A 72,089-nucleotide genomic window follows, 5' to 3' on the forward strand; every position below is an offset into this window, starting at 1 on the left:
TGTGATTTTGGTACTTGTTTTCTGGTTGTTTTTGTAGTTCTCTGTTCTTTTTAGTTTCTTCCCTTGTGGTTTGATGTTTTTCTTTATTGGTATGCTTGGGCTACATTCTTTCTATTTTTTGTATAACTATTATACGTTTTTGATTTGTGGTTACTATGGGGTTCATATATGTTGACCTATAACTATATCTGCTTGCTTTAAACTGGTAGTCATTTAATTTCAAACACATTCTAAAAGGTCTATCTATTTTTACTTACCTTCCCCATGTTTTGTGTTTTTCACATTGTATTTTACATCCTCATTTTAATCCCTTCACTGTTGATTGTAGTTATAGTTGATTTTACCATTTTTTTGGTCTTTTAATCTTCCAGTTTCCAGTTTGTTTTGAGTGAGGATTGTGTTTTTGATGTGTTCATAGGGGGAGGTAAGTTCCACATTCTCTTACGTTGACATCTTGATCTTCTTCCTTCCTTTGATGACTTTTTTTTAGTGTTGTGTTTGTATTTCTTTCTCCTTGTGTGCCTGTGTGTGTGTCTCTTATTGATTTTTGGTTTGTTACTACCATGATGCTCTTATATAACAACCTATGAATATAACAGTCTATTTTAAGTTGATAGTCACTTAAGTTTGAGCACATTCTAAGAGTACTACATTTTTACTCCCTTCCAGGTTTAACGTTTTTGATGTCATATTTTACAACTTTTATTTTGTTTTTCCCTTATCTAATTATTGTAGATATAGATGATTTTAATTTTTTTGTCTTTTAACCTTCATACTAGCTATATATGTGGATAACTCACTACCTTTATTATATGTTAGCTTTTAGCAGTGAATTTTTTTTCTTTCACAATTTTTGTATTTCTAGTTATGGTCTTTTCTGTTTAAAGAAGTCCCTTTAACATTTCTTGTAAGGTTGTTTAGTGGTGATGAACTCCTTTAGCTTTTGCTTGTCTGAGAAACTATCTCTTCTTCAATTTTGAATGATAATCTTTCTGGATAGAGTATTCTTGGTTGTGACATTTTCCCCCCAGCACCTTGAATATGTTGTGCTACTTCCTTCTGTCCATGTAAAGTTTCTGCTGAAAAGTCAACTGGGAGTCTTTTGAGGGCTCCCCTATATGGATCTAGTTTTTTGTTGTTGTTGCTTTTAAGATTTTCTCTTTAACGTTTGACATTTTAACCATCATGGGTCTTGGTGTGGGTCTCTTTGGGTTCATCTTGTTTGGGTCTTTCTGTGCTTCCTGAACTTGGATGTCTGCTTTATTCCACAGGTTAAGGAAGTTTTCAGCCATTATTTCTACAGAAAGGTTTTATGCCCCTTTAGCTCTCTCTGCTCCTTGTGGAACCCCTATAATGTGAATGTTACTATGCTTGATGTTGTCTCTGAGGATCCTCATTTTTTATTGTTGTTTCTTCTTTCTTTTTGCTGTTCTGATTGGATTATTTCCACTACCCTGTCTTCCAGGTCACTGATTTGTTCTTCTGCAACCTCTAATCTGCTGTTTATTTCCTCTAGTGTATTTTTGATTTCAGTTATTGTATTCTTCAGCTCTGATTTTTTTCTATCTCTTTGTTTCATTTCTCACTGTATTCCTCCATTCTTCTCCTGAGTTAGGTGAGTATTTTTATGAACATTGCTTTGAACTATTTATCTGGTAGATTTCTTATCTCTGTTTCATTTAGTTATTTTTCAGAGCTTTTGTCTTGTTCTTTTACTGTGAACATATTCCTTTGTCTCCTCATTTTGCCAAAAATCTCTGTGTTATGTCTATGTATTAGGTAGATCAGCTACATTTCATGGTCTTGTAGGAGTGGCTTTATGTAGAAGGTATCCTGTGGGTCTCAGTAGTGTGGTCCCCATTGGCTGCCAGAGCCAGGTGTTCCAGAAATGTCCCCTGTGTGGGCTGCCCACCTGTGTGGCTGAGCTGCAGTTGCTGCCGGCATGCTAATGTGTAGGTGTGAACCTTGTGCTGCTGTCTGTAAGGCCTGGGTCTGACTGTTGTGGATGCTCTGGTGTGCTAGTTCAGCCATTGGGCAGGAGCTGCTTTGGAGGGACTCTGATGCCAACCAAGGGCACCTGCCTGCTAGTAAGGTAGATGGGGAGAATAAAAAATGGCATCTGCCAGTGCTGGGCCAGGTAGGTAGAAGATGAGCAAAAATAACTTGTACCCACCAATGCCTATGTACCTGAAGAAAGTTCCAACAGAACCCTGCCCCTCCAACACATGCCCTAAAATTAGTCATTTAATTTTCTTCACTTATGACCCAGGCACTTTTCAAACTGCTGCCTCTGTGCTGAGACTTGAAGAGAGTGACTTTTTGTATGTTCCCTTTAAGAGAAGAGTTTCAGTTTCCTACAGCTCTCTCCCAGACATAGCCCAGCTGGTGTTCAAAGCCAGATATTATGGGGGCTTGTCTTCCCAGTGCAGGTCCCCTGGGCTGGGGATCCTGATGTTTGGTTTGGACCCTTTGCTCCTCAGAGAGGACCTTTGTGTCTGTGATACTTCTCCTACATATGGATTGATGAGCTGGGGGTATGAATCCCAACCAGATTGCCTCTACCCTCCTATCTGTTTCAATGTGGATTTTTCTTTTTATTCTTAGATGTGAAAATCTTTTCAACTAGTCTTTAGGTCATTCTCAGAGATAGTTGTTCCATGTGTAGTAGTTTTGGTGTATCCATGGGAAAAGATGAACCCAGGGTCTTTCTACTCTGCCCCCTTGTCCTCCTCCTCAAGATATTTAACTAGGTTTACTTTGCCTACCTCTTGCAGCATTTCTCCTTTTTTTCTTATTTGAGTATCTTGCAAGAGTGTTTGAGTGGGGATTTTTGCACGTGAAACCTCCTGAAGTCTTATATAGTTGAAAATGTTTTTGTTACGCCCTCATATTTGAATGATAACATTCTAGGTTTGAAACTGTTTTTCCTTCAGTGCTTGAAAATATACTCTAGTATCTTTATAAAAAAATTCCATTATCATCTTTTAGTGTTCTTGACAATTCTAGTGTTAGCCTGATTTTTGTTACTTAACAGGGAATGCTTTTTCCCTTCCATTTAAAGTATTTTTCTTTGCTTTAATATACTTTTATTATAATGTGAATAGGTATGGATTTTTTTCTTATCTCTTCTATTTGGCCCTCTAAGAACCTTTTCATTCTGAAGGATTCTATCATTCATCAATCCGGGAATGTTTATTTTCATTATTTAAAAAAATATTTTCTCCACCCCATCCCTCTGGGATCCTGTTATCAGGATGTGAGTACTTTTACTTTTATCATTAATATTTCTTAGCTTTAATTGTTTTTCTCTATATTTTCTGTCTCTCTATTCTTTCCTGTTACTTTTCGGGAGAATTTTTCATTCTGATCCTCCAATTCACTATTTCTTTCCTTAGCTCTATTCCATCCTATTATTTATTCCATTTCAGCTATATATTTTTTTCATCTTATATTTTACTTGGTTCTTTTTAAGATTTCCTATTCTTGCTTTACTAGTATCTTCCCACATTTCCTTAAGCATAGCTATACTAATGTTATATTCTTCTATTTGTTTAAATGGTTCTGCTTCAGATGGTGTTTAATGTCTATTTTTGTCTTTGTTTACTAGATTCTAGTTATTTCATCTTGCAAGCTCATGCTGTACTGTGGATATCATCCACTATGCCTGGTAATGTTTGTTGGGAAAGCCAAATATTAGGCTCTAGTCTCCATCTATTTAGACGTGTTTAAAATACTAAGATATGTTGAGCCCCAGGGCATAGTACCCCAGGCACCATAAAGCAGTTTGTATCAGTCCCTTTTACTGCCTCTGCCCTGGGCATCTCACCTGGGCAGAGTTTCTCCTTTAAACTGAATTAATTGGGAGAAGCAGCACTGAGATGGGTCAGTCTCCATAGATTGTAATTCTCCCAGGCATGGGAGTTTGGAGGAGAAGTGGGGATCAGGATACTGGAGAGCTAGGGCTGCTGCTCATAATTAAGCCAGTGGCCCCTACTTATAGGACAGGGGGGAACAGGCACTGCCATCCACCTTCACTCCCAAGCTGTGTACCCAGGTATGAGCTCTGCCTACCTGGAGGCAGGGGTGCCTTTTCCTAATGTACACAGTGTCACCGTATTTTCTAGCAGTGGCCTTTAGAGAGATCCTGGTCAGCCGCCCCTGCTTTCAGCATCTCACCTCAGTATCCACCTGCACTTCCTTGATTTTACTGCCAACACCAATGATCTGGAATGTGAAAGGACTTCTGCCGGGAAGTGGCTAGTGATAATTGTCTCTAAACAATGAGGAGGAAAGCCAAGACCTGTAGCAAAAAGCTTTTCTCCAATATACCTTCTCACTGCTACCTCTCATAGCCTTTTGTCTCCAACTGTAATACACTCCCCACCTACCAGTTCAAAACATCTCTCCATATCCTATGAGATTTACATGCTTTTTATTAGCTCCAAAGATTCATATTTCCCTCATACTTCTTCATGTACCCCAGGGCTGAAATTGAAGAAGGAGTCAGCAGGTACTAGGTCATCATCTTCATAAGATCTGGAAGCTTAAACATATATCTTTAAAAATATTACTTTATTTGACTTTTATTTTGGAAATAATTATTTCGGTCCATTTCTTGAAGACTTTTAAGGTAATTGAAAAATAACTTGGATATCCCCAATTGAGGGTTGGTTGGTGAATTATCAGGGTTCTCCAAGGAAATAGAATATTTATAGGAAATATTTATAGGAAATATAGGAAATATTTATAGGAAATATTTATAGGAAAAGATTATGAGGAATTAGGTCATGTGATTATGGAGGCTGAGAAATCCCACCAACTGCTATTTGCAAGCTAGAGACCCAGGAAAGTTGGTAGTATAATTCCAGTCTAAGCCTGATAGTCTGAGAACTGAGGGAGTCAGTGGTGTAAATCCCAGTGCACGGGTAGGAAAAGACTGATGTCTCAGCGTAAGCAGGCAAACAGAAACAAAAAGGGGTGAATTCCTCCTTCCTTCACCTTTTTGTTTTATTCAGGCCTGAACAGATTGGATAATGCCCACCCTCACTGGGGAGGTCAATCTACTTTACTGAGTCCACCAATTCAAATCCTAATCTCATCAAGAGACACCCTCATAGACACACCCAGAAATAATATTTAATTTGGGCACCCCTTGGTCCGGTCAAGTTGACACATAAAATTAATCATCATAGTTGGGAATCGTAAAGGTAAAGTAGGGTAAAGAAGAAAAGACACCAACTGCCAAGACTCAGAAGACTATGACCGCATCCTTTTTCAATCAGTTACCCTCTCTATCCTCAAGTTTCCTTGCCTGTAAATTGAGAATAAGAATACATGTCCTGTTTTCATCACACGGTTGTTGTGCTGCTAAATAGGATACTAATCTATGGAGGGCACTCTGTATACCACTACAGAGAGAAAGCAGCAATATTTACCATGAACCAAAGAGCATTTGAAATGATATTAACTCTCGGGGTACAGGATGTTCTTTGTCTGGGAAAGTGGTAATCCCTCCCCTCAGCGACCTCAGTGAATTTCAGACAGATCTTCAAAGCATGTCAGGTCTCTGCAGCACAGAGTAGTGAAAATATTCCAAGTTCTCTGACCTCCCTAAGCTAGGGAAGGTTAGCATCAAGGACAAAAGCTTTCAATTGCATTGAACATGGCCTGGACACGATCCAAGTGGGTAATTACTTTATGCTTACTTACAATTTCCCCTTCAGCTTCAAAGGGATAGAGCATCCCTCACTTCCTAGACTAAGCAGGGCTTTCATTGTTGCTAGGCATATGTTGAACAGATACCCCAGTCACCCACCTCAGCAGACAACATATTTTAGTAATGAAGTCAGGGCTCAAATTGGGCAAGATGGTAACACATTTCTTTGATTAGTGTGTAGGACAAATGTGGCCTCTCTTTGAACAGAAGGGAGGGCATTTAAGCATGTTTTTCTCCTCACTTGCATCATACCCAAGAGTAAACTGAGCAGGTTCTCTGTGAGCCAGCTTTGAGAGGTTCTCTGACATGAATCTAATTAAGAAAAATATACTAATTTTATCATCATCAATAACTACATTAGTTACTCATCAATTATGGAAAACACAGGCTCCTGAAAAGTGGGCTGGAAGCAAAATTTCATCTAAGGAATTGTGTCCTCTGAACATCTTGTGTTATAAAACTGAGAATGTTTGTGGGCAAAGAAATACCTCTAATCTATATGGCGACGGCAGGGTCTAGGCAATGAGGGATATCGCATAACTGCTGAGCAGAAGCTTGGGTTGTCTCAGTATGCGGATCCATTTGCCTTTCTCCCACCCTTCATTTTCCCATTGCCTAATTAGCACAGTGATTTTGGTCTAGGTGCTTAACTTTTCTGAGCAGCAGGTTCTTTCATCCACAAAATAGGGGAAATAATGGTGCCTATTTCTCAGAACTCTTGAGGAGAATGAAGAAGATAATATTTTTGGCATATGGAAAGAGCTCAATAAGTGTTAGTCATCACTGCTATTGTTGTTATTATCTTTCAGGCCTTAGTTTAAATATCACTATTTTGTTACCACTAACTTCTGCCCCTGTTTCAAAACTAGGTTAAGTGAATGGCTTTGTGCTTCCATAGAACACCCTACATTCCCATATAAAAAAAAATAACATTTTTTGAGAACCAGGTTCCCTGCACTATTTGAGTTGTTTTCAATGGATATATTATAACTTCATTTTACAAATAAGGGAACTTCGGTCCAGAGAATTCATATAGCTTGTAAGGGGTGAGATTTGAATGTAGATGTTTTTACTCCAAAGCTCGTATTCTTAATGATGACACATCATGTTTTATGGTGATTGTTCATGTAATTTTCTTTGCCGGACAGTAAACTCTGTATGTTCCCAACCCCTCATTCTTTCCAAAGCTACCACTAACTTACATGTGGTCTCAACCTCTCCAAAACCCATTGATGCCAGCAATTTTCTTAGCTTTTGACTCCTCAGTTTCACCTCAGCCAGTAACATCCTTCTCTGTGTTCTTGACTTCTGGTCTAATCTCTATTTCAAGATCAGTTACATCAATATCTCCCTTGCTGACAATTAGATCTGCTCTTATCCTTCTCACCATCTACCCCATGATGTTTCAGTCAGGGGTTTTGGTTGCAAGTGATAGAAACTGTCTCTGGTTGTTTTATTTATTTATTTATTTATTTTTGCAGTACGCGGGCCTCTCACTGTTGTGGCCTCTCCCGTTGCAGAGCACAGGCTCCGGATGCGCAGGCTCAGCAGCCATGGCTCACGGGCCCAGCCGCTCCGCGGCATATGGGATCCTCCCTGACCGGGGCACGAACCCGTATCCCCTGCATCGGCAGGCGGACTCTCAACCACTGCGCTACCAGGGAGGCCCTGTCTCTGGTTGTTTTAAGCAGAAAGAGTTTACATTGGAAGGATATGAAGTGCTCAGAGAATTGATGAGATCAGGACCAGGCTTAGAAAATTAGAAGGAATCAAGGATTCTATTATCCCTACTACAGCCTCCACCAGTCCCCACCTCTTTGTCTTATGTGTTCAGGATTCAAACTCCTGGAGTCTGATTGGCTGAGCATAAGGCCAAGTGCCCACTTCCTAGGATGGCAAGGTATAGGAGGAACCAGGATCTAGCTCCTTTCAGCTTCTATAATAGAAGATGGTAGTGGAAGGCCCTGTGAATCAATCACCCATGCTCAAGGCCACATACACACAGGTGGAAGGATATTTCCCCACAAGGAAAGAGAATGGATGTTTGACAAACAAAAATTACATGTGTCCACTGCACATTTCAATGGTTAGCTCTGGTCACCCCCACCAAACTGTAATTTCCCAATCTCAATTTCACAAGATCAGAAAGTCTCTCAGAATACAGCCCAGGTCCACTAATATACCACATGATCTTACTTAAGAAGCTTCCTTGTGCTGAATCCTTTATGTCCTTTTGATTCCTACATTATATACCCCTATGGAGGCTTCCTGATTTTAAGGCTGGGCACAGGCCTTAATAATTGGGGACAGAGAATGCTTCATGGATAGTCACAATTATCCCATATTATTTACAGCATGATGTCTCGGCTCTGGCCAAGCATATTCCCCTGGCTCACTCCTTTGAGATATCTTTCTAAGCCTGCTCCTGTTTTCTGGATCCTCGACCATGTAACTGCATTTACCTCCCTTTCAACTCCCTCTCACTCTTTCAGTTTTAAAATTTATTGATTTTCCTTTCTCTCATTGCTATAGCCCATACTTTCCTTTTCAGGAACACCTTGGTGTTCACCTAATTTTGGCCAGTAATTTTCATTTCTGCATGCTCTTGTGCTGATTGTTTCCACTCCCCCTGGCTTTGTGGTTCTAGGTCTAGTTCATGAGTATTATGTGGCTTCACCCTGGCCAACCAGATCTCCCGGGATTCTGTATACAAACCCATCTGTACCACGTCCTGATCCTTTACATTGTCACTTCTGGTTCAATCCTTTTGGAGTTTCTAGAACTCATGTTGATGGTCATAGGAGAAATTAATATAACCTGACCTTTGTGTCTAGTTAGAAGAAAGGCCCAAGATTTGTCATATTTTTGAGTCCCAGTCACCTTTCTGTCCCAAATTCTAATAAATGGCCACTCTACCTTTTCCTCAAGAACTAATCATCAGAGTGAATCTCAATTCTAGTGTAAAGCTTTTGACTTGTTCTCTTTGTGCCAGTACTGCTTTGGTAATACCTTAGTGCTTTAGTCCTTTGCAGGACTGTAAATGTGTCTTGTGCTAGAGTCCTGACATTGATATTGAGCCCTGATGGTTGTGATACATTTCTCTGGTGCCACCTGTTTGTTTATTGATGCTAAAGGCCAAGCACACATTTAAAATGCACTAAAAGGAAAGTGACTGCAATTGTGGACAGCTTAATAGAATACAACAAACTGCCTTGGATGTTGTGAAATAGTAGAGTTCCCTGAACTGCACTGATTGGAACTCTGATACCTATCTTTCCTGTGGTTGCTTCTGAGCTCCTGTTCCAGTCTTCACTACTCAGCTTTGTCTTTACCTTTTTGATTAGGTATGTGATCTCTCTTTTTTGATCTCATGTGTCCTAGGACCTGATGCAACACTCCTCTGGTTTCATTTTCCTTCCTTTCTCCACTACTCTACCATAGGATGCACTTGAATGTGCCTTTGCCTTTCCTGAAAGTGGTCTACATCAGCCTGTCTGGAAGAAACCAGCCCCACCACAATAGAAAGTTTTATGCCAGGTGTTCCTGGTATATCTGCCCTGTTTGCTGAATACAAGAAGACATCTGACATAGACCATGTTCCAAGAGAGGACACTTCTGTATATTAGCTCTTCTACACCCACCTCCACTCTCCTTATATTTCCCACATTAGCAGTTCTCTTGCTCTTTCAGCAAATGGTCTTGCTTTGTGCATTTCTGAGACCATGGAAACCATCTAGCAGGTTCTTCTTCTCCACCTGCTTCCTCAAAGTCTCTGCCTTCCTTCTCCTATCTTGGAGAAGGAGGTGTCTCCCTTTCCTAGGCTCACTCCTGGCTGCAATCGGTAGTGTTGGTCCCTATCTCCTCTTTCAGAATGATGTTCTATCAGGTGTTCTGCTTTTCCTGGGCATTTGAAAGCTCTGTTCCTCTCGATGGGATCCTTCCCATGTGCCTTTAGACCAGCTTGGTCTATTGCCTCCAAAAGAATGGTCCTCTGTTCTCTTCTTGTCAAACTTCTTGAATATGTGAGCGCCACCCACGGACTGGGCTTCTTCACTACTATTTCACTCCAAATGCCCTGCAATCTGGCTTCTGTTGTCACCAGTTCTGAAGTTCCTCTCTCAGAGTTTACTGTTAACCTCCTAATTGCCAAACATAAAAGCTTGTTCTCAGACCTAATATCCTTTGTTCTATCAGCCACAGTGGTAGTGTTAAAATAGTTGATTTTATCTTTCCTGATTTTTACCAGCTAGATGTAAGTTCCTTGAGGCTGGGAGCTGTATATTGATATATATTGTTGTTTCACGAGTATCTTTAGCATAATGCTATGTACCTATTAGGTGTATGATAAATAGTTTTTAAATACGACTATTCAGAGTGAATTATCCATTCAGTCATTTATTCATTTATGAACAAATGCTTCTTATGTGCCCACTATATGCAGATTGTTATATTCTGTGATGTAGCAACTCGTAAGACATGCTTAGTTCCTGCTTTCAGAGAGTTTATAGTCCAGTGAAGAATGTATACATGTAAATATACAATCATAATACAAAATGAAAAATGCCCTGAAGGGGAAGCACTTAACTGGAGGGGTGGGGATCAGGGAAGGTTTCCTAGAAGAAATAACATACAAACAAAGAGTTAGCAAGGCAGAAAGAGGGAAGAGGAAGTGTGTGTTCCTGGTAAAGGGAGCAGTGTGTTCAGAGGCTAGAGAGCATGACGGTTTTGAGGAACTGACTGAGAGAATATCAGAGCCATGAGTATGGTGAACGAGGGAGATGGAGCAAATGAGTAGGTGGCTGTGCCTAAGTCAAAGAACAGGCATCTCACCCCCTTTCCCATTTTTAAGAATTTTACTGCCATTTACTATTTAATCCTCACAGCCTTTGAGTGGTAGGTGGCAGCTGTCTTACAGATGGAGAAACTAAGTTTTGTAAAACTGAAACTCACTAAGTCAATAGTAAGTCTGCAAATATCATCACCTCTTGATACAGCTTCCTTTTATAAAATATTTTAATTTTATTGGAGTAGAGTTGATTTACAATGTTGTGTTAGTTTCAGGTGTACAGCAAAGTGATTCAGTTATACATATAGATATATTCATTCTTCTTAAAATTCTTTTCTCATATAGGTTATCACAGACGATTAGGTAGAATTCTCTGCGCTATACAGTAGGTCCTTGTTGATTATCTAGCTTATATAGAATAGTGTGCGTGTGTTCATTCCAAGTTCCTGATTTATCCTTCCCCCCGCCTCATGTTTCCCCTTTGGTAACCATAAGTTTGTTTTCAATATCTATAAGTCTGCTTCTGTTTTGTAAATAAGTTCATTTGTATCTTTTTCAAAATTAGATTCCACTTCTGAGTGATATCATATGATATTTGTTTTTCTTTGTCTGACTTCATGTAGTATGATAATCTCTATGTCCATTTGTGTTGTGATGCAGCTTCCTTTTTAATTGACCTAAGCAACCAGAACAAACCAAGCAAAATATAAACCATAATTTTAAAAAATGCTTCAGAGAGCTAAAGATGAAAGGAAACCTGAAGGAGTTATATCTGAGGAAGAAGAAGACACATAGCTGTGTTCATCACTGGAAAAATGGCGGGAAAGGGAAGAATCCACCATAGACAAGGGTTAATAGAAACCAAGCTAACTGTTCATGAATTTTAATAACCACATGGGTCCTGGTGTGATGGTATCCTCAGTCACAGATCATGTCAGTAACTACCTGTCAACTTCATTTTGAATCTTCGCTAAATACATGGGGAAAGGATGTCAAAGGTGGGGACTCAGCAAAGGTGCTGCGAGAAAGCCCCCTGAGAAACATAGGTCTTCCCTAAATGAAAGGCAGGGACCTTCTCCAAGTACAATGTAGTGTCCTGATGAGGGCTGGGGAAGGGGAGATGAACTGAACCAATCCCCCACCTGCATTGGGCCTTTCCTGAGTGCAAGGCAGTGTCCCACTGAAGGCTGGCATCAGGGCACGAGAATTTATGGAAATCTTTCTAAGGCTCACTGAATCTCTCACTGGCTCGTCACCAAATGCACTGAACATGCTCCCTGAAGGCTGGGGGAAGAGAAGCAAAGGTGGAAAAAACCCCTCCTAGACACTTCAGGTCTTTACTGAAATCATTGCTACAGCCCTCCAAAAACTGGAGACAGGACATCAGTACAGAGAGATCTCCTGATCTCCTGATAGAAAGTCAGAACTGGGGCTGGAAAGAAAAGAGGACACCTCAGTGACTCCAAAGCTCGTGGTCAGGCTGCAGGGCAGAGATCTCTTATGGTTCAGAAAGTTGGGAACTGGGAGAACAAAGGGTAAATTTTTTTTGGATCTCCCAGGTGCTCAGATCCCACATTATGCTAAGGGAAAAGTTCTAGTCCTGTCCTCAAAATATTTAAATCCAATTGTAAACCGAATATAACTAAAGCTACAACATAGCCCAGTTTAATACAGATTAGATGGAAACAGGCCCTTACAATAGTAGCCTGACAGAAGAAGGGATGCACTATTTTCTGAGTAAATATTTACTTTGCAACTTAAATTTTTTTAACACACGATATCTGGCGTAGTGAAAAATTATGAGACAATGGAAGATGCAAAAACATGTGGTATAATAAAGAGATAAAGAATAAATAGAAATAGATCCTCAGCCAAAATGTTGAAATTATCAAAGAACTTTAGAATGACTATAATAAATACATTAAAGGACATTGTAGAAAAGGTGAACAACATGCATGACCACATGGGGAGTTTCAAGAAGTGATGAAATTTGTAAAAAAAAAAAAAAAAAAAAAAAAAAGAACCAAGTGGACATGCTGGAAATATATATATATAAAATGATGAGTTCATTCAATCTGCATTTTAATCATCTATTGCTGCATAATAAGGTCCACAAGCAGAGGCTTTGAAGAGTTACAACTTTTTTTTTTCCTCATTATTCTGTTATCTATGCTGGGCTCAGTTGGGCAGTTCTTCTGCTTCAAGTGATGTCTGCTGGGCTTCGAATGTCAAAGATGGCTTCCTTATTCATATATTTGGTGCTCAAAATTTCAGTGCTTTCACCAGTGTGGTTTGCCAGAAAAGTTGGAGGCTGACTGATGTCCTTTCTTTCATTCTATGGGGCCTCTCCAAGTTGCTAACCTTGGCTTCTTCACAGAATGATGATCTTAGGGTAGTCAGGTTTTAATATATGGTGCCTGATTTCCAACAGAGGAGTGGAAGCTGAAAGTTCTCTAAAGATCTGGACTCAAATCCTAGACCATAATATCTTTCTCCCTTCCTTCCTTCCTTCCTTCCTTCCTTCCTTCCTTCTTTCCTTCCTTCCTTCCTTCCTTCCTTTTTACTTTTTGGCTGTGCTCTGGGGCTTGTAGGATATTAGTTCCCCAACCAGAGATTGAATCCAAGCCCTCAGCAGTGAAAGCGTGAAGTCCTGATCACTGGGCCACTAGGGAATTCCCTAGACCATAATTTCTGATGCATTCTATTTTTCAAAGTAAGTCACAAGTTCAGCCTAGATTTCACCACTTAGTATGTGGAATAGTATGTGTGTACAGGAGAGGAAGGATGGATTGTGGCAATCTTGGAGACTGTATCACTCTTCCCTCTGACCACCACAATTCACATCTCTCCCATGTGAAAACTACAACACACTCCCCCACCAGGGTCACCAAAATCTTTTCCAGTTACAGCATCATGCTCAACTCCTGCCTCTCATGGTCTGCATCAAGTCCATATGTGGCTGAGGCTTCTCAAGTGCATCTCATCTCAATCTGGAGAAAAAGTTACTTACCCCCCATATCCAACATAAAATAATAAGATGGTGATAGAATAACTGCAGTCGTCACTCATATTTGAAAAGAGAGAAATGGAAGTAACATAGCAGTCAATGGTCCATAACCATTCTAAAATCCAGTTGGTCATATGTCCAAGTACTGCCTGCTCTGGGGAAGTATGGAACATTCCATGATAAATGCCCATTTCTCCTTTTTGAGATTGGTTCTCTGCAGTGTTTGACCCTGTCGTCTGGGATCTGGGCTATGATCTCTGAGGTATCCTTAGGAAATGGTCTTATTTTTCAGCTGAGTTGTTGTATTAGCCTTCTTTATGCCCATATATATTTTATGTGCTCTTTATGTACATATTAGTCAAAACTTGTGGTACTTTATTAGTACAGTTATCTTAAAAACTTTATACATTTTCTATGAACCTTATTGGGGGTTACATTTTACAAAGCCACACCTACAAATCTCTTCGAGATAGGCCTCTTTGCACTTTAAGCTGCTTTTGTACAATGCCTGAAAGATCCTTAAAAGTTTTTTATTGAGCTAAGGGTGTCTATGAGACACCACCATAAATCCTTCTGAACTCTTAAAAAAAGTCTTGAAGTCACACTCTTAATTTGATCTTTACTGTGAGGCTACATTGTACTGTCAGTGCCCTGGATTTGGCCTTTGCTCTGACCCTATTCTTTTTTTATTTAAGTATATTTGTTGTTCAATGTTATATAAGTTACAGTTGAATAATATAGTGATTCACAATTTTTAAAGGTTATACTCCATTTATAATTATTAAAAATATTGGCTATATTCCCGGTGTTCTAAAATATATCCTTGTAGCTTATTTTATACTTAAAAGTTTATACCTCTTACTCCCCTACCCCTATATTGCCACACACACTTTCCTATCCCCACTGGTAGCCAGTAGTTTGTTTTTTCTATCTGTGAGTCTGTTTCTTTTTTGTTATATTCACTATTTTGTTGTATTTTTTAGATTCCACATATAAGTTATATAGTATTTGCCTTTCTCTGTCTGACTTATTTCAATCAGCATAAGGCCCTCCAAGTCCATCCATGTTGCTGCAAATAGCAAAATTTTGTTCTTTTTTATGGCTGAGTAGTATTCCATTGTGTGTGTGTGCACGTGCACGTGTGTATACCATATCTTCTTTATCCATTCATCTGTGGATGGACACTTAGGTTGCTTCTATACTTTGGCAACTGTAAATAATGCCGCTGTGAACATTGGGGGTGCATGTATCTTTTTGAATTAGTGTTTTTGTTCTTTTCAGATATATACATGGGAGTGGAATTGCTGGGTCATGTGGTAGTTCCATTTTAGTTTTTTGAGAAACCTCCATGCCATTTTCCACATTAGTGGCTGCACTAATTTACATTTCCACCAACAGTACACAAGTGTTCCCTTTTCTCCATATCCTTGCCAACATTTGTTATTTCTGTTTTTTTTTATCATAGCCATTCTGATAGGTGTGAGGTGATATCTCACTGTGGTTCTGATTTGCATTTCCCTGATGATTAGTGATGTTAAACATCTTTTCATGTGCCTGTTGGCCATCTGCATTTGCTCTTTGGAAAAATGTCTATTTACTTCTTATGCCCATTTTTTTAACTGGGTTGTTTGTTTTTTGATGTTGAGGTGTATGAGCTGTTTCTATATGTTGGATGTCAATCCCTTATTGGTTGTATCATTTGCAAATATTATCTCCAATTCAGTAGGTTGTCTTCTTGTTTTATTTATGGTTTCCTTTGATCTGTGAAAGCTTTTAAATTTAATTAGGTATGCTTTGGGTTTTTTTGCTTTTATTTCCTTTACTTTAGGAGATGATCCAAAAAATATTGCTGTGATTTATGTCAGAGTGTTCTGACTATATTTTCCTCTAGGAGTTTTATAGTATCCAGTCTTATATTTAGGACTTTAATCCATTTTGAGTTTACTTTTGTGTATGGTGTTAGAGAATGTTCTAATTTCATTCTTTTACATGTAGCTGTCCAGTTTTCCCAGCACCACATATTGGAGAGACTATCTTTCCTCCATTGTATATCCTTGCCTCCTTTGTCATAGATTAATTGACCATAAGTTCATGGGTTTATTTCTGGGCTCTCTATCCTGTTCCATTGATCTATGTATCAATTTTTGTGCCAGTACCACACTGTTTTGATGACTGTAGCTTTGTAGTATAGCCTAAAGCCAGGGAGTGTAATTCCTCCAGCTCTGTTCTTCTTTCTCAAGATTGTTTGGTTATTTGGGCAATAATATAGTCCATTTTTGACAAACTGACAGCTAACATCATGCTCAGCAGTGAAAAGCTGAAAGCATTTCCTCTAGGATTGCGAACAAGACAAGGATCCCACTCTCACTACTTTTTTCAACATAATTTTGTAAATCCTAGCCACAGCAGAGAAGAAAAAGAAATGAAAGGAATACAAACTGGAAATGAAGAAATAATATTGTCAATGTTTGCATATGACATGATACCATGCATAGAAAATCCTAAAGATGACACCAGAAAACTTCTATAGCTCATCAGTGAATTTGGTAAAGTTGCAGGTTACATAATTAGTATTCAGAAATCTGTTGCATTTTTATACACTAACAACAAACTGTCAGAAAGAGAAATTAAGGAAACAATCCCACTTACCATCACATAAAAAAAGAGTAAAATGCCTAGGATTAAACCTGCCTAAGGATGCAAAAGACCTGTACTTGGATAACTATAAGACACTGACGAAAGAAATTGAGATAACACAAACAGATAGAAAGATATACCATGTTCTTGGATTGGAAGAATCAATATTGTTAAAAATGACCATTACTACCCAAGTAGTAAAAATGACCATTACTACCCATTACTACGGATTCAGTGCAATTCCTATCAAAATACCAATGGCATTTTTCACAGAAGTAGAACAAATAATTTTAAAACTTGTATGGAAACACAAAAGACCCTGAATAGCTCTGACACTATTCTTACTTAAGAAAACCTTTGCCAGCTGGAAAATCTGGAAACTGAAAGAGCACCAGTAGGGTAAATATCTCTGTTAATTGAAATGACCCAGGAGCAACAATAATGCAGCATCTATGAGCATCTCTAGTATCCAGTCTGTGTTCTCTAAATACTGTTCTCAACTCAAAGGAACCAGAACTTCTTGGAGAAATGGCTGGTTAAATGTTTAGAGCAATAAGTGTACGAGATGATTTTGAGCATCATGTTGTACTAGAAAACTGGCAAGCTACTGAAGACTGATGAGTCACATTGATGAGAATATGGAGAAATTGGAACTCTTGTACATTGCTGGTGAGGATATAAAATGGCTCAACTGCTGTGAAAAGCAATTTGGCAGCTCCTCAAAAAGGTAAACACAGAATTACCATATGACCCAGCAATTCCACTCCTTGGTATATATGTTCAAAAGAATTGAAAACAGACTCAAACAGATATGTGTATGTCAATGTCCATTGCAGCAGTATTCACAATAGCCAAAAGGTGGAAACAATTAAAGTGTCCATTGACAGATGAACAGATAAACAAAATGTGGTGTATATGTACAATAAAACATTATTCAGTCATAAAAAGGAGTGAATATAGGTGATACATACCATGCTACAACATAGATCAATATTGTAAGCATTATGTAAAGTGAACTAAACCAAACACAAAAGGACCAATATTTTTGATTCCACTTATATGAAATATCCAGAATTGACAAATTCATACAGACATAAATAGATTATAGTCCAGAGGCTGGGGGTGGAGATAGGGAATTATTGTTTAATGTTAATTAATGTTTAATTCTGTTTGGAGTAGTGAAAAAGTTTTGGAAATAAATAGTGGTGATGGTTGCACAACACTGAAGTATAATTAATGCCACTAACTTGTACACTTAAAAATGCTTAAAGTGGCAAATTTTATGCATGTATTTTACCACAATAAAAAATATATTAAAATACCTAATGGTCATGTCAAAAGAACAATGAAGCCAACTTGAGGGGACTCCCAATTGGTTTACATTGGGACAAGTTGATCATTAAAAAGAATAACTACATTTTAGTTGAAACACATGAAACATATAAAAACCCATGATTTCATATGGTTTATAAAAACTGATACTAAAAAAATAAAATTGATCACCACTGGGTCTTTCTAAGGCACAACTTATTACTCTGAAGATTATTAAATAATAAGAAAGAATTAAGCAGTTATTTTGCCTTTCCTGTAGGAACTGTATTTAGGGATATCAATGGCTGATAAGGAGAAGTTCTTCTTTACAGAATTCCCATTCATAGATGCAAGGGTAATAACGGAATTGAAAATTCCCATTCTCAACTGCTAATGATACAATGGATCATCAATTGATCAAATGGTACATAGTTTTCAGGTGAAAGATTAAAAAAGAGTGATATAGTGGAGGGATCCTCTGATCCCATTGAAAGTCTTAGCATCACTAAAAATGAGACCTCGAACATCACATGCCTTATGACATGGTGCAATAAGAAGTATGCAGCAACATCTATGAATGATTTTCACTTAAAGAAACCTGAACTTGGATCTAATCAAATCTCCAGCTTTAACTTTTAGTTTACAGGAAATATGGAGGATAGAAGAACAAGTTCAATAACACTGTGAGGAAGCAATCAGCCAAATTCAGAATATAGGACATTTTAGAGAGCAGATGACCCAGTTTTACTAACTGTTCTGGGAAAAAGGATGAGAGTGAGGAAAGTGAGGGAGGAGTGTAACGGAATAAAATCTACCGGTCAAATGCAGTGTGTGGACCTTGTTTAGATCCTGAATAGAAAAACCAATTGTAAGCTCACGTCTTTGAGACAATGAGGGAAGTATGAATAGATTCTCATTATTTGCTGGTAATAATGAACACTTGTGAATTTCTCTTAGGCTTAATGGCATAGTGGTAATATATGCATAGATGGATAAGTAATGTACTTAGAAATCCATACTAAAGAATTTTTAATAGAATGGGATGGTATCTTAGTTTTGCTTTAAAATATTCCAGGAAAAACAAAAACAACAAAGTTGGGATGATAAATTAAACAAGATCGGTAAAATGTCGATGATTACTGAAGGAGAATGGTGGGTTCATTGAGGTTCATTTATTATTCTGTCTTTGTGTGTGTTTAAACATAATAAAAAATTTTAAAAATAGCATTCAGTTTTCCTGAATAGGAAAATTACAATCCAAAAATAAAGAGTAGGACTGTACTCTCGCTTTGCCTAGTAAAAGTAATTTGGAGAGGCTTCAGCACAGGATGTTGCAGGAAGGAGCTGTGACATGTGGAAGCTCTGCTTGGGAACACAGAAATATTTTGAGCGTCAGCTTTGAGGAGCTGAGATCGAATTGAATTAAAAGACATGTCCTGCATACAAAGAGTTGGATCATATCAATGAGGGACTTTATGTTCCTTTTGTGCTTCTGGCCTGCCAGTCCCCTCCTTGAGCCAGCATCTCTGTCTCTCACAAGCTGGAGGCCGATTCTTCATTCAGTGAGTTAATTTTAAATGGAATGAAAACCCAAGTCGTAATGTTTGGTTCACTACACAGGCAACAGGCACTGTCTGCCTCATTAATGACTAACACGGCAGCTGGTAATGTCTTGCAGCTGGTTGATCAGTTTTAATGATGCCAAATTTGGCTACATCCTCCTTCTGCTCTGACCAATGCAGGGATCAGCTTTCCTCACAGTGGCTCAAGGTTGGTGCTTGGTAGACATCTTGTCCACCACTCCACATGGATTATCAAGAAGAAGGAATACTGTCTCTTCTACTGTGACCAACTCATGTGCACAGGCTCCAATGCTTTTTGCTGGGTTAGATACAAAGAACGCAGGACCTAGAATACATTTATCTCATGTGGGATGCAATAGGATGTTAGCTACCCTAAGAGGCAAGGCTGCATCTCAAAAAGAATTAAGGGGCCACTGTTATTAGAGACTAGCTCTAGAAGAAAGTCTTGGGGGTTCTAGATAGCCAAGAAAAGAATTAAGGACTTGTTCTTCCAAGAGGTGCATATAGGGTCCAGAATTGAAGGTTAAAGAGCAGATCAGGGAATGTAAGAGTTGAAATCATGGCTTAAGTGAGCTGCCAAAAAGATACACCCTTCACAACTTTGTGGTATGAATATCAATTACTCCACCTATATTTCTGCAAAGAGACAGATCTGACAAAACCTCACCCCAGAAGTGTGAGTGGAGAAATACCTGCTTCTGGCTGACTGTGGCCAACGCTGAAAGGCAGGCAGAATGGAATGAAGATGAATAGGTGGGCTTTGGAGTCAGTGGCCTGAGTTGAAGTTTTAGCCATTCTATGTATTATCAGTATGACTTTGGACAATACTCTTAACCTCCTGAGATTCAATTTCCTCATGTATATTGTATAAATACAGTAAATAGTAGCTATTATTAATAATGGAACATCTCAGATATTAGCTTTGTTTTTTCTTTGTGATGTATAAAGTTTTATGCATACCTCATCTCTTATTTATTTGGGGAAAAGATCCCTGTGGTATAGATACTGTTATCTTGATATTACAGGTGTGGAACCTGAGGCTCGGGATGCACCCTGGTCATTGGCTGGAAGTAGCAAAGTTAGAACTATTAGAACTAAGCCAGTTCTGCCTTCTGAACTTCTCGCTGCCTACTCCGCCACAGTTCAACAATTTCTTAGCCTTTCCTAGTCTCAACTTGCTTTTTGCTCTAGCATCTCTGATGATCTTAAACACCCCCCAGACTGCTTTGCAGAGCAACTCATAATTTATGACAGAGTAAACTGGCTTGCTGATAGAAGGTACCATATCACTGAGAACAGAACTCCAACCTGGGGCCATCTCTGTCCTGGCTGCTTGACTTTCTTAATGCCCCTGATTAGGATGCTGTTGATAATCTGTGCTGTGAAGACTGATTTTGAGTTAAGTCCTTGTACACTTAATTTGCTTTTACCTGATGCATGTTGTCACTGTTCTCTGTGCCCGTTCTGTGACTTAAGTTATTTATTTTTCAGCATTAGAGGTTGAAGAACACCAAAGGAGTGTAGAGTTTTAGGAATCACACCATCTCACATCCCTGCCCCAGCCTCCTGTTCACACAGACACACAGACACATGCACACAGGCATATGCAAGCCTCTGTGCACTCATGCTGGAATGAAGCCTCCACAGTGCCAGGACACTATTTCACTTGGAAGAAGTGTTTCATTTCTACCCTTCTAAAACCTTCTCAGGGTAAGAAAAATGGAAGCTGTGACTTTTCAATGCCATCTGGTAAGTTAGATTGAGCATCAGCACCAGAATACGTGTTGTGCTGAAACAGGCTTCTTTAGGATTGAATAGCTGATGTTCTCTCAGGGATCTCAGGGAAAGGAGGCATTTCTGAGGCTTGCCTCACTGAGAGAAATGTCAGGAATTAGCCATCCTTCCCGGTCAACCATCACTGTCACCTTTTGGATGTGTTCATTTTGGGTGAGTCACACACATGCTCAGTCCCAGAACACCCAGGGTCCTGGCAAAGCCCCAGATCAGTTAATGAGGAGTTTAATGATCTCTGTGCATGCCAACCTGGAGCCATAACATCTAACTCCTTTTTATCCAACCCCAGGCAATTTTCCTCCGTTTTCACAGTAGCACTAATAGAACACAGCTAATTCTAAGTCCCTGCAATGAAACTCATTATCAAAGTGAAAATTAAGGATAAGGAGAGCCTTTCTGTCTTCTTCCTCTGGTAGGGCTGAAGCCCGCTTCTACAGCAGTCAGAGCTGAATGATGAAATGAACAAGTCCCCAACCCAGGAGGAGAGAACACCATCTGCCAGTGGGTTTGGAAAGACGGCAGTGCATGGTCAGTTGACTGGTCCATGTGGGACTGGGGAAGAAGAACAGAGGCTGTGTCAGGCCAGGCCTCCATCTTCATCACTGGCCCTTGGTATGCTTGGATGACTCTGGAAACTTCTACTCAGCTGTGGTTCTGTGTCCTTCCTCCAGCCTTGTCATGGGCCAGTGCTGCAAGCCTAGAGCTCCTGCTTATGATGCCCTGACACTCAGCCTACTGCCAGTGGCTGAGCCCAGGGCCCGATCCATTCCTGCTGAGAGAGAGGCTTTAGATAGTGTGGAGGCTTTGTGACGTGTGGGCTTGGGTAGGCTGAACTACATTTCTCAGACTTCCCTTTCCTGTATGTTTTCTTGCTAGGGTAAGCAACAAGAGAGATTCTTGTGTGGGAAGTGCAGGGTGTAAGTGAAGGAGCAGCCATTTGTAGCTCACATACTTTGTCACTGATCTGCTGATTTACCTCATCAGCATGAAGCAGCAACTAGGACTTCCATTGTTCTTCCTTCTTCTGGATCTTCCGGTTTCCCTGACTCTTAGGACAGATCTGTGTGTTTGGCTCCATGATAAAGGGCCCTGGTTTCTGCAGGACAGTCATACTACTAAGGTCAGAGGCCAGCACTGACATGCATTTCTGTCCATCTTTGTGGGCTTGTGGGTTCCTCCTTGTTCTTACATTCCCTCTCCTTCTGCCTCCCCGCCCTGTGGTCTCCCAGCTCCAACAGCAGCTGTATAGATGTTCAGAAGAAACCTGCTTAACCAGGTTTCACAGTTGCATACAGTCAAATCCCCATAATAAATCTATCTGTCAGCGGGCCTGCCTGTCTGTCTATTAACGATCCTAGTGGTTCAGCTACTTTGGCTGTTTTAAGAGAGCCTTATGAATCCCCTAAGGCTGAATCCCCTTAAGACTGCTGCCTTGGGACTTGAAGATAGTGCACTCATGGCTGGGCACACTCAAACATGTTTTCCCATTTTTCCATTCTGGGAAAGGGCCCTGATCGCCTACATATTCTGCACGTATAGGAAGTCATGTTGGCTGCATGGGTAAATGTATTCATATTGCAAAGGCCTCTTCTACCTACCTATCAAGTGTCTCCTCTATTGTATATATTTTCCTCCTTCTAATCCCCATCTGCACTTGACTCTTTGGGAAATTTCAGACTATCTGGTCCTGAATCATCCTAAGCCTAATAGAACAACTTCTCTGCAGGAGCCAGGTGGGTGGGAGACTTCAGGGAAAGGACCCAGCTGGGAAGTCAGTGCAGTGGACCCCGATTGCAGCCCCTCCAGCGTGGGGCAGACAGATGAAGGAGGGAGCATGATTTGCTTTCTTTTACTGCAGTGTGGAGCATCACACTCCCATCGCTCAGTCCGAGATCAGAGGATGTTCCAAACAGGAAGCCAACTTGGCCCAGCGGTTTCCTCCTGCCCCCTGCCGACTGCTGGGAGCTGGCTGGGAGATGAAGGGTGACACTCCATTCTCCGATCCCAAGCAGAAGGAACTGGGCCCCTCCTATTCCCACCATAAAAGACAGAGCCTGGAAACACTGGTTCCTCTCACGAATCTGCCCCAAGTCCCTTGCCATAGGATGGGTAGTGTGTTTTGCATTTTGAGGTTTAATGGGTAGGTCTATGTCTCCTGGTAATTTCTCAGTACAAAATAATGACAGCTTGAATGAACTTCTGTGGTTACTGTTTCTCTCCCAACTCTTAGTTATTGTTTTGCACCAGCTCGTTTCTTCCCCTAGTTAGAACTGGTAGCAGGAACAGAGGGATAAAAGACCACCAAGGGGACTATTCCTTCAGTGTTCATAGCAAGCTCCACTAAGCTTGTCCTCAGAGCCACGTCCAGGTGTAACCGATTAGTTAAGAGGGCCATGGGTTCATTTGCATGTGATCTGCATGTGGTTTCTGAGTACCTAGATGAACCGTGCTGGCACTTTTCGGGCAAATTCCAAGTTTAAATTTTGTCGCTTCTTCCTTGGTATTTCCTTTTTTGTCCTTTTCTTGTTTCCTACCCATAACTCCATGCTATCCGGCTTCATACCAGAATCCATACAAGGAAGAACATTTAAGGGGTGGAGGAGAGAGGAGGGAGCTACGTGGGAAGGCTTTCCGTGCTGCTGTACCATGGGGTGTGTTAATGCAGAAGTCTTAGGGTGGGAAGGGAATGCGGAAGTACAAGGAACCTATTATCTAAGGGCTTTCCCATCTAAAAGATCAAAAATGATGAAAGTAATGTTGAGGATGATGATGATACTGGTGACAGTAATAACTAACCATTTGGGTCTGACACGCTATGAAGTTCCCATGTGACCTCCCCAGGCTCAAAATACATTCACGATTCATCCATTTGATTTCTACGTTAATGTAAATGCTGCTGTAGGTCACTGATCCAAAACCTTTGTGACAAAATCAGGGACTGAAGTCCGTTGGTGCTGAGTATTGCTGGGTAAACCAACGCTCTTCATTCAAAGGATTCCTCTCCTAGTATCCTTTAGAGAAAATCCAGTCATCTCCCCCAACTCCCCCCACTCACCTGCCCTCACTTGCCCATCTGTTCCTCCTTGCTGTTGTTGGATTCAGGGTCCGTTAGGAGGCTTATTTTCCTTGCCAACAGCCTGCAGGCCTAAAAATACAGCTTACTCTTTCCTTTGGCTGAGTTAAAAGAACATCTCCATCTGATTTCCTTAGGGACTTGATCCCGTTTTCTCTAACTTTTTCCTGTCCTTTCCCTATCTCTCCCTCTGTCTGCACTTCCCTCTCCCCTCCCCTTCTGCACTCTGCACAGAATCCTACGAAGCTTAGTCCGAGCAGAAAGGCCGTGGTGGTGGTGGCAGCAGAGGGAGAGCAGTGCTACGGATGACAATGCAGTGTACAGGGCAGTGGGAGGTAGTGCGTGTCATGTTGAGGAAGCTGGAGCCATGTAATAATGGGCACTGAATCCTGCCCTGGGCACTCCATAAAACCCAGTGCAGTAGGGCACTCCATAAAACCTGCCTTGCCGTAGTTGGATTCCATGCCAGGAGGATTAAGCGAGTTTTGTTAAGACCCTTAAAGACTTGAGCACATGGTGAGGGGGAAGGGTAAGCTGGGACAAAGAGAGAGGCATGGACATATATACACTACCAAACGTAAGGTAGATAGCTAGTGGGAAGCAGCCGCATAGCACAGGGAGATCAGCTCAGTGCTTTGTGACCACCTAGAGGGGTGGGATAGGGAGTGTGGGAGGGAGACGCAAGAGGGAAGAGATATGGGAACATATGTATATGTATAGTTGATTCACTTTGTTATAAAGCAGAAACTAACACACCATTGTTAAGCAATTATACTCCAATAAAGATGTTAAAAAAAAAAAAAGAAGCAGTGAGTGGCAGCAGTTTATTGGGCTGTAGGAGATTTGTTGGAGTAAAGTGAGGCCAGGCTGCCTGCCCTCATTGGAGGGAGGAGGGAGCTATATCCAGATCTGCATTAAGACCTGGACTGTGGAGGGACTTGGAAGCCAGGATGCCAGGGTGTGATGGGATTCACTGACCAGCATTTCAGTACCAGAGTGAAGCAGGCTTATAGAAGACCCCAGCGAGTCTACGAAACTACCTTTTTGGTTTTTCTTCTGTTCGACATGTGTTTACTTGTTTTTCTCCAAGGAGCTCAAAGTGCTTTCTCTACTTTACATGATATTCCATTGATCTGCTGTTTTATTCCACCTCTTGAGCTGAGGATGGGTGTGGCAGTTGCCAGGCATTCTGAAATCAGGATCAAAGAACCCGTATTTAGTCCCTGTTAATTCATCTCTCATCCAGGTCAATCCTATAATATGTCCTCTTAGAGGAGTAGACATGATTTGCAGCCTCCGTTTATTGATGGGCAAAACCACCAATGGGCAAAAGGGCAGAGCTCCTCACTAGTAGAGGCCCCTTCCATGGCACTGGGAGAGACCCTAGTAATATAGTCCTATGATTACACATTTTGGATAACAATTTTTTTTAACTACAATTGATTAAGATTACTGTACTCTCTTTCAACTTCAAGTCCCACATGGTCTCACTTCCCCATGTGTTAGGAGAAGTCAGAATGTCCTTGGGCATTTTGGAATCCAGCTAAGGAGAAGCTGAAGTGAGACATATAGATTGGATTTGTTAATAGAGGTCACTGTCACTTCCATGCATATTTAAGTTATTGCCAGCTGCCCCAGTGTAGGAATGGCTTCTGGGAATACTTTTGCCACCTGCTGTGCCACCAAATCATCTTCCAAAGTTGTAGGAAGCCTGGTTATATCATGATATCATGATAGGAAGATGTGCTATAATGTCTGGTACTGAATGGATGTGGTTAGCAGTGGAGAAAGAAGATCTGAAATGTATAGAGTTATAAGATTGCCTACAGAAAATTCTTAAATCTTATGGGTCACATATGAAAGCAGCTTGACAGGAGTTTTCCCAGATTTGTCAACAATCCTAAAAATGTACATGTCATTGCTAATTACAAGTTTTGAAGTTGAAAGAAACTTCTCTAAATTATCAATAATAAAAAACAAATGCTCATCAATTATGTAAGGGAACGACTAAATTATGTTTCTATTCTCTCTATAGAAACTTATAACTGCTGTATGAGGAGGTGATCATGCATTTAATAATGTACAGGAAAAGAAACAGTGGAGAGATTTGTCAGGCAGTTAATAAAAGTACTAGGTTATTTTTAAAGATTAAAAAAATTTGGTGTTATATGTGTCAGCTTTTAAAAATATGTGATTTATTTTCTCATTGTAAACAAATATTCACTTTTACACTTAACTTTGAATTTGTCATCTTGTATTCTTTTCTAAAAGAGCAATTCCTAAATTGTATAAGCTTCAGGCTGTAAATCCTGAATCTGCCCCTGGGTGTTTGACTTGCTTTTGGGAATCCAGGTTCCTAGTAGCTCTCCTGCTTTTCTCCTGTCTGCCAGACTATTAAATCTGATTAAGCTACAGGCAGATCCAATGAATGAACCCTCCCAATCACTTGTTAAACTTGCAGGCATAGAACTAACATCCCCTGGACTATCTTGCCTTTCTTAAGACTATTTTTATCTTCAGAGTTACAACCTGTGAGAATTAATGGAAAGATCCCTGGGATAATCTGATTGTAGTTGAAAGTTGGACATGATCTAATTATGTGAATTTGGTCAAGCCAGCCTATCTTTTTGGAGCTCAATTTCCTCATATCTCATCTGAGCATAACTATGATGGCTCACTCTCTGTTACAGGGTTATGGTGAATACCATTGAGATTAAAGGATAGGTGAAAGTTGTCTGAAAAGTACAGAGTGCTTTGCAAACAAAAGGGATTATGTTTTATTTATAAAGCCAAAGCAACCATCTTTCAAACCTGAGACTTTAGGTACTTGCACTCATTTTCCAAGTGAGTCAATATTTTCTACATTTGTCGTTTTGACAATCACAACCACTTTGTGTTTTATAGGTCTGGTGCACAAAGCCATGGCACTTTGACTGTAGCACATGCTATGGGGCAAGCAGCCATATCTCTTAGATGTCAGAGGTTATTGGAGGATTTGGTGTGTAAGAGGGGGCTTAATTCAATCCACATTCTTAGGAGCTGCTCCTTTGAGGTGAGTTCCTCCTCTGTGCACTGAATCCTCTGATACTTCTAATTGACTTGAAAGTATCTTGTCTCTCCTTGGAAATGTCACCTAGCCCTTTCCAAGTGCATTTCCAGACAATCAGGATCAATACATCGTTTGGGTTAAGCACATGAGATAGCGATTGACAGTGCAAATGAGCTTAGGCTTTGACCCTCAGCATCAGTTTTGACATTAGGAGCTGCTAAAACCCATTCATATCTATGAGCAGAGATCAATGACTTAGAAAGACAATGTCTTGAGAGCAGGTGTAGCCTAGAGTAGAGTTTATCACAGCTGGCCTCTGGGTTCAAGCTGGTCAGAGGGCTCAGGATTCAAAGTCAATTCCAATTAAAGTTACTTTCTGGGTCCTGTTTGTTCCAGACATTGTGTTGTGCATGAGATATAAGGAAGATCAAACTTGCCCCTTTCCATAATGAACTTACAGTATAGTAGGGGGTTAAGATACATACACAACATACTCATGTCTTTTGTATTAGGGCTGTAACAGCAGAAGAAAAAAACTTCCAAGATCCAAGGAGGGAGAGTTAATATCCTATCTATTTGGCCTTCATTTTTCTTTATTTGAACAATGGGACAAGCCCGAGTAAAAATACTTAGGTTGAGGAACTGCAAAGTTAACCATTTCACCAGCTTAGTCCAGAAATGACTCTTCATTTCTCCTCTTTAATGATCAAGCACTTCTTTCCCATAATGTATTAATCACTGTACTGAGTCCTGTTTAGATTAAAGAATATTCACTCTCTGACTTCAAGAAGAACATAGTCTGATACTGTGATCTTTCATTCATGAAGACAGTACTGTAGGCTCTCAGGAGTAGGATGTGTGCTGTATTGGGGAGCATTTGTGTTCATCCAGTGGCCACTTCCCACTCATTTCATGGTGGCCACTTACTCTTGGTTGCAGGACAGTGAAACAGTTCTAAGAGGTATGTCTGTGGACATGGACCACCATGGCCTGGCCCAGATGGGGACTGAACACACCACCTTGGCTTCATTTGCTGTGGCTCAGCCACCTGTCAAACCATAGTCTCCTGTAATGTCCTGCCATTCCTGGGGCTTTTGTCCTTACATGTTGAGGGGCAGCAGAATGTATAAGCACAGATAAGATGTAGAGGGGAGAATCGTGGACTTGGAGTTCAAAGACCTGGATTCTCATCCCATCTCAGCCTGTTTCCTGCCCTCCCTTGACTCTGCCTGTACACTTTCAACCAGGTTGGTGTGTGTGTTTCTAGATGTTACTGCCTTTACTTGCAGGTCTAAGGCTGAGCTCTCTTGGGATGCACTCAAGAGTTCTGGTGAACCAGGGACAGGGGCCTCCCGAGCGGTTCTTTGCTTGTTCCCAGGACCGAGCCTCCTCTATTCTTCTTCCTGTTTGGCCCTGCTCTCTCAACTCCGATTCTTGTGAGTCTCCCCTTAGATGCCTGCTTATTTGGCCCTCTGGCAGCTCTGGAAGCTCTCCTCAGTATTATTTGTGTGGACATTGTACCCTGCTAGGAGCCTGGTTTCCCCAATGCCTGGATTTCCTGTGAGTTTATGCTCTAAGGCGACTCTTCCCATGTGAAGCATGGAAGGAGGGACATCCTGAGATAGAAAATTCTGAAATTCATTGAGACCAAGGGGCATTAGAATAGGTACTAGTTAAATGGTCTAAGGAGTGGAAGGCCCTTAGCATGTTCTTTCAAATAGTATACTCTAAATAAATCCTATTACTATTACTGGTAGTAGTAATGCTATTATTGTTTTGTCATTATTATCATTATCATTGCTTAACACTTTTTATCCTGTCTTCACTCTGAAAGAGAAAGGGACCTAGAGCAGTGCTCCTTGAATTTTAACCTGTGTACAGACCTCCTGAGTATCTTGTTAAAATGAAGACTTTTATTCAGAAGGTCCAAATAAATAACCAGTCCTCAGATAATGCTCGTGTTCCTGGTCCATAGACCACAATTTCAAAGGTCTTGGGGACCTAGAAAAGGGCAGGGGACTGAAGGTAGGGTCTGAAGGAAAGAGAATAAGATTGGTGATGTTTGGTCTCTGAGCACCTCTGAAGTCAGGAACACAGACTGGGGACAGGCCTGCTGTAGGCTTTGTAATTCCCCACGTTTATAATTTTTGCAATTATGGTTAAATGATTGTTTTCTTGCGGAGATAGCAGAAAACTTATTGAATGAGAAGGACGCAAAGCTTGTTTTTGAATCATATCACGAGAGGAGTCAAGAAGAGACTACCTTCTACCTAGCAGTCAGTGCTAGAGAAGAGAACCCTTTGTCTTGCCTTGGGTGGGTCATGGCAGGTCTTGAGAGGACCTGAATCTTTAGGTTTTTAGAAAGAGAAAGCAGAAGGTTGTGGGAGGTCTAGGACCAAGCAGTGATCCTCTACATGTCACATTTTGTGTGATCTGTTCAGTCCCTTTGGAATCCTGCTTTCCCCAATTTAGTAGATTATAAACTTGTCAGAGAAGATGGACTCCAAGCAGAAATAATACGTTTCCTATTAGTACCTGCACAACAGTTCTAAGAAGTAGGTGCTGCTTTATTCCAAGACCCTTTTCACCCACTAACATACTTTATGTTTTGCTTATTAATTTTGTTCATTGTCTCCCCCAACAAGACTGCAGTCTTCATGCAACTTTGCTCATTGCTTCCCAGCCCCTAGAATAGCACCTCACACATAGTAGTTGCTCAATATACATTTGCCAAACAAGTGAGTGGATGGATAAGAAAATCAAGAATTAGTAAGGTTAAGTAATTTGCCTTAGGTTACCTGGATGGTAAATGCTATAGTCAAAACCCGAATTCTGTGCATCTGGCTCTAAAGCTCTTCCCCACTCTGTGGTGAATGGTCCCTGTCATTTTTGCTGTACCCTAAGCCCATTGCTATAGACTTAGGTAGTACATGCTACTGCTCAGTTGAGTCCTTGGCTGCTGAGGCCAAAGTGCTATGGATGCCACCTGGGTATTTGAGCATTAGTTATCAATGATCTCTGGGAGGTCACAGTAGAGCTGACTGATGAGCCAGCCCCAAGGCATCCCAGGTTATATGCACTCCAAGATAAGTCATGGGGAGATGTTTCTAGAGGTCACACACCCTGATATGCCTGAGTCAGCAGGCCAGCTCAGGGTGAAGTTTTCTGTACAAGGTCCATATCTATTTCTTTATGAGTGTTGTCACCTACTGAGCCCCAGCAGAGGATTGGTCTATTTATTCTTCTTTTTGGTTCCCAAGGAAAACCTTCTAAGGTACATGTTTTGAGTTGGAGAAGCTGGGATCCCCAGGGGAAGCAGTCAGGCAAGGCTCCCAAGCTGCATACTCCATGGGCAGAAGGGCTTCCTGCTTTCCCTATTAGAGCAGTGGGTGCCGACAGCGGTCCTTCTGCTGACCAATATGCGCTGCTTTAAAATATCATCAGAGACTCAGGTTGGCAGCTTTGGCATATCAGTGGAAAACAAAATCAACTGGTTTCCTAAGGCTAAGTTCTTGAGTCATAATTTGCATCTCTGAATCTCCTAACATAAAGATAAGATGCACACCCAGAGCTAGGTGACCTTTATTGAGTGAGGCAGTCACATCCTGCCATGCCACAACCTTGGACCAAGCATACAAAAGATTGACACTGATTGATCCCCACCCAACCTCATAGGTATAAAAGTGCAAGTGATTACACCTGCCATTTAACACATCCCCCAATGTCCTTGAACATAACCAGGCCCAATAGGCATGAAACCAGAAATGAGATACAAATTTATTTCCATCAATTTCCAATTGATGGAAATAAAATGTGCTTCCTTTCCTGAGATAGTTGTTGTCAGGAAACGACAGAAGAAAGTGGTATTATTTTATGCCAGCAAACTGAAACTTTCCAGTTCTGGTTAGTTTAAATAGCTTGTTTTGAGATGGAAGCCATGATTCCTGCAAAGTCAACATCAGAGGATTACCTCTACTTTCAGCATGTAATCAAGACAGGACCTCTTCTCATTGGTTCATTATGTATCTACAGTGGCCCCAAATGAAGTGCTCAATTTTAAATGGCTTTATCCAATGAAAAATAAGATCTGTTCTTCCGATTATGTCACTTAAAAGTGTTTCAAATTATCCTTGTGAGAAATTTTTGTGTCTAACTGGCTTCATGAATTTAGAGGAAGGACTTCCAATTCCTGTAACCCAGTCTAAAATAGAGTTTCCTTTGGCTTAATGTATTGATGAAGGGGATAATTTTCATTAGCCTTCTATAATGTATTATAAATATGGAAACAAGAGCAAGCAAAACAAATGCTTTCAAATTTAGGATGATCAGTGGCTCATACCTTACCTTCAGCTCATGGGTTCATTTTGCAATGAAGAGTTGAGGAATTTTCCTCTTGAGGCACATATATCACACATCACAACAATCTCCAAACCCAAATGAGGGCCCAGCTCCATCAGGAATAATGAATGTCCAAGCTGTTTCAGACCATAATTTATTTCTGTTCCCAGAGTTCATCACATGATCTGTCACAACTGCTCATCTTCTGAAAATAACTTCTCTAGATGTCCATGGGTTTCTAGCTCTCATCACACAGAAGAGTAAAAAATAAGTCACATCACCTTGCATATCTTATCCCAGTGTCCCAAATCTCTCCAGGTCTCCACAAACAAAACAGAATGCAAAATGTGGAATACAGTTGTTCATCAGTGCATGGGCATGTCTCCAAGTGCATAATAGAAAATGTGAACAAAGGAGAAAATTGTGGGCTTGGGACTTTTAGCCAGTGGCTCTGGTTTTACCCTTGCCTCCCTCTAAACTAAATGGGCTTCTGGCTACAGATCGATTCTCCTTGTTTCTAATGTGAAACCCTCATTGTAGATGGTCTAATGCAATTTGCTCTGAAATCAAACTGGTATCCTGTCTCAGTTGTCTAGAGAAATACCACAAGAGGAAACAAACAGAGCAAGAGTCATGTTTCAGGCCAGAAATAGGAAGTAGACTTTCGACCTTGCAAGAAAAGCATGTCCAAACCATCTCCATATATGTTTGCTTTAGAGTTACCAGTATTTGTGGTCAGTACCAAAGTTATAAGAAAGAGATATAAGGCCAGGAATCCGGGGTTATCATGGCTTGAGTCAGAATGATTACATCTTTTCTTGCAATTACTCTCAGATAACTACTACGTTAGGAAAAGCTAGAGGGGGGAACATTACAGTGAAAAATTCACCACAAGTGTCATCAGACTCAATAAAGCAAATCCCACGGAAGAAATCAGTCTAATGTTCCTCTTATGTTTTGAGGAATTAAATCAAATACAGCCAGGAAATACCAGGGAAATAACTATACTCATTATCTGGGAATCTGTTCAGCTAGGAGGAATCACTCACCTGGTTCCTGCCTGTACAATTTCTCTTCCCATTTCAAGCCAGTTATATATCAATATTATAACTAAAGAGTGATCATTGACTTTTTTGACTGCCTCCCCCACTCCATCCTTCTACTACCACTCCATTCTTCCACTGCACCTCTCCATAAGCTGGAGAATTTACTTATCTCCTATATTCATAACTCTGTCTTGGACTTACCATCATCTCCAAACAGCTCACTGTTTTGTTATTATAAGTACCCATATCTCTCTCATATTTGACTATACAATTGGCCCTTGCACAATGGGGGAGCATCAGGGACTCCAACCCTTTGCACAGTAAAATCCACATATAACTTTGGTCCTCGTATCTACGCTTCTGTATCTGTGGATTCAACCAATTAACTGCAGATGGTGTAGTGCTGTAGGACGTATTTACTGAAAAAATATCTGTGTATAAGTGGACCTGCACAGTTCAAAGCCGTGTTGTTCAAGAGTCAACTATATCATAGTCATCTTTGCAACCCTGTGCCCAGCACACTGCTGATCATATAGCAGGGCTTCAAGTAAATTTATTGAATGAAACGATTTGGAACTAAGGGGAAAATCCCATTTTCTAATATTTTGTGGAAATGTATATATGTGTATATGTAATCTCTGAGCTATCATTAATAAATTGAAATCTATAGGATAATCATTGTCTATGTATTATACATAGGGCTCTTGGTTTGTTGGTTTGTTCTTGATTATAAGCTTGTTGCATTTAGACACAGTTTTAAAAATATTTTCTGTACAGTGCTAGGAACATGTAAATTAAAATGGAATTAAACTTAATTAAAAACAACCTTCCATCTAAAAAAGCCAAACTCATAGAAACAGAGAGTAGAATGCCAGGGACTGGGAGTTGGGAAAATGGGGAGATTTTGGTCAAAAGATACAAACTTCCAGTTATAGGATGAGTAAGTTTGGGAGATCTAATGTATAGCATGGTGATGATAGTTAACAATACTCTATTATATACTCAGAAGTTGCTAAAAGAATAGATCTGAAATGTTCTCATTGAACACACACACACACACACACACACACACACACACACACACCAACGTAATTATGTGAGGTGGTGGAGGTGTTAACTAACACGACTGTGGTAATCATTTCACAATATATAGGACAGCAAATCATCACACTGTACACCTTAGATGTATACAGTGTTATATGTCAATTATATCTCAATAAAGCTGGAAAAAAAGGAAAGAAAAATTTTCCATCTGAAAGTAAACTTTCTTTTCTCTCTGAGTTGCATTATCTCTTTTGAAGGTGTTTGGAATACTCCCTTGCATCCTGGAATGGGCCATTTGCTAAATAATGCCCTTTGCTGACAAATCCTAACTTTTCCTTTGAAAAGTATTGCATTTCCATTGTGTCAGGTGCTTCTATAAAATTCTAAAAGTTCTGAAAACATACAAGATTGGCCATGTCTTATAAGTGTCAGTAAGTGAGAAACGGTGAAAATTATTTGAATAATTAATGTGCACAACCAGTTGAGGCAAAGGGCTTTGTCTTGTACCCAATTATCTACCAGTTTTCCCTAGTTCTTTTCTTTTTTCATGAAGCCCTGTCCTTGGTTGTCTAGAGGTGTTAAGGCCCTGGGCTCAGGAAGACCTTACATCTTCTTCAGTGAAGGTCAGTGGCTTTTTTCATCATTTCTGTCTCTTAAATCTCCTCAGGTCTCTTTTCTTTTTCTTCTTTTACTTCAGGTGCCCTAGAAGAAATGAAACAAACTCTTCCATCTTCCCTCTCTTTGACAGAGTGGACCTGTTGTCTCCTGCAGCATATCTCTGAAATTAAGGGGTTATAAATGTAACTCTTAAGTGGCAGCTGCTGTGTTTTTATGATGGGTGGCAAATTAATTTCTTATCTGGTGGTGTTGGACTATCCTTTTCCCCACATGCCAGGTCTCAGAAAGCACCTATAATTCTCCAGACTGCCATGCTGCTAAGTTACCTTTGCCTTTTCCTTTCTTCCTTTATTTCTCTGTCTTTTTTCCTGATTTTGTGGTTGACCTTGAATAGAATACTTTCTTGAACATCCCAGGGCTCATGATACAGCTTGCCATTGCTCATTGGATGACTTGACATCCCTAGTTCTTATTCCATTATTTCTGCTCCTCTCTCATCCCTAATATATAAACTATTATTTTGTGTTTCTCTTGCAATGACGAGGTAGATCATGTGTTAAGAATATGTGACACATATGATTAGCTTTTGGGAGTTTGCTTGCTGTTATGTATAGTACTGGTCCTCCTCCCTGCTCTGTGGTTGTGGGAGACTTTTGAACTTTACATCCTTGGTCTGCAAGTGTTTCTGTCCAGCCTCAGGAAGCTGTAGATGGCAATAGTAGTGGTACAAGGAGGTATACGGGTAGAGACAAGAGTCAATAAAGCCATACAAGGTGTTATTCTTCCCATAGGATTATCCAAGGCAATTTAACCAAATTATTTTATTGACTTTTATGTCCTTTAGGATGTATCCAGATCTCCTTCCCCTCTTTTTTGCCTAAAAAGATTATAATAATAACTAATATTGGCATGATGCTTTGCCGTTTTCAGAGCAGGTCCAGAGATTCTACCTCATATGATTTTTAAAACAGCTCTGTAAGGTAGGCAAGGCTGGTAATATTTATTAGCACTGGGTGCATACTTCCTTCATCCTGCTTTTGCTTTCTATATTTATACATAACATCAGAATCAGGTGAACTCTGAGCTAGCTTTGTCATTCTGCTTCACAGATAGGAAAACTGAAGCCCAGGGAGGTGAAGCGACTTGCCTAAAGTCCATGGATGAAAGTTAAATAATTCAGGTCTCCAGCCCATGTTGTCTTAATACTTAAAAAAATAGGTTTTTAAATTTTGAAATAAATGTAGATTCACACGAACTTGTAAGAAATAAAACAGAGAGATCTATATTAACCTTTATTCTGTTTTCCTCAATGGTAGCATCTTCCAAAACTATAGTACAATATCCCAACCTGGATAATGACAGTGATTCAGTCAAGACACAGAACATTTCCATCACCACAAGGATCCTACTACCTTCTGTCCCTGCCCTCTCTTTAACTTGTGATAACCATTCATTTGTTCTCCATTTTTATAGTTTTGTCACTTCATGAATGTTATATGACAAAGTCTTACAGTACGCAAACTTTGGGGATTGGTTTTTTCACTCAGCATAATTCTCTGAAGATTCCTTCAGGTTGATGCCTGTATCAGTAGTTATTTTCCTTTTTATTGTTGGGTAGCTTTGCATGATAAATTGTACCACCACAGTTTGTTTAACCATTCACCCACTGAAAGACAGCCCAGTTGTGTATAGTTTGGGATATCACAAATAAAGCTGCTATAAACATTCATGTAGGTTTTTGTTGTGTGAACATCCGTTTTCATTTCTTTGGGATAAATGCCCAGGAGTGCAGTTTCTGGGCTATATGGTAGTTGCATGTTTAGTTTTTTAAGGAAGTGCCAAACTGTTTTCCAGAGTGGGGGTGCCCTCTTACATTCCCATCAGCAATGCATGAGTGATCCAGTTTTTCCACATCTTTGCCGCCTTTGATGTTGTCACTATTTTTTTATTGTAGTCATTCTAATAGATATGTAATGATCTCATTGTGATTTTAATGTGTATTTCTCTAATGACTAAAAATGTTGAACAACTTTTCACATGCTTATGTGCCATCTGTATATCTGCTTTAACAAAATGTCTCCTTATGACTTTCGTCTATTACTTAACTGCATTCTTTTTTATGTGTATTTACTTACTTAACTTTATTTATTTAATTGAGTTATGAGTATTCTACATACTGGTTCTTCATTGGATGCATGGTTTGCACATATTTTCTCTCAATCTGTAGCTTGTCTATTCATCCTCTTAACAAGATCTTTTTCAGAGCACAATTTTTAAAGTTTGATGAAGTTCAATTCAGCAATTTTTCCTTTTATATATTGTGTATTTTGGTGTCAAGTCTAAGAACTCTTTGTCTAACCCCTAGATTCTGAAGATGTTCCATTGTTGTTTTCCAAAAACTTAATAGTTATAGAAGGAGTAAGACCTAGATCAATGTTCTTTTTCTTTCTTTCTTTTTATTATGCCAATGGCTTTGCAATTGATCCAGTACCATTTGTTGAAAGCCTTTCTTTCCTTCATTGAATTATTTTTGCACAGTTGTCAAAAATCAGTTGGGCATATTTACGTGAGTCTATCTATTCTGTTTCATTGATCTATCTATTCTGTTTCATTGATCTATCTGTCAATTTCTCCACCAATATCACACAGCCTTGATTACTGTTGTTCTATAGTAAGACTTAGAATCAAGTAGAATGATTCCTCCCACTTGATTCTTACTCAAAATTGTTTTTAGCTATTCTAGTTACTTCTCTTTTCCATATAAATTTTATAGTAATCTTGTCTATATCTACAAAATATTTTGAAGATTTTATAGAAAATGCATTAAACTTGTTTATCAATTTGGGAAAAATTCACATCTTTACTGTATTGAGTCTTACAATCCATGAACATGGTGTGTCTCCCCATTTGTTTAGATCTTCACTGATTTCTTTTATCAGCATTTTGAAGTTTTTAGCCTACAAATTTTGTTTATATTTTGTTAGTTTTTTTTGAGTTATTGTAAATGGTATTGTTTTTAATTTTGGTGTCTACATGTTCATTGCTAGTGCATAGAAATATAATTTATTTTGTTTATCTGTATTTTCCAACCTTGATGAACTCACTTATTAGTTCTATGAGTTAAAACTTTTTTTTTGTATATTCCTTGGGAGTTTCTGTGAACACAGTCACAACACTGAAAAATTAGACAGTTTTATTTCTTCCTTCCAACAAGTATATGTTTAACTTCTTTTCTTGCCTTATTGCACTGGCCAGAAGTTCTCAAAATCTGTTGAATAAGAGTGATGAGAGTCAAAATGTGTAGGACATAGTTAAAGCACTGCTGAGAGGGAAATTTATAGCAGTAAATGCATACATGAGAAAAGAGTCTCAAATCAATCATCTAAACTCCTCAGGGATGTAGGAAAAAAAGATCACTAAAAACTCAAAGCAAAAAAGAAAGGAAATAATTAAAACAAAAGCAGAAATTAGTGAAATAAAATACAGAAAAACAGATAAAATGAAGGAAACAAAAAGCTTTTTATTTGAGAAGGTTAATAACTGATACATCTCTAGAAATATTGACAAAGGAAAAAACCATACAAGACACAAATTGCCAATATCAAGAAATTATTCTAAACAGTATCTTCTAGAAAACCTAAGAGGAAACATTTTCCACTTCATTTTATAAAGCTATTATTACCTTGATACCAAAACTAGACAGTACAAAAAGAAAACTACAAATTTCCTTTATGCAAATATCCTTAACAAAATATTAGCAAATAGAATTTAGCAGTACACATAAAAAATAATACACTATGACCAAATGGAAATTATTCCAAGGATGCAAGGCTGATTCAATCAATGTAATACCATATATTTGCTTACACTGTCCTTTATTCCTTCCTGAAGTTTCAAGACTTCTTTCTTATTTCTTTTTTGTTTAGAGAACTTCTTTAGCTATTGCTTTTAGGATAGATGTTCTGGTGACGAATCTTTAGTTTTCCTTCATCTGAAAATGCTGTGATTTTTCCTTTATTCCTGCAGGATATTTTCACTGAATATAGGATGCCGGATTAACAACTCCATTTTTTCAGCACTTGAAAAATATTGTGCCACTTCCTTCTTACCTCCATGGTTTTTGAAAAAGTATATGCTGTCATCCAAAATGTTTTTCTGCCTATAGGCAAGGTGTCATTTTTCTCTGGCTGCTCTCAAGATTATTTCTTAGTCTTTAATTTTCAGAATATGACTATGACATGTCTTGTTGTAGATTTCTTTAGGTTTATTCTTTGGGGGATTTACTCAGATTCTTTTTTATTGTGGTGAAATATATGTAACATAAAGTTTGCCATTTTAACCATTTTTAAGTATACAACTCAGTGGCATTAATTACATTCACAGTGTTGTACAACCATAATTATGACATATTTCCAAAACTTTTTATCACCCCAAACATAAACTCTGAATTCACTAAGCAATAACTCCTCCTTTTCTCTTCCTTCCAGCCTCTGTAGCCTTTAATCTAGTTTTGGTTACTATAAATTTGTCTACTCTAGATATTTCATGTAAGTGGAATCATGCAATATTTGTCCTTCTATGTCTGGTTTAGTTCACTTAGCACAATGTTTTCAAGGCTCATCCATGTTTCAGAAAGTATCAGAACTTCATTTAGGGAGGCTGAATAATATTTTATTGTATGAGCATTCTGTATTTTGTTTATCTGTTCATCTGTTGATGGACACTTGAATTATAAATAATGCTGCTATGAACATTGGTGTACACACATCGGCTTGTGTCCCTGCTGTCAGTTCTTTTGGGTATATACCCAGAAGTGGAATTTCTGGGTCATATGGTAATTCTATGTTTAACTTTTTGAAGAGCCACCAAACTGTTTTCCACAATGAGTACGCCATTTTACATTCACATAGACAGTATATGAGGGTTCCAATTTCTCCATCTCCTCACCAACACTTATTTTTCATTTTATTTTTATTATAGCCATCATAGTAGGTATGAAATAGAATATCATTGTGGTTTTGATTTGTGTTTCCCTAAAAACTAATTATGTTGAGCACCTTTTCATGTGCTTATTAGCCATTTATATATCTTCTTTGAAGAAATGTCTATTCAAATACTTTGTCCATTAAAAAAATTAGGTCGAGGGATTTCCCTGGTGGTCCAGTGGTTGAGACTTCGCTTTCCAATGCAGGGGTTGAGGGTTTGATCCCTGATTGGGGAGCTAAGATCCCACATGCCTTGTGGCCAAAAAACCAAGAAAACATAAAACAGTAGCAGTATTGCAACAAATTCAATAAAGGCTTTAAAAAATTAGTTCAATTATCTTTTTGTTGTTGAGTTGTAGGAATTCTTTGTATATTCTGGATAGTAAACTCTATCACATATATGATTTGCCAATGTTTTCTCCCATTATGTAAAAGTGTTCTTTCTTAAAGATTTTAATAGGGTTTATTTTTAGAACAGATTTAGACTTATAGAAAAATTGAAGAGGTCCAGAAATTTACAATACCTGCTGTCCCCACATATGCATAACCTCCTTCATTATCAGTATCTCTCACCAGATTGGTTCATTTGTTACAGTTGATAAAACGACTTTGACACATAGCCCACAGTTTACATTAAGGTTCACTTATGGTGTTGTACATTCTGTGGGTTTGAACAAATGTATAACAAAACATATCCACCATTATAGTAGCATACAGAGGAGTTTCACTGCCCTAAAAATCCTCTGCTATAGCTGTTCACCCCTGTCTTCCTCCAGTCCCTCACAACCGTTGATCTTTTTACTGCCTCCATAGTTTTGTCTTTTGTAGAATGTCATATAGTTGGAATTATACAGTATGTAGCCTTTTTAGATTGGCTTCTTTCATTTACTAATTTTCAAATTCTTTTCCATTATAGACTACTACAAGATATTGAATACAGTTCCCTGTGCTGTAGTAGGTCCTTGTTGTTTATCTATTTTATATATATAGTAGTGTGTATCTGTTAATATCATACTTCTAATATATTGTTCCCTTCCTGCCTTTCCCCTTTGGTAACCATAAGTTTGTTTTCTATATCTGTAAGTCTTTTTCTATTTTGTAAATAAGTTCATGTGTATCATTTTTTTAAGATTCCATATATAAGTGATATCATATTGTATTTGTCTTTTCTGCCTGCCTTACTTCACTTAGTATGATAATCTCTAGGTCCATTCATGAGGATTCCCTTTTCTCCACACCCTTTCTAGCATTTATTATCTGTAGGCTTTTTAATGATGGCCATTCTGACCAGAGTGAGCTGATACCTTATTGTAGTTTTGATTTGCATTTCTCTAATAGTTACTGCTATTGGGCATCTTTTCATGTGCCTTCGGGCCATCTGTATGTCTTCTTTGGGAAAATGTCTATTCAGATCCTCTTCCCATTTTTTTTGATTGGGCTATTTGCTTTTTTGATATTGAGTTGCATGAGCTGTTTGTATATTTTTTGGAAATTAATCCCTTGTCAGTCACATGGTTTGCAAATATTTTCTCCCATTCTGTAGGTTGTCTTTTTGTTCTGCTTATGGTTTCCTTTGCTGGAGAAAAGACAGTATCTTCAATTAGTAGTGCTGGGAAAACTGGACAGCCACATGTAGAATAATGAAATTAGAACATTCTCTAACACCATATACACAAATAAACTCAAAATGGATTAAAGACCTAAATGTACGACCAGATACTGTAAAACTCTTAGAGGAAAACTTAGGCAGAACACTCTTTGACATAAATTGCAGCATCTCTTTGAATCTACCACCTAGAGTAATGAAAATAAAAATCAAAATAAACAATTGGGTACTAATTAAACTTAAAATCTTTTGCACAGCAAAATGGCAGAAAATATTTGCAAAGAAGAGAAAATATTTGCAAAATGAAAGAAAAGGGAACCTTCCTACACTGTTGGTGGGAATGTATATTGGTACAGCCACTATGGAGAACATTATGGAGGTTACTTAAAAAACCAAAATAGAGCCACCACATGACCCAGCAATCCCACTCCTAGGCATATATCTGGAAAAAAAAACATAATTCAAAAAGATACATGCACCCAGTGTTCATTGCCACACTACTTACAATAGCCAAGACATGGAAGCAGCCTAAATGTCCATTGAAAGATGAGTGGATAAAGAAGATGTGGTACATTTACAATGGAATATTACTCAGCCACAAAACAAGAATGAAATAGTGCCATTTGCAGCAACATGGATGAACATAGAGATTATCATACTAAGTGAAGTAAGTCAGACAAAGACAAATATCATATGATATCACTTATATGTGGAATCTAAAAAAATGATACAAATGAACTTATTTACAAAACAGAAACAGCCTCACAGACTTAGAAATCAAACTTATAGTTACCAAAGGGGAAAGGTGAGGGGAAGAGATAAATTAGGAGGTTGGGATTAACATATACACACTACTATATATAAAATAGATGATCAACAAGGACTTACTGTATGGCACAGGGAACTCTACTCAGTACTCTGTATTAACCTATATGGGAAAAGAATCTGAAAAGGAATACATATATGAATATGTATAACAGAATCACTTTGCTGTACACCTGAAACAAACATAACATTGTAAATTAACTATACTCCAATATAAAATAAAATTTTTTTTTAAAATGAGTTAACACCTATCCTTCTGAAACCATTACAAAAAAAGTTCAGAAGAAGGAACACTTCCAAACTCATTCTATTAAGCCACCATCACCCTGATACCAAAACCAAAGATAGCACACACACACACACAAATCACAGGCCAATATCACTGATGAATGTAGATGTAAAAATCATCAACAGTATACCAGCAACTGAATCCAATGATACATTAAGATGACCATACACCATGATCAAGTGGGATTTATCCCAGAGATGCAAGGAATTTTCAATATCTGCAAATAAATCAATGTAATACACCACATTAACACATTGAAGAATAAAAACAATATGATCATCTCAATGGATGCAGAAAAATCTTTTAATAATATTCAACATATATTTATGATAAAAACTCTCCAGAAAGAGGGCATAGAGGGAACATACCTCAACATAATGAGGGCCGTATATGACAAACCCACAGCTAACACCATCTCAATGGTGAAAAGCTGAAAACATTCCCTGTAAGATGAAGAATAAGACAAGTATGTCTGCTCTCACCCCTTTTATTCAACATAGTTTTGGAAGTCCTAGCTGCAGAAATCAGAGAAGAAAAAGAAATAAAACACTCCTAATTGCAAAGGAAGAAGTAAAACTGTCATGGTTTGCAGATGACATGATATGTCCAGGTCTTTTTATGGCTTGAAAGCTAATGTATTTTTCACACCGAATAATATTCTATTGTTTGGATGCACCACAGTTTGTTTATCCATTCACCTACTGAAGGACATCTTGGTTGCTTCCAAGTTTTAGCAGTTATAAATAATGCTGCTATAGACATCTGTGTGTAGGTTTTTGTGTGCACATAAGTTTTCAACTCCTTTGGGTAAATACCAAGAGCATGATTGCTGGACTGTCTGTAAGAGGATGTATAATTTTTTAAGAAAACTTTATGTATAATTTTTTAAGAAACGGTGTCTTCCAAAGTGGCTGCACCATTTTACATTCTCACCAGCCATGAATGAGTGTTGCTCCTGTTGCTCTGCATCCTCACCAGCATGTAGTGTTGTCAGTGGCCATCCTAATTGATGTGTACTGGTGTCTAACTTTTCTTTTAATTTTCATTTTGTTGATGACATGTGGAGCATTTTTTCATGTACTTATTTCCCATCTTTGTGTCTTCTTTGGTGAGGTGTCTGTTAAGGTTCTTATTGTCGAATTTTTAGAGTTCTTTGTATATTTTACATAACAGTCCTTTATCTGATGTGTCTTTTGAGAATATTTTTTCCCAGTCTGTGGCTTGTCTTTTCATTCTCTTGATAGTGCTTTTGCAGAGCAGACATTTTAAATTTTAATAAAGTCAAGTTCATCATTTCTTTCTTTCATGGCTCATGCCTTTGATATTTTATCTAAAGAGTCATCACCAAACCTAGGTCATATATATCTTCTCCTATGTTGTCTTCTAAAAGTTTTATAGTTTTGCTTTTTACATTTAGTTCTGTGATCCATTTTGAGTTAATTTTTGTGGATGATGTAAGGTCTGTGTCTAGATTCAGTTTTTTAATATGGATGCCCAGTCGTTTTAGCACCATTTGTTGAAAAAGCTATCTTTTCTTTATTGTATGGGTTTGAACCTTTGTCAAAAATCAGTTGAATATACAGTTGACCTTTGAACAACATAGGTTTAAACTGTGGGAGTCCACTTCTACTACAGTACTACACAATCATTGGTTGTTTGAATGCAGATGGGGAACTACGGATATGGAGGACTGCCTTTGGGACTTGAGCATCTGTGGATTTTGGTACACTCAGTGGTCCTGGAACCAGTCCCTCTCAGATACCAAGGGATGACTCTATTTGTGTGAATCTATTTCTGGGCTCTCTATTCTTTTCTGTTTTTTTAACATCTTTATTGGAGTATAATTGCTTTATAATGTTGTGTTAGTTTCTGCTGTACAACAACATGAATCAGCTACATGTATACATATACCCCCATTTCCCCTCCCTCTTGAGCCTCCCTCCCACCCTCCCTATCCCACCTCTCTAGGTCGTCAGAAAGCATTGAGCTGATCTCCCTGCGCTATGCAGCAGTTTCCCACTAGCTATCTATTTTACATTTGGTACTGTATATATATCAATGCTACTCTCTCACTTCATCCCAGCTTCCCCTTCCCCCTCTGTGCCCTTAAGTCCATTCTCTACATCTGCATCTTTATTCCTTCCCTGCCACTAGGTTCATCAGTACCATATTTCTGAGATTCCATATATATGCATTAGCATACAGTATTTGTTTTTCTCTTTCTGACATACTTCACTCTGTAGGACAGACTCTAGGTGCATCCACCTCACTACAAATAACTCAATTTCATTCCTTTTTATGGCGCAGTAATATTCCATTGTATATATGTCTATTCTTTTTTTAAATTTATTTATTTTATGTATTTATTTTTGGCTGCATTGGGTCTTCGTTGCTGCACGTGAGCTTTCTCTAGTGGTGAGTGGGGGCTACTCTTCATTGTGGTGCACAGGCTTCTCATTGTGGTGGCTTCTCTCATTGTGGAGCACGGGCTCTGGGCCTGTGGGCATCAGTAGTTGTGGCACGTGGGCTCAGTAGTTGTGGCTCTTGGGCTCTGGAGTACAGGCTCAGTAGTTTTGGTGCATGGGCTTAGTTGCTCCATGGCATGTGGGATCTTCCGGGACCAGGGCTTGAACTCATGTCCCCTGCATTGGCAGGTGGATTCTTAACCACTGCACCACCAGGGAAGTCCCTATGTCTATTCTTTTTATTTATCTGTTCTTTCACCAGTGCCACACTGTCTTGATTACTATAGCCTTTTAGTAAGTTTTGAAGTGGAGTAGTGTCAGTCCTCCAACTTTGTTCTTGTTTTACAATATTTTGTTGCTCTTTTGGGTCTTTTGCCTCTCCATATGAACTTTAGAACAGGTTTGTCAAATCCACAAAATAACTTACTGGAATTTTGATTTAGATTGTTTTGATTTGGATCAAGTGGGAAGAACTGGTGTCTTGACAATATTGATTCTTCTTATCCATGGACATTTATCTAGTTCTTAATTTCTTTCATCAGAGTTTTGTAGATTTTCTCATACAGATCTTGTGTATATATTTGTTACATTTATACCTAAATATTTCATTTTTAGGAGTGCTAAAGTAGATATTATTGTTTTAAACTTCAAATTTCACTTGTTCATTGCTGATGTATAGGAGTGCACTTTTGTATACTAACCTTGTATTCTGTAACATTGTTATAATCACTTATTAGTTCCAGGAAATTTTTTGTTGATCATTCCAGATTTTCTACATAGATGATCATGTCACCTGCAAACAAAGACAGTTTTATTGCTTACATCCCAATCTGTATGCTTTTTATTTCTTTTTCTTATTTTATTGCATTATCTAGGACTTCGTGTATAATGTTAAAAAGCAATGGTAAAAGGGGACAGCCTTGCCTTGTTTCTGATCTTAGTGGGAATGATTTGAGCTTCTCACAATTGATTATAATGTTATCTGCAATTTTTTTGTAGATTTTTAAAATCAAGTTGAGGAAGTTCCTCTCTACTCTTAGCTTACTGAGAGTTTTTATCATTAATTGGTGTTGAATTTTGTCAAGTGCTTTTTTTTGGCAAATGTTGAAGTGATCTTTTGATTTTTCCTCTATAGTTTTTTTTTTGTTTTGTTTTTTTTTTTTTTTTTGTGGTACGCGGGCCTCTCACTGTTGCGGCCTCTCCCGTTGCTGAGCACAGGCTCCGGACGCTCAGGCTCAGCGGCCATGGCTCACGGGCCCAGCCGCTCTGCGACATGTGGGATCCTCCCAGACCGGGGCACGAACCCATGTCCCCTGCATCGGCAGGCGGACTCTCAACCACTGCGCCACCAGGGAAGCCCTATAGTTTTTTGATGTGATGAAGTACAGTAATTGATTTTCAAATGCTGAACCATTTTTGTATACCTGAGATAAAACTCAATTACTTGTGATGTACAGCTTTTTTTTGCTACATTGTTGGATTCAATTTGCTAATAGTTAATTGAGAACTTTTACACCTGTGTTCATGAGAGATATTGTGTAGTTTTCTTGAAATTTCTTTGTCTGGTTTGAGTATTATGATCATGCTGGCCTCATAAAATGAGTTAGGAAGTATTCCCTCTGTGGTCTATCTTGGCAAATATTCACAAGTGTTTAAAAATACTGTGTATTTGGCTATTCTTGGGTGAAATGGTCTTTAGGTATTCATCATATTCAATTGAGTATGGGTGCTATTGAGTTCAACAATGTCCTTACTGAATTTCTGCCTGCTGGATCTGTCCACTTTTGAAAGCTGTGTTGAAATCTCCAGCTATAATAATTAATCTATTTCTCCTTGCTGTTCTATTGGTTTTTGCCTCATGTATTTTGATGCTCTATCTTTAGGTCCATACACATTAAGGAGTATTATGTCTTCTTGGTGAATTGACCCCTTTATCATTATGTAATGCCCCTCTTTATCCTTGGTAACTTCCTTTGCTCTGAAATCTGCTCTGTGTGATATTAATGTAGGTACTCTTATGTCTCCATCCATTTACTTTTAATCTGTATGTGTCTTTATATCTAAAGTGCATTTCTTGTAGACAACATATAGTGGGTCCTATCTCTGATAATTTGTGTCTTTTAATTGATACATCTAGACCATTGACATTGAAAATAACTTTTGCTATAGTTGGGGTAAAATCTGCCATATTTTTTGCTGTTCCTACTTTTTGCCCTCTTTCTTTGTTCCTATTTTTGTCCTCCACTCTTTTTCTGCCTTTTGTGATTTTAATTGTGCATTTTATATGATTCCATTCTCTTCCCTTTATAGAATATTAGTTACACTTTTTTCTTTCTTTTTTGTTTCAGCAGTTGCCCTAGAGATTGTTATATATATATATATATTTACAACTAATCCAAGTCCACTTTCAAATAACACTATACCATTTCACAGTTTGTACTTAATAATAACAAAATAATCCAAATTTCCTCCTTCTCATTTCTTCTGTCATTCATTTTACTTACACATAAGCGTACACATCTCTCTCTCTTTCTCTCTCTTTATACATAATATTTTATCTGTATTTATATATACACAATTTGTTATTTATGTTTGTTATATATATTATATATAAAGCATACATAATCACATACATTGATGCTATTATTTTGAAAAAAACTGTTATCTGTTACAATGATTAAGAAGCAAAGCTCTTATTATCTTCACTTATTCCTTCTTTTATGCTCTTCCTTTCTTTATATAGATACAAGTTTCTGACCTTTATCACTTTCCTTCTCTCTAAAAACTCCTTTTAACATTTCTTGCAAGAAAGTCTTTATTTCTCCTTCACTTGTGAAGCAAAATTTCTCAGGGTACAGAATTCTAGATTGGTGTTTATTTTTTCTCTCAACTATTTAAATATTTTACTTCACTCTCTTCTTTCTTGTATAGTTTCTGAGGAGAAGTCAAATGAATTAAAAGATTCTCCTCCTCTATAGGTTAGGTGTTTTTAATCCACTGACTTCTTTCAGGATTTTCTTCTCTTTTTGATATTCTGTCATTTGAAAATTTAATACTTAGGTATAGTGTTTTTGGTATTTATCTTACTTGGTGTTCTCTTAGCTTCCGGATCTGTGGTTGTTTTCTGACATAAATTTGAGAAAACTCTCAGTCACTATTGTTTCAAATATTTTTTCTGTTCTTTTCTTTCTCTTTTCTCCTTCTGATATTCCCATTACATATATGTTACACCTTTGGTAGTTGTCCCACAGTTCTTGGATATTCTTTCCTGCTTTATTCAGTTTGCTTTTTAGTTTTGAAGGATTCTATTGAGATATTCTCAAATTCAGAATTTCTTTTCTCAGCTATGTCCAATCTACTGATAAGTCCATTGAATGTATTCTTCATTTCTGTTCCAGTGTTTTTAGTGTCTAGCATCTCTTTTTGGTTCTTTCTTAGAATGTCCATCTCTCTGTTTACATTGCTCATCTGTTCTTACATCCTGTCTGCTTTATCTGTTAGAGCCCTTAGCATATTAATCATTGTTTTTTTAATTTCCTGACCTGATCATTCCAATGCTTCTGTCATATTTGATTAAGGTTCTGATGATTGCTCTGTCTCTTAAAAACTGTGCATTTTTTTTTCTTTTTTGCCTTTTAGTATGTCTTGTATTTTTTTTGTGATAGCCAGGAATCATGTACTGGGTAAATGAGGATGCTGTAAATAGGCTTTTAGTAATATGGTGTTGGGGGAGGAAATGCATTCTGTAGTCCTGTGATTAGATCTCAGCCTTTTAGGAGTTTTAGTTCCTCTGGACTGAGAACTTCAAATGTGGTTCTCAGCCTTCCCCCACCCCCACTGCCCTTAGGTGGAACATAGTAGCTAGAATGTGCTGGAGATGGATACTTCCCTTCTCTCATGAGGAAGATTAGAGGGGGATGGTGTTGAGTATTTCCTCTCCTCCATGTGGAAGGTTAGAGCTGGTTGCTTTTTAAATATTCCCCTTCCACCAGATCAGTTAGGCTCTGATAAAACCCCAATAGGTTAGGTTCTTGTTAAATAATTTCTCCCTAGAGCAGGCCTTGTCAAGTAGAACAGAATGCTCTGCCATTTTCCAAAATGGTTCCTTTCCACTTCACTCTGCTGGAAGCTTGAGGAGTTTTGTCTCTTATAGTCACTGTGAGAACCAAGTTGACCTCCTGGAGGTAAAACTCATAAATATGTGGGGTCCCCCTATGAATGTGTTCCCCTGGTGTTTTTAACTCTCAGAGTTGTGCACAGTAAGCCTCCAGCAGTTGTCAATTACAGTTCAGGTTTTCCTATCTGAGCATTGGTCCTTTTGGAGGTTTAAGCTCTTGGATAATTGCTCAGGTAAGTTGTAATTCTCTGATTCCACCTGTCAATTTCTGCAAGTTTTGAGGGCAGTGGTTTGTCCTATCACCTCACTTCTCTTATGGATCTAAGAAGACTTGTTGATTTTCCAGTTTGTTAAGCTTTTTTACTTGTTGGAATGTGATGACAACTTAAAAGCTTATGGTGGACCAGAAACCAGAAGTCAAAGGGTTTCTTTGTCTTTTTTTTTTTTTTTAACATTCTTGATAATATTCTTTGTTGCAGAAGTTTTAAAATTTTCTGCAGACCAGTTTATCTATTTTTTCTTTTGTTTCTTATGCTTTGTGTCATAAATAATAATCCATTGCCAAATTCAAGGTCATTAATATTTACGTCTCTGTTTTCTTCTAAGAGTTTTATGGTATTGGTTCTTAAATTTAGGCTGTATATCCGTCTTGAGTCAATTTTTGTATGAAGTGAGAGGTAGGGGATCAAACTTCATTTTTGGCATGTGAAAATCCAGTTGCCCTCGCATCATTTGTTGAAGACACTGTTTCCTCATTAAATGGTTTTGGCACCCTTGTCAAAAATCAATTGGCCTTAGATATATGGCTTTATTTCTGGACTCAGTTGGTCTATATAGCTATCCTTATGCAAGTACCACTCTGTTGACTTAGTGTAGGTTTGTATTAATTTTGAAATCAAGAAGTGTGAGTACTCTTTGTTTTTCAAGATTGGCTACTCAACCTCTTTTGTAACTCCGTATGAATTTGAAGATAGATTTTTGATTTCTGCAAAAAACAAAAAGAAGCCATTGAAACTTTGAAAGCAATTATGTTGAATTTGTGGATTACTTTGGGTAGTATTGACATCTTAACAATACTAAATATTCCAGTTCACGAATAGATATAGCCTGTCTTTTTATTTATTTAAGTTCTTTTAAAATTTCTTTCAACAACATTCTGCAATTTTTAAGGTACAAGTCTTTTATTTCCCTGCTTAAATTTATTTGTAGGTATTTTATTCTTTTTGATGCTATTGTAATGGACTTATTTTCTTAATTTCCTCTTTGGATTGTTTATTGCTGGTCTGTAACAGCACAACTAATTTTTGTGTGTTGATCTTGTAATCTGCAATTTTGTTGAGTTCATTTTATTAACTCTAGTAGCTTTCTTGTGGATTCTTAGGGATTTTTTATATATAGTATTATGTTATCTGCAAATACAGTTTTACTTCTTCCTTTACAATTTGGATGCCTCTTACTTCTTTTTCTTGCCTAGTTGCTTTTGCTAGACCTTCTAGTACAATGTAAAATAGCAGAGGTGAAAGTGGACATCCTTGTCTTCATCCTTATCTTAGAAGGAAATCTTTTAGTCTTTTACCATTGAGTATGATGTTAGTTGCAGGTTTTTCATGAAGCCCTTAATCATGTTGTGTAAGTTCCTTTCCTTCCCTAGTTTTCTGAGCATTTTTATCATGAGGCAGTGCTGGATTTTGTCAAATGCTTTTCCTTCAACAATTGAGGTGATTACCTGTTTTGTTTTCTTTCAGTTGTATTAATGTGGTTTTCTTATGTTGAGCCACCCTTGCATTCCTATAATAAATCACACTTGTGACTTAGCTAAGTCATGTCACACTTCTGTTAGTTTTTTGAATTGGCAGGTTTACGTTCTTTGCCTAATTTGTAAAGTTTTTAGCTATTCTTTCTCTGAATATTTTTTCAGTCCTACTCTTTTTCTCATCTTCTGAGACTCCAATCACATGGATACTTTATATATATGGCCCCAAAGGTCCCCAAGTCTCTGTTCTTTTTCTTTCAGTCTATTTTCTCTCTCATCAGAATATGTAATTTCTATTCTGTGTTCCAGTTCACTGATTCTTTCCTCTGCCTCATTCATTCTGCTGTTGAATTTTTAAATTTGGTTATTGTATTTTTCAGTTCTAAAATTTTCAGTTGGTTCTTCTTTATATCTTCTATTTATTTGCTATTTATTACTATTCTTTGTACAGATTTTATATTTTTTCATTTGTTTCAAGCATGTTTGTATTTGATAATTGAAGCATTTTTATGATGGCTGGTTTAAAATATTTGTCAGATGATTCTAACATTTCTGTCATGTTAATAATGGTATGAATTATCTTTTTTCATTCAGTTCAGTATCTTCCTGTTTCTTGATATGATGGTGATTCTTGACTTAAACCTGGGCCTTTTGGGTGTTATGTTATGGGACTCTAGATTTTATTTAAACTCTTGGTTTTAATTATTTCCCTATGAAACTCCTCTGGAATAGAATGGCAGTTCACCAACTCATTACTTCCATATGGGGGTAAAAGTTCAGGTGCCCCACTAAACCACCACTGACAGTTGAGGTCAAGGCTCTTTGTTAATTCTGGGCAGGGGTAGGTATTCTGGCTTCTATCTATACCTCTCTGGTTGTGAGGACTAGAAGTTTATCATTACTGCTCCTCACCTGATGTCTACTACACAGTGGGGGTCACCTTGTTACCACTGGGCAGTAGTACAAGTCCTTATTCTCCAATAGAACTACACCAGTGGTAAAGTGGAGGCTTGCCTTGGTAGTACTGGGTTGAGGTGGAAGCCCAGACTCCTCACAATGTCTCTGATGATATTGTGGACAGGGCTGAGAAGAACTCATTACCATCCAACAGGGATGGAAGTTTCAGCTCCTTACTCATCCTTCTCTGACATCAGCACATTGGGTGGGTTAGGGCACCTCATTATAACCTCGTCTAGGCTTTTCCACTTGGCCTTTGCTAGCATGGGTATAGTTTTACCTGTTGTGTTTGGCGTATAGTGTTTATTGTCTAAAAGGTTTATATCTTTGTGGGCTTCCCCTTTCTTGGTCCTTTGTTTAGAGAGAGTTGACTTTTGTCTATATTTATTGGCATTTCCAGGTTGCCAGCTTCTTCAGTTCCAAGTCTGAGATATATGAGGCAAAAAGAAAAGCCACGAAATCAGTAGTACATCATTCCTTGGGTCGCCTAGTCCCTAGCCCATCTGACTTCTTCGTCTTAACCTTTCAGAGTCTTCTTATGTTTATTTAAATATAATTCCTAGAGTTTTTAGTTTTACTTAGTAGGTGGAATAGGATAAAGTACATGTTTTCTATCTTATCAGAACTCTACATGTACTTTTAACAGAACTTAAACCTCCCATATACTTTAAAGTATGAACCTCATTTACTCCTGTTCTAGATTGGTAGCTCCTTATTAAAAATCTGGCTCAGTGTTTTTAAAACAATAGGCTGTGACCCATTAGAGTCATAAAATCCATTTTAAAGGTCATGACTAGCATTAAGAAGTGAAATATAATAGGGTGGAAATCAAGTACATAGTAAGGGGAAGAATTGTTGCATAACATTTTTGATAGTCTGTGTGTATGTGTGTGTGTTGTGCACACATGTCCATATATGTTTGAATACTGAGTTGCAGAGTTAAATGTATTTTTTAAACTGTGGATTACAGTCAACAGAGTTTGAAAGATGCTCACTTATGTGGCAAAGAATCGTGAGAGGGAGAGAAGAGAAGAGGCATTTAAGCTGACTTAGATGAAGCCCCCTGCCACCTGCAAGCATTAGTTGAGTTAGGGGATTGTATGTCAGCTAGGTTCAGATTGTACTAAAGGCTCATGTTTGCTACTTAAAAATGCTTTTTTCCCCAGAAGCACTTGCCTGTAGGTTGAAAGGGGGGGACCCCACTGTCACTATTGGCTCTAAACCTGAGATGTTCCTTCCAGCCCCTGAGCTTGGCAGCAAGTACGTTCTTATAAGGAATGTTTGGAGGTGACTCCTTTGTATTCCAGACACAGATCCCTCCAGGAAAATTCTCTTAGGAATAAAAAGTAAATTAGTGCCATCCTCATCTCAGCCCCTAATGCATCTCTGAGTTAAAAACAAGGTTTTACTCCATAACTTTTGTGCTCTGTTGGCACTGAGTGAGGAAGAGGCAGTAGAGAGTGACAGGAAACCAGAACTCTTGTGGGGAATCCACAGGACTGTTCCTTGGTCGAGAGGGTAAAAATAAAATTTCAAAACAAAATAGTAGCAAGTTGAACTGTAGGACCTGTATTACCAAAGGCTAAGCACCGGAGGTAGGAAATAAATCAGGTAAATCTTAAATGGCCAGAACACCTTAAATTGCCATGGAGTTCTCCATATTACTTCACCCTAGAAGACTCCATGTAAATTATTAGTTCATGTGATCTCATGCTAGATAAATTGTGTATGCCCTGAAGATTCTAGTAATGAATGTTGGTTGCCTGTTTTGGGCCGGGCTCAGTGCTAGGCACATTTACATGGGTACTGCATTGTCTCCTTAGAATAACTCTGTGGATAAGTATTAGTAGCCCTAATTCACAGATGGGGGTGATGAGGCTCATAGAAGTTAAGTGATTTGCTCAAAATTATAGAGTTTGCAAGTGGCAGAGTCAGGATTTAGACCCAGGTAAACTGAGTCCAGGTTCAGCATGCCTCCCACTCTACTACAATTGCTTTTGTGAAATGAGGCCATGAGAGAATGCAACCAACCTCTATGAAAATTAAGAGGCCCAAATATATTTTGGCAGGATGCACTGTTGCTATTTAGGCCCATGAAAAGATTTCATGATATAGGACTCTTTCTGCAACCTTACTGTTTAAATGTATCTTTTACTCTAAAACAAATTTTACTGGTTAAAAAGAGATCACTGTGAAATCTACCAAAGCATAAAACAAAATGTGAAATATGACAGGAGGCATAAGCTGCTTCATCTAACACTGAATGGTGAATTTTCAGAAACAGCTATAAATTAAATAAAGAAGAACATATTTGAAACTGTTTAAGCCTTTAACAAATATTTGGGATAGTGATGTTGTTAGAGGAACTTACTGCCAGTGATAAAAGAACCAGTAGAGATAAATTCTGGTTAATAAATCCTGTCATTTTATCAGTGAAGTAGAAAATACTTTCAGTACTGTCAACAAGAGGTTCATGAGACAGGAGACATTCCAGTGACCCTCTCTTCAGTATCTGCTCTAGTTGGCATGGTCTAAATCCAAACATCAGCTGTAGCTACCATTTCTGTTCTTCTCCTCCAATGTTAAGCAACCAAAGAAAATCCAAACAGACACCTCAACAAACCCTATCCCAGCATCAGAAAAAGAAAGTGGTTCCTGAGCAGATTAATAGGGATAGTATTGGGGGAAAGAGCAGACTGAGCAATACAGGTAGAAACCTTAATAATTGACTCTATCCTGACTCTGAGTGGATATAAAGGATTCTTTGGGGACAGTATTTTATAAGGCAACACAATTGCCTGAATCAGCTACATTGGCTCTTTTAGCTGAGTTGGGAAGTTCTGGAAAGTTCTGGAAAGAAAAATTTCTGAATGTCTAAATAAGGTGCTGTATTCACTGTGCAGAGGTTTAATTAAGAAAGAAAAAAATTCATATGTCGTAGTTTTATGTAGGAAAAATGATCTTTAAAAAAAATCACTCCAGTGACACCTGGATCATTACAGCAAAGAAGAATTTAGAATCTAATTACCTACAGGGTGTTTACATATGTTATCACAGGAGCTTAGAGAGCAAATTAAGAGAGACCTAGGCACTTCTTATTTAACCTGCAGTCAGTCTTCTCTTTTCAGTTCTCAGATGTAAATACAATATCATTAAAGAGATGACCCAATTTACATAGATGTATTCCGAAAAACCAGATGTGCTGTGTGAAAACCAAATGGTTGTGGAGAAAATTATGTTTTATATCATAAGGGAACTTGTTATTTAAGCACCTGTGATGTTTGCTATGACTTAAAGGATTGGCATTTATAGGCGAAATGGTTACCTCTGCTAAAATGGTGTGTCTGTGTTGTAGTCAGGATCATGTTATGCTATGCTGTGGGGGAAAAATATAGGTGTCAGTGACTTAATACAATGAAAAATTTTTATTTTATTTTATGTTTTTATACAGCAGGTTCTTATTATTTACCTCTTTATGCATATTAGTGTATATATGTCAATCCCTATCTCCCAATTCATTCTCCCTTCCCCTCCCACTTTCCCCCCTTGGTGTCCATATGTTTGTTCTCTATATCTGTGTCTCTATTTATGCCTTGCAAACCTGTTCATCTGTACCATTTTTCTAGATTCCACATACATGCATTACTATACTATATTTATTTTTCTCTGCCTAACTTACTTCACTCTGTACGACAGTCTCTAGGTCCATCCACATCTCTACAAATGACCTAATTTCATTCCTTTTATGGCTGAGTAATATTGAGCCATAACATGTTGGTGTCCATATGTTTGTTCTCTATATCTGTGTCTCTATTACTGCCTTGCAAACCGGTTCACCTGTACCATTTTTCTAGATTCAACATATATACATTACTATAGGATATTTATTTTTCTCCTCCTGACTTACTTCACTCTATATGACAGTCTCTAAGTCCATCCAGGTCGACCCAACTTCATTCTTTTTTATGGCTGAGTAATATTCCATTCTGTATATATGTACCACATATATATCTTCTTTTCTGATATGGATTCCTTTTATTTCTTTTACTTCTCTGATTGCTGTGGCTAAAATTTCCAAAACTATGTTGAATAATAGTGGTGAGAGTGGGCAGCCTTGTCTTGTTCCTGATCTTAGTGAAAATGGTTTCAGTTTTTCACCATTGAGGACGATGTTGACTGTGGGTTTGTCATATATGGCCTTTATTATGTTGAGGAAAGTTCCCTCTATGCCTACTTTCTGCAGGGTTTTTATCATAAATGGGTGTTGAATTTTGTTGAAAGCTTTCTCTGCATCTATTGAGATGATCATATGGTTTTTCTCCTTCAATTTGTTAATATGGTGTATCACGTTGATTGATTTGCATATATTGAAGTATCCTTACATTCCTGGAATAAATCCCATTTGATCATGGTGTATGATCCTTTTAATGTGCTGTTGGATTCTGTTTGCTAGTATTTTGTTGAGGATTTTTGCATCTATGTTCATCAGTGATATTGGCCTGTAGTTTTCTTTCTTTGTGACATCTTTGTCTGGTTTTGGTATCAGGGTAAATGGTGGCCATGTAGAATGAGTTTGGGAGTGTTCTTCCCTCTGCTATATTTTACAAGAGTTTGAGAAGGATAGGTCTTAGCTCTTCTCTAAATGTTTGATAGAATATGCCTGTGAAGCCATCTGGTCCTGGGCTTTTGTTTGTTGGAAGATTTTTAATTACACTTCCAGTTTCAGTGCTTGTGATTGGTCTGTTCATATTTTCTGTTTCTTCCTGGTTCAGTCTCAGAAGGTTGTGCATTTCTAACAATTTGTCCATTTCTTCCAGGTTGTCCATATTATTGGCATAGAGTTGCTTGTAGTAATCTCTCATGATCCTTTGTATTTCTGCAGTGTCAGTTGTTACTTCTCCTTTGTCATTTCTAATTCTATTGATTTGAGTATTCTCCCTTTTTTTCTTGATGAGTCTCGTTAATGGTTTATCTATTTTGTTTATCTTCTCAAAGAACCAGATTTTAGTTTTATTTATCTTTGCTATCATTTCCTTCATTTCTTTTTCATTTAATTGTGATCTGATATTTATGATTTCTTTCCTTTTGCTAACTTTGGGTTTTTTTGGTTCTTCTTTGTCTAATTGCATTAGGTGTAAGGTTAAGTTGTTTATTTGAGATGTTTCCTGTTTCTTAAAGTAGGATTGTAGTGCTATAAACTTCCCTCTTAGAACTGCTTTTGCTGCATCTCGTAGGTTTTGGGTCATCGTGTTTTCATTGTCATTTGTTTCTAGGTATTTTTTGATTTCCTCTTTGATTTCTTCAGTGATCTCTTGGTTATTAAGTAGTGTATTGTTTCACCTCCATGTGTTTGTATTTTTTACACATTTTTTCCTGTAATTGATATCTAGTATCATAGTGTTGTGGTCGGAAAACATACTTGATACGATTTCAATTTTCTGAAATTCACCAAGGCTTGATTTGTGACCCAATATATGATCTACCCTGGAGAATGTTCCATGAGCACTTGAGAAGAAAGTTTATTCTGTTGTTTTTGGATGGAATGTCCTATAAATATCAATTAAGTCCATCTTGTTTAATGTATCCTTTAAAGCTTGTGTTTCCTTATTTATTTTCATTTTGGATGATCTGTCCATTGGTGAAAGTGGGGTGTTAAATTCCCCTACAATGATTGTGTTACTGTCGATTCCCCCTTTTATGGCTATTAGCATTTGCCTTATGTATTGAGGTGCTCCTATGTTAGGCGTATAAATATTTACAATTGTTATATCTTCTTCGATTAATCCCCTGATGATTATGTAGTGTTCTTCTTTGTCTCTTGTAATAGTCTTTGTTTTAAAGTCTATTTTGTCTGATATGAGAATTGCTACTCCAGCTTTCTTTTGATTTCCATTTGCATGGAATATCTTTCTCCATCCCCTCACTTTCAGTCTGTATGTGTCCCTATGTCTGAAGTGGGTCTCTTGTAGACAGCATATATACGGGTCTTGTTTTTGTATCCATTCAGCCAGTCTGTGTCTTTTGGAGCATTTAATCCATTTACATTTAAGGTAATTATTGATATATATGTTCCTCTTACCATTTTCTTAGTTGTTTTGGGTTTGTTATTGTAGGTCTTTCCCTCCTCTTGTGTTTCCTGCCTAGAGAAATCCTTTAGCATTTGTTGTAAAGCTGGTTTGGTGGTGCTGAATTCTCTTAGCTTTTGCTTGTCTGTAGAGTTTTTAATTTCCCCATCAAATCTGAATGAGATCCTTCTGGGTAGAGTGAGTGTGGTTGTAGGTTTCTCTCCCTCATCACTTTAAATATGTCCTGTCACTCCCTTCTGTCTTGCAGAGTTTCAGCTGAAAGATCAGCTGTTAACCTTATGGGGATTCCCTTTTGTGTTATTTGTTGTTTTTCCCGTGCTGCTTTTAATATTTTTTCTTTGTATGTAATTTTTGATAGCTTGATTAATATGTGTCTTGGCGTGTTTCTCCTTGAATTTATCCTGTATGGGACTCTGTGCTTCCTGGACTTGATTAACTATTTCTTTTCCCATATTATGGAAGTTTCAACTATAATCTCTTCAAATATTTTCTCAGTCCCGTTCTTTTTCTCTTCTTCTTCTGGGACCCCTATAATTCGAATGTTGGTGCGGTTAATGTTATCCCAGAGGTCTCTGAGACTGTCCTCAATTCTTCTCATTCTTTTTTCTTTATTCTGCTCAGCAGTAGTTATTTCCACTATTTTATCTTCCACGTCACTTATCTGTTCTTCTGCCTCAGTTATTCTGCTATTGATCCCTTCTAGAGAATTTTTAATTTCATTTGTTGTGTTGTTCATCACTGTTTGTTTGCTCTTTAGTTCTTCTAGATCCTTGTTCAGCATTTCTGAAGTTTCTCCATTCTCTTTCCAAGATTTTGGATCATCTTTAGTATCATTATTCTGAATTCTTTTTCAGGTAGACTGCCTATTTGCTCTTCATTTGTTAGGTCTGGTGGGTTTTTACCTTGCTCCTTCACCTTCTGTGTGTTTCTCTGTCTTCTCATTTTGCTTAACTTACTGTGTTTGGGGTCTCCTTTTCACAGGCTGCATGTTCGTCGTTCCCGTTGTTTTTGATGTCTGCCTCCAGTGGCAAAGGTTGGTTCAGTGGGTTGTGTAGGCTTCCTGGTGGAGGGGACTAGTGCCTGTGTTCTGGTGGATGAGGCTGGATCTTGTGGTGGGCAGGTCCAAGTCTGGTGGTGTGTTTTGGGGTGTTTGTGTACTTAGTATGATTTTAGGCAGCCTCTCTGCTAATGGGTGGGGTTGTGTTCCTGTCTTGCTAATTGTTTGGCATAGGGTTTCCAGTGCTGTAGCTTGCTGGTCGTTGAGTGGAGCTTGGTCTTTGCATTGAGATGGAGATGCCTTGGAGAGCTTTCACTGTTTGATATTACGTGGAGCTGGGAGGTCTCTTGTGGACCAGTGTCCTGAACTTGTGTCTTCCACCTCAGAGGCACAGCCCTGATGCCTGGCTGGAGCACCAAGAGCCTGTCATCCACACTGCTCAGAATAGAAGTGAGAAAAAAACTGCAAGAAACAAAGAAGATAAAATAAAATAAAATAAAGTTATTAAAATTAAAAAAAATTATTAAAGAAAAAAATTTTAAGTAAAAAAAAAAAAAAGAAGAAGAGAGCAATCAAACCAAAAAACAAATCCACCAATGATAACAAGCGCTAAAAACTATACCAAAAAAACCCCAGACAGATTCCTAGGACAAATGGTAAAAGCAAAGCTATACAGACAAAGTCACACACAGAAGCATACACATACACACTCACAAAAAGAGAAAAGGGGGGAAATATATATCGTTGCTCCCAAAGTCCACCTCCTCAATTTGGGATGATTCATTGTCTATTCAGGTATTCCACTGATGCAGGGTACATCTAGTTTATTGTGGAAAGTTAATTTGCTGCTCCTGAGGCTGCTGGGAGAGATTTCCCTTTCCTTTCTTTGTTCACACAGCTCCTGGGGTTCAGCTTTGGATCTGGCCCCTCCTCTGCATGTAGGTTACCTGAGGGCATCTGTTCTTCGCTCAGACAGGAGGGGGTTAAAGGAGCAGCTGATTCCGGGGGCTCTGGCTCACTCAGGCCGGGGGGAGGGAGGGGTATGGAGTGCAGGACGAGCTTGCAGCAGCAGAGCCTGGTGTGACGTTGCAACAGCCTGAGGCGCACCATGTGTTCTCCTGGGGAAGTTGTCCCTGGATCACAGGACCCTGGCTGTGGCAGGCTGCACAGGCTCCTGGGTGCGGGGGAAGGTGTGGATAGTGACCTGTGCTTGCACACAGGCTTCTTGGTGGTGGCAGCAGCAGCCTTAGCGTCTCATGTCCGTCTCTGGGGTCCACGCTGATAGCTGCGGCTCGCGCCCGTCCCTGGAGCTCCTTTAAGCGGCGCTCTTAATCTCCTCTCCTTGCGCACCAGGAAACAAAGAGACAAGAAAAAATCTCTTGCCTCTTCGGCAGGTCCAGACTTTTCCCGGACTCCCTCCCGGCCAGCCGTGGTGCACTAGCCCCCTTCAGGTTGTGTTCATGCCGCCAACCCCAGTCCTCTCCCTGCGCTCCCACCTCCGAAGCCCGAGCCTCAGCTCCCAGCTCCCACCTGTCCCAGCGGGTGAGCAGACAAGCCTCTCGGGCTGGTGAGTGCCAGTCGGCACTGATCCTCTGTGCGGGAATCTCTCCGCTTTGCCCTCCGCACCCCTGTGGCTGCGCTCTCCGCCGCAGCTCCGAAGCTTTCCCCCTCCGCCACCTGCAGTCTCCGTCTGCGAAGGGGCTTCTAGTGTGTGGAAACCTTTCCTCCTTCACAGCTCCCTCCCACTGGTGCTGGTCCTGTCCTTATTCTTTTGTCTCTGTTTTTTCTTTATTCTTTTGCCCTACTCACGTATGTGGGGAGTTTCTTGCCTTTTGGGAGGCCTGGGGTCTTCTGCCAACGTTCAGTAGGTGTTCTGTAGGAGTTGTTCCACGTGTAGATGTATTTCTGATGTATTTGTGGGGAGGAAGGTGATCTCCACGTCTTACTCTTCTGCCATCTTGAAGCTCCCCCCTTAAATTGCTTTAATTGCTTTAATTCCTCTTTTCCATTCTCACCTACATCTATCCCAGTTAAGCCATCAGCAGCATTACTCTTTTGAAACTGCACTTGTCAAGGTCACCCTTAATTTCCATGTTGCTAAATTCAGTGGTTATTCTCCATCTTCATCTTACTTAAATTCACAACAGCACTTGACACACAGGTGTTCTGTTATTCTCTGTGAAACTCTTTCTCTTCTTGGCTTCCAGGTTACCACATTTGCCTGGTTTTCTTCCTACCTTTTACAATGCTTCTCAGTTTTTTTTTTCTGGTTTCTCCTCACTTCACCATCTCCTAAATATTAGAGTACCCCAGTGCTCAGCTCTTGGACCTCTTTTTTTTTTTTCTATCTATAATCACTCTGTAGTTGATCTAGTCCAGATTCATAGCTTTAAATAGCATCCCTCTGCTGATATCATCCCAATTCTTACCTCCAATCCAGATGCCTTCCCTGATTCAGACCTATATATCTTACAGCCTACTGGGCATCACCACTTGGATGTCTAATCGGGCCTGAAAACTTAACATCTCCAAAGCTAAGCTCTGGATCTTTCTCCAGACTAGCTTCTCTTATGCTTTTTTCCATTTCAGTTAGTGTAATTTCAGTCCTTAAACTGCTAGAATAAAAATACTTTGACCTCAGCCTTAACTCTTCCATTTCTCTTACAACCTTTATGTGATCCATCAGAAAATCCTGACAAATTCTTCTAAAATTTGACCATTTCTCATCTCTACGATCATGTCTCACCTGTGTCATTGCAGTAACTTCCTAATTGGTGTCTTGCTTCTGTCTTTGTCCCCCTTGACTCCCTCAAATCTATATTATCACAGCAGCCAGAGGGACCCTATAAAAATATAAATTAGATCATATCACTCTCTGCGTATTACTCTCACTGGAGTCCCATCTTATCAGACTAAAACCCAAAGTCCTCACACTCACCTACAGGGCTCTGTGGGACCTGGCTCCTGGTTATTTCTCTTCCCACCCCTAATCTTCCCACTTCAGCTACATTGCCTAACTGCTCTCCTTGGACATCCCAGGCAGTCTTCACTTCTCAGCCTTGATCTTGCTCTTTCCTCTGTCTGTCATGCTAGCTTCCCAGCTATGCACATGGCTCACTTATTCACTTCCTTCATATTTTTACTCTAGTGCACCACCTCTGTGAGACCTTTCCCCATCACTTTATCTGAAAATTGCAACCATTTCCCCTGATATTTTTGTACCCATCTTCCTACCAAGATTTATTTTTCCCTTTAATATTGTCAATTTTCAACATACCTTATTTTTAAACTTATTTTATCTTTTTATTTTATCTTCCCCATTAGAATATAAGCTCCCAGAAGGCAATATATTTGACTGATTTGATTAATGTTGTATCTCTTGTGGCTCAAACAATGCCTGACATATAGTAAATGTTCAAGAATCTTTTGTTGAATAAAAGAATGAATCAGTGATAGGATAGAGTCCTAAAGTTAATTTAAAATTCTGCTGTTTAGAACACTGTAACATTTGCTCAACATCTAAGTTCTACAGTATGCAAGAAACTGGGCATTAGTTGAGTTATCATACAATGTTCCCTAGCTAGCTACTGCCAGTGAGACACACTTGAAAACAATTGATTATGATACAACATTGTGAGGGCACTAAAAGAGGAAATACATACGCCAGTGGGGGAACTCAGAAGAAGGAGCAGTGATTTTGGAATTGGGGTTAATTTCACAGAATAAATGATATTTGCATTGAGTCTATAAGAATGAATGAAAGTATGCCACAGAGGGAAAAGGGGAGAAGTATTAATAGGCAGAAGGATTAGCATATCAGATGACACAAGTATAAAATATTATGGTGTGGGGGCTTCCCTGGTGGCACAGTTGTTGAGAGTCTGCCTGCCAATGCAGGGAACGCGGGTTCGTGCCCCAGTCCAGAAGGATCCCACATGCCGCGGAGTGGCTGGGCCCGTGAGCCATGGCTGCTGGGCCTGCATGTCTGGAGCCTGTGCTCCACAACAGGAGAGGCCACAGCAGTGAGAGGCCTGCGTACCGCAAAAAAAAAAAAAAAAAAAAAAAATTAATAATAATAATAATAATATGGTGTGTTTGTGGAAATGAGAACAAGTTTTATGTGACAGGAATATTGGTGAGAGAGGCAGATGGGTCAAAGTAGTGAAAAATCCTATAAACACGGTTAGGGAGCTGAGATTTATTTTGTCAGTGCTAAGAAAGTTTTCTGAATTGAATGGAGCCCTGGAGACTGGTAAAGATGCAAAAGCTCATTTCTTCTCTGAGAAATTTTCTTAATGCTGTGTGAATTATAAATTGTGGTTTTCAAATATTGTTTGGTTTCTAAGCAATTTCAAAATGGATTGGGCTACTTCAAAGTTTTGGTAGTTTCTCTCTCTCTCTCTCTCCCATTTATTTTCAAAATGTCTGACCTCTGGACATTGACATTGTAATTTACTGTTTTACCCAAACATTATATTTATTATATCCACATACACCCTGACTAAATATTGCCAGGTTATATCTCTAGCCATAACCACTCAATAAAGTCAAGCTTGATTTTTAAGAAGAGATTGGTGACCTGGAAGAAGGCACAGGAAGTTTGCTTATCAAAAATGCAGGTGCCAGAGTCCTGGGAAAAGAAATTATAGGGGAAAAGATGACAGAATCAAGATTCAAAATTATCTTGAGCCTGATTCCTGAATGCTCAGTCCATATTAAGAAAAAAATTAAATATAGAAAAGCTTAGTGTCCTGAATTTAGGTTCAAAAATGTAACTATGTAAATCAAATTTTGGGGAGGCTTGAGCTGGCAGCTGATATGAGGCTGAGTACCAGGTACTATTCTAAGGGCTCGGAGTGTGTTAAATCATTTAATCATTATAGCATCCCTCTGAAGTAAAGGCAGTTATTCTCCTCATTCTACAGATGAGGAAACAGGCACTGAAACTTCCCCAACATTGTATATCCGTAGCATAGTAGAGCTGGGATTTGAACTGACATTGGTAACCACTATGCTACATGCCATGGCAACATTTCATATGAAAAACTGTGGGGGGTTTTGTTTGTTTGTTTTTATTGAGAATTTTAGAATTTTAGAGCTTGAAGGAAAATGAGAGATCAAGGTATCCATAAATTCCTAGGGTTTTCTGGACAAGACTTTAATAGCAACCCTCAGAGAGCAATAGGGTGGGGGTACTGAGTAGGCAGGGATGAAATGGGCAGAGTAGAACCAGCACACTTCTATTGGTTCTGTTTCCTGTTGGAGATCCACATATGGTTTAATTTGAAGTTAGAGTTCATACAACTGAAAAAAAAAAGAATAGCTAAACAGTCTTGAGAAAGAACAGAGCTGGAGGAATCACACTCCCTGACTTCAGACTATACTACAAAGCTACAGTCATCAAAAGAGTATGGTATTGGCGCAAAAATGACACATAGATCAATGGAACAGAAATAAACCCATGCACTTATGGTCAATTAATATTTGACAAAGGTGGCAAGAATATACAATGGAGGAAAGACTGTGCTGGGAAAACTGGACAGCTACATGTAAAAGAATGAAATTAGAACATTCTCTAACACCATATACAAAAATAAACTCAAAATGGATTAAAGACCTAAATGTAAGACCGGATACTATAAAACTCCTAGAGAAATATATATGCAGAACACTCTTTGACATAAATCATAGCAATATAATTTTGGATCCATCTCCTAAAGTAAAGGAAATAAAAGCAAAAATAAGCAGGAGAGACCCAATTAAACTTAAAAGCTTTTGCACAGCAAAGGAAATAATCAACAAAACAAAAATGAAAGGGAGAAAATATTGATATGATATGACCAATATTGCAGTTGATATGACCAATAAGGGACTGACATCCAACATATACTAACAGCTCATACAATTCAACATCAAAAAAACAAACACGTTGGTTAAAAAATAGGCATAAGAAATGAATAGACATTTTTCCAAAGAGCAAATGCAGATGGCCAACTGGCACATGAAAAGATGTTCAATATCACTAATCATCAGGGAAATGCAAATCAAAACCACAATGAGATATCACCTCATACCTGTCAGAATGGTTATGATTAAAAAGAACACAAATGACAAGTATTGGTGAGGATGAAGAGAAAAGGGAACATTTGTATACTGTTGGTGGGAATGTAAATTGGTGCAACCACTGTGGAAAACAGCATGGAGGTTTCTCATAAAACTAAAAATAGAACTTACCATATGACCAAGCAGTTCCACTCCTGGGTACATGTATGAAAAAAACAAAAACACTAATTCAAAAAGATACATGCACCCCAGCATTCATAGCAACATTATTTACAATTGCCAAGACATGGAAGCAACCTAGATGTCCATTCACAGGTGAGTAGATAAAGAAGATATCACACACACACACACACACACACACACACACACACACAGGAATACTACTCGGCCATAAAAAGAATGAAATTTTGCCATTTACAGCAACATGGATGCACTTGGAGGGCATTATGCTAATTGAAATAAGTCAGACAGAGAAAGACAAATACTGTATGTTATTACTTATATGTGGAATCTAAAAATACAACAAACTAGTAAATAAAAAAAGCAAATTCACAGATATAGAGAACAAACTAGTGGTTGCCAATGGGGGGTTGGGGGGCAAAGTAGGGATGGGAGAGTGGGAGGTACAAACTGTTGGATGTATTATACAACAATTGTTGGGTGTATTATACAACACAGGGAATATAGCCAATATTTTGTAATAACTGTAAATGGGAAGTAATCCTAAAAATTGTATAAAATTAAAAAAATATCATTGATCTTGTAGCCTAGAGTCTTGTTTTGTAGATGAGGACACCATGGCCAAAGTAATGAGTATAATAAGAGCCAACAATGAAGTGGAGCTTTACAAACATAAATCCTATTTTTTATTTGTATCATTCCATAAAAATTATTTTATTGTGGTAAGAACAAAACATGAGATCTACTCTCTTTACAAATTTTTAAGTGTAAAGTACATTATTGTTGATGATAAGTAGAATGTTACACAGCATATCTTTAGAACTTATTTATCTTTAGAACTTATTTAACTGAAACTTTATGCCCATTGTTTAGTAACTCCCCATTTCCCTCTCCCTAGCCACATTCCACTCTTTGATTCTCTGAATTTGACTCTTTAAATACCTCATATAAGTGGAATCATGCAGTATTTGTCTTTCTGTGACTGCCTTATTTTACTTAGCATAATGTCCTCAGGTTCATATGTGTTGTCTCATATTACAGAATTTTATTCTTTAAAACTAAATATGTTTGTATACACCACGTTTCCTCTGTATGTATATACCACATTTTCTTTATGCATTCATCTGTCAATGGACATTTAGATTATTTATGCATCTTGGTGATTGTGAGTAATGCTGCAGTGAGCATAGGAATGCTATTATCTGTTTGAGATCCTGATTTCAATTCTTTTGGATAAATACTCAGAAGTGGGATTGCTAAATCAGATGATAGTTCTATTTTTAATTTTTTGAGAACCCTCCATACTGTTTACCAAAGCAGCTGCACCATTTTTCATTCCCACCAGCAGTACAAAAAGGTTCCAGTTTCTCCACATTCTTGCCAACCCTTGTTGTTTTTTGTTTTTGTTGGTAATAACCATCCTGTTATGTATGAAGTAATGTCTTATTGTGGTTTTCAGTTTCATTTCCCTGATGATTAGTGACTATGAGCATTTTCCCATATACCTGTTGGCCATTTATATGTCTTCTTTGGAGAAATGTCTGTTTAAGTCAGTCAAATGTCAGTCTTTGGAATTAAGAAGGACATCATGTGCCACCTACTGGGGGTGAGTGTTCCCTCTTGCACCATTTTTGGAGTACTGTACTTAATTCAGGGACTACATTTTAACTGAGCTACAAAGTGGCCCCAGAGAATGAAGTCAGGATGTTACAGGGTCCAGAAACTTATATGGAGAGTGACTGAAGTGATTAAGGTTGTATAGCGTGGAAGAGAGATAAGGGGATGCTTGACAGTTGCTTCAAATATGAAGGGCCATTGTATTCAAGAAGGAAAATTTGGGGCTTAAAAATGTTTTGGTTTCAAAATAAACATAAAAGAGTGCTTTAATATTAGAATTCCAAAAATGGAAAAGGTATCTTGTGAGGCAGTGAGGTCCCTGTCATGAGATATATTCAAACCAGGTTATGAAAATTGTGGGGATACAGTAGAAGGGGTTCCTCCAATGGTTGGAAGATTTGACAAGTTGGCTTCTAAGATTCTTTTAAACTGTAAGAATATATGAATCTAAGAGGTCCTCAATCCAAAGGGTAAGCCATTAAATCTTTACACTCCATTTGATGTTACAAAAACCATTTTAGATTATATTCTTTACCCAAGGTCATTTACCATAACCCTTTATATAAATCAATAGATGATATGATTTTAGCAATTCCCACCTGATCTAACAATATATCAATTTTAAACATAGAATACACATTAGATTTGGTTCATAGATCAAAGAGTTTTAGAGCTATGAGCTATAAGTTCCTTAGAGATTGTCTGGTTAAATCCTTTTATTGTAGAAATGAAAAAATTGAAGCTAAGTGGCACTAAATTTACTCCTGCCTTGCCTAGCTCCCTACAGGGGCATAAGGAATTCCTTTCCCCTACAGGCTCAACCCTGTTAACTTATGAGCCAATACAAGCTAGGGCAGGGCACTTAGCAGGAGTCTGGCTCACATATGATTAAGCATAGAATTTGTTGAATAATGATACTTACAATTTATTAAGCACCAACTCTGTACCAAACACTGATATGGGTGTCTCTCAAACAATATAAAACTTAATTCTGGGAGAGGAGGATTACTATCTTTATTTTACAGGTGAGGAAAGTGATTTATCCAAGGTCATACGGCAAGTAAGGTAGCTGACTTCAGATTCAAATATACAAAGGTTTGACCCCAAACCCTGTGCTCTTAGCCACTTTACATTGCCATTCAGTCATAGCCTGTACTTTTCCTACCTCACCTGGAACATTTCCTTTACTCAATAGACTGATTCTTCCTGATAAAAGCATTCTCTTGGATCATGCCTCATCTTAGTACTGTCTTTGGATATAGTGTATAGAATCATCGACCTGCTCCTCAGGGCCGGTCTTGGCAGCCAGAGCATCACCATGCCTTTGAGATTGTGATTTCCACGTAATTTTCACCTCAAGTTAGGACAAGTGAAGCAACTTACTCAAGGATATGGAGGGTAAAGGGGAGATCAGGGACCTGGATCCCAGAATTCTAATACTCAGCATAGTTCATGTTCCTCTATACTTCATTCTCTTTTCTCATAAAGCCATAAATAAGATATATTTAAAAAATTTTTTATATCAGTCTTCACAAACTAATACAAAGTAAAAAGCCACGAGTCATTCTCCATTGTCTTCTGGCACTGACTGCTGCTGTGAAAGTATCTGGGATAGTGTGGGTTTCTAATCCCCTTATAGACAACTCAATATTTTTCTCCCTGTATAATGTCAATGTGCAGGTTCAAGTGTTCCTCATTCATGAAGGATTTTTTAAAGTATTTATTGTGGACCATTTGGTGCATTCTATTCATTATGAACATAAATTATGTATACGTTGGATCTCCTTTGTCTTCCATATCTATCAGCTTCTCTTGAATCATTTTTATAAAAGATTTCTCGTCATTTTTCTCTCAGTTTCTTTATTTATATTTAGAAACTATAGTGTGGAAGTTTCCAACTCTAATTTGGGGTTTGTGTATTTCTCCTTTCAGTTCTGTCAGTTATTACCTCATGAATTTTGAAGTGCTGCTATTAGGTGCATGCATGTTTAGGATTGTTCTGTCTTCCTGAAGAAGTTATTATCATTAAAAAATGTCTGTCCTATGAAAATAGCCCTTATTCTGAAGTTCCCTTTTCTGATAGTAACATAACTATTTTCGATATTTTATCCTGAATGATGCATATCTTTTTTCATTGTTTTACTTTTAACACAATTTACTTTGATTAACATTGGCGTGATATATCTTTTTCTATTATCTTACTTTCAACCTACCTGTGTTGTTTTGTGTAAAGTGAATTTCCTGTATGCAGCATGTAGTTGGGTAATTCTTTTCTTCACTCTGTTCATTTCTGTCTTTTAGTTAGTGTATTTGGACCACTTATATTTAAAGTAATTATATAGGACAACTGATATTTTCATGATAGAGAGTATCCTTATCTATGAATATGGTATAAATTTCCATTTATATAGTTCTCTATATATTCTTTCACTTTAGGCTTATATTTTCTTCATGAAAATGTTGCCCATGTTTTAATATATTTATGTCTAGGTACCTCATATATTTTATGGTATTTAAAATAATACATTTAAAAATATTTTCTGTTTATTGATGTTATATAGAGGCACAATATTTGTATATGAATTTTAGTCTAGCTACTGCCAAATTTTCTTATTAATTCTAGTAATCAGTCTGGAAAATCATTTGGGTTTTCTATGTAGATAATTATATCATCTCTGAATAATGACAGTTTTGTTTCTATCATTCTATTCTTTTTAGCTGTTATTTTCATTAATACTATTTTCTGGCTATGTTCACCTCCAGTGCTGAATAAGAAGTTCTTTTATTGGGAAAGCTTATCCTGTTACTAATTTTACAGAAAATAATTCTAACAATTCTCCGTTGAGATGATGTTTCTTCCAGGTTTCTGGTAAGATGCTGTTTAGTAGGTTTAGGGAGATATTGTGTGCGTATACTGTTCAGGTCGGTTTTCAGAATTAAGTTGACACCAATCCCGTTAATTGAACAGAAAGTCTACTATAGGTCAAAAATTGCTCTAGAGATTGGAGATATGGTGCAGAACAAAACAGATAAAAATCCTGTCCTTTGTATCTTACTGTCTCTTAAATATTTGGTAGAATTTATCTATAAAAAAGTTTGAGGGGCTTCCCTGGTGGCGCAGTGGTTGAGAGTCCGCCTGCTGATGTGGGGGACATGGGTTCGTGCCCTGGTCCAGGAGGATTCTGCATGCCGTGGAGCGTCTGGGCCCGTGGGCCGTGGCCACTGGGCCTGCGCATCCGGAGCCTGTGCTCTGCAATGGGAGAGGTCGCAGCAGTGAGAGGCCCGAGTACTGCAAAAACAAAAAACAAAAACAAAAAAAAGTTTGAGGCCATTGTTTTCTTTGTGAAACATTGAAAAATTACTGGCCCAATGTCATTTATGGTAATTATTTTTATATTCTTTTTAAGCTAGTTTTGATAAGTTATATTTATCCAGGAATTTGTTAATTTTCTCTATATTTTAACACATATTGACACAAAATTAGTGATAATGATCTATATTTTTTACCTCTTTTCTGTATCAGTAGTTGTATCACTTTTATATTTCAAATATTACTAATTTTTCTTTTAATATCTTCTTTGTCTTGCTGTTTGAATTTTATTTTGAACATTTTTACATGGTAATATATTTACATGATTAAAATTCAGAAGGTAGAGAAAGATATGTAGTGGAAAATCTCTCTCTCATTCTTGCTTTCCTGACATTGCTACCCTCTAATAACTAATATTATCAATTTCTTGTTTATCCTTCTAGATAAGGTACAAATATATAAGTAAACATGAGTATATATAAGTAAATAATTTTACATTTTCTTAAATGGTAACATACTATACATGCTTCTGTTCTCCTAACCTTTTGCACTTAATAGTATCTGCTGGAGATCTTTCCATATCAGGAAATAATGAGTTCTTTTCTATCTCTTTTGTGGGTACATGGTGTAGTCCTGTATGGATATATATAATTTATTTTACTATTTTTCTAAAAAAATTAGAGGGCATAAAATTATATCCAGTGTTTTACTGCTAAAACTTTAACTGCAACAAATAACTTTGTGCATGTATCAGTTTGCATATGTGCAGATGTATCTTGGGATAAATTCCTGGAGGTGAAATTATTGGATCAAATGGTGTAGGAAATATATTTTATTTTACTCATTTTGGTTATTCTATATGTACATATGTTATAAAATTCAAAAGAAACTAAAGGTAAGTGGTGGAAAATAAGTTTTCCTCATATTCCTTTCACCAAGTTCCCCTTACCAGTGGCAATCAGATGTATCTTTCCAGAGCTATTCTATGCATATACAACTATACTTGCATATATAGGATAATTCTTATATGTTTCAGATTTTGTTTCAGTCTGTGGGTATCATAGTTTTTGCTAATTTGTTGGCTCAAATAAAAATCACCATGTTTAGCAAATCCACTCATTTTAGGAATATATACTTTATGTCTCAGTTTTCAGACTCATCCTTACGCCAGCATCCTTCAGGTCTCATCAGGACAAATGATGCCTCTCCATTGACTTTAATCGTGCCCATTTGTATATGTTAGAAGGAAGGAAGGGTGCCTATTTTTATGGGATCCTCAATTTTTCTTGTCTAAACATCTCAAACATGATCAGATTTGGATAGTTTGTGTCAGTACCATCTTGGGGATACCTTGCATCTTTCTTCTGCATTAAACTTTCATTTCCTATATTTCTCTTTCTTGCTTTACTTCCTAGTTTTGAAGCAACACCCTCTTTGGTAACTTTCTGAGAAAGAGTATATAGCAGGGAAAAAATTTAGATTATCTATTTCTGGAAATATCTATACTTTTTTCCTTCTATTTAATTGGTATTGGGTGGGTACAGAAATCTAATTTAGAAAATATTTTCCTTCATAATTTTGAAGGCATTGCTCACTTTCTGCTAGTTTTCTGTATTGATGTGGAAATATCTGAAGCCACTGTGGTTCTTGATCTCATCTATGTCACCTGTTTTTCCTCTCTGTCATTTAAGGAACTTTTTTTGTCCTCAGTGGTCAGAAAGTTTACAATAATATGCCTTAGAGTGGGCTTATTATAATCCATTGTGCTCTACACTTTTAATCTAGAAAATCACATCTTTTATTTCTGATAAATCTTGAATTATTTCATATGATATCCTCTATTTTATCTGTTCTCTCTTTTTGGATGCTGGGCATGGTGAAATTTTTCTCTAATTTTTTTTTTTTTTTTGCGGTATGTGGGCCTCTCACTGTTGTGGCCTCTCCCGTTGCGGAGCACAGGCTCCGGACGCGCAGGCTCAACGGCCATGGCTCACGGGCCCAGCCGCTCCGCGGCATGTGGGATCCTCCCAGACCGGGGCACGAACCCGCGTCCCCTGCATCGGCAGGTGGACTCTCAACCACTGCGCCACCAGGGAAGCCCTGAAATTTTTCTCTAATTTGAGGATCTTTTTTCTACTGTGATCAACTTACCCTCTATTTACTTTATGGTTAATTTATCTCCCTTCTTGATTTTTAAAATTCTGCCATCATACATTCAATTTTGTTCCCTATATATTCCTTTTATTCTAGCATTCTGTTATTGCATCATTAAAGCCTTGTCTTTCCTTAAATCTCTTGAAGATATTAATGATAACTTTTTCTGAAGGTTTTTTTTAACATCTTTATTGGAGTATAATTGCTTTACAATGGTGTGTTAGTTTCTGCTTTATAACAAAGTGAATCATTTATACATATACATATGTTCTCATATCTCTTCCCTCTTGCGTCTCCCTCCCTCCCACCCTCCCTATCCCACCCTTCTAGGTGGTCACAAACCACCGAGCTGATCTCCCTGTGCTATGCGGCCACTAGTGGGAAGCAGCCACATAGCACATGAAGGTTTTTTTGTCTCCTTTCTGAGTAATCTCCACATTATCCAAATTGCTTTTCCATTCGCCTTCCCCCATTTGTTCAGATTTATTTGCCTTTCATGTTAGAGGCTTTCTTTTTATATCTGACAATCCTTGGTTGTATGTTAATGACTGAGAGATAGAGCCTAAACATTTATTTGGAAGCTCTGAACGCATAGGTGGTGTTGTCAATTTAGAGCATCTCTGTGGGCCAAACTGTCTGTGTGTGAAACTCTTGTTAATAACTGTTTCTATTTTCACTAACTC

Source organism: Hyperoodon ampullatus, assembly GCF_949752795.1.
Source record: "Hyperoodon ampullatus genome assembly, chromosome: 2".
Lineage (NCBI taxonomy): Eukaryota > Metazoa > Chordata > Mammalia > Artiodactyla > Ziphiidae > Hyperoodon > Hyperoodon ampullatus.